The sequence below is a fragment of the Oncorhynchus kisutch genome, unplaced genomic scaffold (assembly GCF_002021735.2).
Source record: "Oncorhynchus kisutch isolate 150728-3 unplaced genomic scaffold, Okis_V2 Okis03b-Okis08b_hom, whole genome shotgun sequence".
NCBI lineage: Eukaryota > Metazoa > Chordata > Actinopteri > Salmoniformes > Salmonidae > Oncorhynchus > Oncorhynchus kisutch.
Genome location: NW_022261980.1, coordinates 12,619,379 through 12,688,094, shown reverse-complemented (window position 1 = coordinate 12,688,094; position 68,716 = coordinate 12,619,379). Strand labels below are relative to the sequence as shown.

At 46.2% G+C, this 68,716-nt stretch overlaps 2 protein-coding genes across 5 annotated transcripts; both read left to right on the top strand.

The window, feature by feature from the left end:
- The first annotated feature begins 9,466 nt into the window (after positions 1-9,466).
- On the top strand, positions 9,467-33,500 carry LOC116359649 (E3 ubiquitin-protein ligase arih1). 3 transcript variants are annotated; one of them, XM_031812786.1, is made up of 14 exons: positions 9,467-9,992; positions 11,054-11,121; positions 11,536-11,680; positions 12,150-12,242; positions 12,575-12,630; positions 13,637-13,703; positions 13,965-14,071; positions 14,332-14,374; positions 15,259-15,330; positions 15,632-15,762; positions 17,977-18,040; positions 28,226-28,486; positions 29,087-29,199; positions 29,943-31,328. In XM_031812786.1, the coding sequence occupies exons 1-14, from the start codon at positions 9,717-9,719 to the stop codon at positions 30,025-30,027; spliced, it is 1,581 nt and encodes a 526-aa protein (XP_031668646.1). In that variant the 5' UTR covers positions 9,467-9,716; the 3' UTR covers positions 30,028-31,328. The 3 variants fall into 3 exon arrangements, with proteins under 3 accessions (XP_031668646.1, XP_031668645.1, XP_031668647.1); XM_031812785.1 differs by having other exon boundaries at positions 9,530-9,992; positions 17,977-18,034; positions 28,196-28,486; positions 29,943-33,500; XM_031812787.1 differs by having other exon boundaries at positions 9,533-9,992; positions 17,977-18,034; positions 29,943-31,323.
- Positions 33,501-37,601: 4,101 nt separating this feature from the next.
- Positions 37,602-63,601, top strand: LOC109881483 (very-long-chain (3R)-3-hydroxyacyl-CoA dehydratase). 2 transcript variants are annotated; one of them, XR_004206726.1, is made up of 12 exons: positions 37,858-38,015; positions 39,654-39,696; positions 39,786-39,859; positions 40,212-40,376; positions 40,512-40,563; positions 41,228-41,338; positions 48,058-48,185; positions 50,365-50,477; positions 56,424-56,530; positions 57,120-57,251; positions 60,393-61,830; positions 61,885-63,601. XR_004206726.1 is itself a non-coding variant. In XM_031812780.1 (11 exons), the coding sequence occupies exons 1-11, from the start codon at positions 37,935-37,937 to the stop codon at positions 60,467-60,469; spliced, it is 1,083 nt and encodes a 360-aa protein (XP_031668640.1). In that variant the 5' UTR covers positions 37,602-37,934; the 3' UTR covers positions 60,470-63,601. The 2 variants fall into 2 exon arrangements, 1 of the variants encoding a protein (XP_031668640.1); XM_031812780.1 differs by having other exon boundaries at positions 37,602-38,015; positions 60,393-63,601.
- Positions 63,602-68,716: the final 5,115 nt, after the last annotated feature.

The window sequence follows — 68,716 nt, the reverse complement described above, 5'->3', positions numbered from 1 at the left end:
GTGTGTGGGGGGAGGGGGGGTTCTAGCTAGTGTGTGTACAGGGGTCTGGATGAGGGGGGGGGGGGGTCGTGGTCGAGTTCTCACTAGCTGTAAACGGCCTTATTATATTGGTAAACAGAATAACTGTTGGTGTGGTCGAACGTAATAAGAGTTGTTTATTGCAGATGAACCCAAGCAGACCCTTACAAAGCTTATAGCCTCCCAATGCCAACCTTACCACAGCTTATTTAGCCTGCCCAATGCACCTTACCACAGCTTATAGCCTGCCCAATGCAATGCACCCTTACCACAGCTTATAGCCTGCCCAATGCACCCTTACCACAGCTTATAGCCTGCCCAATGCACCCTTACCACAGCTTATAGCCAGTAACAAGGCACCCTTACCACAGCTTATAGCCAGTAACAAGGCACCCTTACCACAGCTCATAGCCAATAACAAGACACCCTTACCACAGCTCATAGCCAGTAACAAGGCAGTCATACCACCCTTACCACAGCTTATAGCAGTAACAAGGCACCCTTACCACAGCTTATAGCCAATAACAAGGCAGTCATACCAACCTTACCGCAGCTTATAGCCAATAACAAGGCAGTCATACCACCCTTAACACAGCTTATAGCCAATAACAAGGCAGTCATACCACAGCTTATAGCCAATAACAAGGCAGTCATACCACCCTTACCACAGCTTATAGCCAGTAACAAGGCAGTCATACCATCCTTACCACAGCTTATAGCCAGTAACAAGGCAGTCATACCACCCTTACCACAGCGTATAGCCAGTAACAAGGCACCCTTACCACAGCTTATAGCCAATAACAAGGCAGTCATACCACCCTTACCACAGCTTATAGCCAGTAACAAGGCAGTCATACCATCCTTACCACAGCTTATAGCCAGTAACAAGCAGTCATACCACCCTTACCACAGCGTATAGCCAGTAACAAGGCACCCTTACCACAGCTTATAGCCAATAACAAGGCAGTCATACCACCCTTACCACAGCTTATAGCCAGTAACAAGGCAGTCATACCATCCTTACCACAGCTTATAGCCAGTAACAAGGCAGTCATACCACTGCATATAGCCAGTAACAAGGCACCCTTACCACAGCTTATAGTCAGTAACAAGCCAGTCATACCACCCTTACCACAGCTTATAGCCAGTAACAAGGTACCCTTACCACAGCTTATAGCCAGTAACAAGGCAGTCATACCACCCTTACCACAGCTTATAGCCAGTAACAAGCCAGTCATACCACCCTTACCACAGCTTATAGCCAGTAACAAGGCAGTCATACCACCCTTACCACAGCTTATAGCCAGTAACAAGCCAGTCATACCACCCTTACCACAGCTTATAGCCAGTAACAAGGCACCCTTACCACAGCTTATAGCCAGTAACAAGGCAGTCATACCACCCTTACCACAGCTTATAGCCAGTAACAAGGCACCCTTACCACAGCTTATAGTCAGTAACAAAGCAGTCATACCACCCTTACCACAGCTTATAGCCAGTAACAAGGCAGTCATACCACCCTTACCACAGCTTATAGCCAGTAACAAGGTACCCTTACCACAGCTTATAGCCAGTAACAAGGCAGTCCTACCACCCTTACCACAGCTTATAGCCAGTAACAAGGCACCCTTACCACAGCTTATAGCCAGTAACAAGGCAGTCATACCACCCTTACCACAGCTTATAGCCAGTAAGAAGGCAGTCATACCACCCTTACCACAGCTTATAGCCAGTAACAAGGCAGTCATACCACCCTTACCACAGCTTATAGCCAGTAACAAGGCACCCTTACCACAGCTTATAGCCAGTAACAAGGCAGTCATACCACCCTTACCACAGCTTATAGCCAGTAACAAGGCACCCTTACCACAGCTTATAGTCAGTAACAAAGCAGTCATACCACCCTTACCACAGCTTATAGCCAGTAACAAGGCAGTCATACCACCCTTACCACAGCTTATAGCCAGTAACAAGGCACCCTTACCACAGCTTATAGCCAGTAACAAGGCAGTCATACCACCCTTACCACAGCTTATAGCCAGTAACAAGGCACCCTTACCACAGCTTATAGCCAGTAACAAGGCAGTCATACCACCCTTACCACAGCTTATAGCCAGTAACAAGGCAGTCATACCACCCTTACCACAGCTTATAGCCAGTAACAAGGCAGTCATACCACCCTTACCACAGCTTATAGCCAGTAACAATCCAGTCATACCACCCTTACCACAGCTTATAGCCAGTAACAAGGCACCCTTACCACAGCTTATAGCCAATAACAAGGCAGTCATACCACCCTTACCACAGCTTATAGCCAGTAACAAGGCAGTCATACCACAGCTTATAGCCAGTAACAAGGCAGTCCTACCACCCTTACCACAGCTTATAGCCAGTAACAAGGCAGTCATACCACCCTTACCACAGCTTATAGCCAGTAACAATCCAGTCATACCACCCTTACCACAGCTTATAGCCAGTAACAAGGCACCCTTACCACAGCTTATAGCCAATAACAAGGCAGTCATACCACCCTTACCACAGCTTATAGCCAGTAACAAGGCAGTCATACCACAGCTTATAGCCAGTAACAAGGCAGTCATACCACCCTTACCACAGCTTATAGCCAGTAACAAGGCAGTCATACCACAATAACCACAGCTTATAGCCAGTAACAAGGCAGTCATACCACCCTTACCACAGCTTATAGCCAGTAACAAGGGAGTCATACCACAGCTTATAGCCAGTAACAAGGCACCCTTACCACAGCTTATAGCCAGTAACAAGGCAGTCATACCACCCTTACCACAGCTTATAGCCAGTAACAAGGGAGTCATACCACCCTTACCACAGCTTATAGCCAATAACAAGGTACCCTTACCACAGCTTATAGCCAGTAACAAGGCAGTCATACCACCCTTACCACAGCTTATAGCCAGTAACAAGGGAGTCATACCACAACTTATAGCCAGTAACAAGGCAGTCATAGCACCCTTACCACAGCTTATAGCCAGTAACAAGGCAGTCATACCACCCTTACCACAGCTTATAGCCAGTAACAAGGCAGTCATACCACCCTTACCACAGCTTATAGCCAGTAACAAGGCAGTCATACCACAATAACCACAGCTTATAGCCAGTAACAAGGCAGTCATACCACCCTTACCACAGCTTATAGCCAGTAACAAGGGAGTCATACCACAGCTTATAGCCAGTAACAAGGCACCCTTACCACAGCTTATAGCCAGTAACAAGGCAGTCATACCACCCTTAACCACAGCTTATAGCAGTAACAAGGAGTCATACCACCCTTACCACAGCTTATAGCCAATAACAAGTACCCTTACCACAGCTTATAGCCAGTAACAAGGCAGTCATACCACCCTTACACAGCTTATAGCCAGTAACAAGGGAGTCATACCACAACTATAGCCAGTAACACGGCAGTCATAGCACCCTTACCACAGCTTATAGCCAGTAACAAGGCAGTCATACCACCCTTACCACAGCTTATAGCCAGTAACAAGGCAGTCATACCACCCTTACCACAGCTTATAGCCAGTAACAAAGGCAGTCATACCACCCTTACCACAGCTTATAGCCAGTAACAAGGTACCCTTACCACAGCTTATAGCCAGTAACAATCCAGTCATACCACCCTTACCACAGCTTATAGCCAGTAACAATCCAGTCATACCACCCTTACCACAGCTTATAGCCAGTAACAAGGCACCCTTACCACAGCTTATAGCCAGTAAGAAGGCAGTCATACCACCCTTACCACAGCTTATAGCCAGTAACAAGGCAGTCATACCACCCTTACCACAGCTTATAGCCAGTAAGAAGGCAGTCATACCACCGTTACCACAGCTTATAGCCAGTAACAAGGCAGTCATACCACCCTTACCACAGCTTATAGCCAGTAACAAGGCAGTCATACCACCCTTACCACAGCTTATAGCCAGTAACAAGGCAGTCATACCACCCGTACCACAGCTTATAGCCAGTAACAAGGGAGTCATACCACAGCTTATAGCCCGTAACAAGGCAGTCATACCACCCTTACCACAGCTTATAGCCAGTAACAAGGCACCCTTACCACAGCTTATAGCCAGTAACAAGCCAGACATACCACCCTTACCACAGCTTATAGCCAGTAACAAGGCAGTCATACCACCCTTACCACAGCTTATAGCCAGTAACAAGGCAGCCGACCCAATGTGTCCATATGACTGATAAACCAGTATCTTATAGCCAGTAACAAGGCAGCCGGTCCAATGTGTCCATATGACTGATACACCAGTATCTTATAGCCAGTAAACATCATCCCGCCCAAATGCAGACCAGAAATTTACAGCAGATGTCTTTCTGGAACAGAATGTCTGTTTTTACTAATTCATCGTATTTAATTTTGGCTAGGCCTAATTAAAATAATAGCCTTGCTTCTGGTGAATATTAGCTTCATAATATTAAATTCTCAAACCCTCTTAGCTGTTAATCGTTAATCCAAGGCAAAATTAATTAATTTTGCCCCTCAAAATATCCTTAATGTGAGATCACATCTATACTTAGTGGTGTAACTGTCAAAATAACCCCCTTCCACCCACTGGTGTTGTCCTTTCTCTGTAAACGGATTTGGGGAGAATAATATTGGCATCCATTAGACATAACAGATTGACTGATGTTCCCTGACCCTCCCAGACACACAGACTCGGGGTGGTGGTTAGTTATGGCCTGGCCCCAGATCTGTTTGTTCTTTCTAGAACACAAAATGTGACAATGACCATAGGAGTTGGCAAGATATTCAAAACAGATCTATGCCTATTGTGACTCTGAAGAGAGAGAGAGGCGTCAGTCCAGGATTAGTGACCAGCGGCTCCGTGTCAGTGAGTGAAAGGCTACGAGCATGCTGGATGGACAGACAGACATGGCTGTGGGTCTTATCGGTGACAAACACACACACACACAAACACACACTCGGGTCATGGCACACTTCTACAGGGGATGATAAGACAACGGGACGGATTTTTGTCACCTGTGGGGACATGATGCCGACCTCTGGCCGGGTCACACAATCCCAAAACTCTGTGACACGTGAAACGCCTCATGCACCTGCAGACACACACTCTGCCAGACCAACGACTTATACTTTAATCGCCTTCAGATGGCGATCATGTCATGTCAGTGATTTAGGGGATAAGCAGACTCTGGTACGTTGCGTATGTTGATATTTGTTGGGTCCGAGATAAAGAGTTGGGATTGAGACGTATTATAACTAATAAACTCTTGATTTTATGTTTACACAAGTCATTGGCAACATTTCTTTTTCTTTTTTTTCACCTTTATTTAACCAGGTAGGCTAGTTGAGAACACCTTTATTTAACCAGGTAGGCTAGTTGAGAACAACCTGGCCAAGACATTGCAATTAGAGATGAAACAATAGAGGGTTAACACTCATGCTAACTTGATAAAGTCATTTCAATACAAGAGTAATGTCCATCACATCACTGACAGAAGTATATAGGACATAATGTTTTACAGTGTTTTGTCAATTCTCTAGTTATTGTTCCACTCTATCAGGTTACGAACCAGGACTCTGCTGATTCCAACCAATTCACCACAACACCAATTCACCACAAAACCAATACACCACAAAACCAATTCACCACAAAACCAATTCACCACAAAACCAATACACCACAAAACCAATACACCACAAAACCAATTCACCACAAACCAATTCACCACAAAACCAATACACCACAAAACCAATACACCACAAAACCAATTCACAACGAAACCAATTCACAACGAAACCAATTCAGCATAAACCAATTCACCACAAAACCAATTCAGCATAAGCCAATTCACCATAGCAGTGTGGCTTGTGACCATGCATCGAGCCCTCACACTCCAGCCCTGGCTTACTCTAGCCTTCCCAGGCCAGCGGAGAGTTAGCCATGTAGGCCAGGCCTGGCTATGTAATGAGGAACCTACCTGGGCTGTCACCTGAGCTGTACCTCTCCCCGCGAGGCCGTCTGGGCCGGGCTCCTGTAACCTTGCTCCTTATCTTATCTCCCATTGTAACCTGGCTGTAATAACCTCTCTCATTATCTTATCTCCCATTGTAACCTGGCTGTAATAACCTCTCTCATTATCTTATCTCCCATTGTAACCTGGCTGTTATAGCCTCTCTCTCATGATGGATGATGTTCCTGTCTGATTACAGCAGGACAAAACACCCAGAGATCACCTTTCTACTGTATAGCCAAAAGGCCAAGTCCTCCAGCCCTCATCCACTCTGCCAGGGGACCAAGTCTTCCAGCCCTCATCCACTCTGCCAGGGGACCAAGTCGTCCAGCCCTCATCCACTCTGCCAGGGGACCAAGTCCTCCAGCCCTCATCCACTCTGCCAGGGGACCAAGTCCTCCAGCCCTCATCCACTCTGCCAGGGGACCAAGTCAGTCCTAGCCCTCTGCCAGAGGCAGAAGAAGAAGAAGTTAGTTGGCCCTGGCCCCTGCTACAGGGCTATGATTGGAAATTCACTTAAATACACTCTTTTGTCAAGGTGCCAAAACATAATGGAAGAGTTTTTATAGGTGACTGATCATGGATTATCAAGGAAGGCACACTCATCGAAAGGTGTCTCTTTCAGATTTGAGCTAAATTTATTTAGAAATAATCGATTGATCGAAAGATTCTTCATTACAAGGAAATCAGCACAGAAACCCACTATCTATATCATGTACCCCTGATAAGATACAGACAGAGAGGAACAACTCTCCCGAGTACTAGATAGGAATAGACTAGAGTTCTGTATGGTGCGAGCTGAGGAAAAACCCACAGGAAGGAAAAACACAGAGTATAAATGATTCAAAAACAGTCTCCTCTGCCTGAGATCAGGTCACTGTCCTGCCTTGTATAAATCAGATTGGTAACCTGTGCTCTTTTTACCTGAGACACTGAGTCCCATCTCTCTATGCCCCCGGTGAGGACAGATGGGTCATTATCCATGCCACAGGGGACAAAGACGAGCTGGCACCCGATTCCCCCCTCTGCCCCCGTCGCCGGGCCGGTGTCTGGTTACAGTGGCAACGACACACGGCAACCCCGGGATGTTGCCGGTTCCCGGGTTCATCTCTGACCTCGGCGAGAGGTAGGTCGCTCACCAAATCACATTAAAGTTTCAGAAGGCCCAAAGGTCCCAGTCAGCAGTGTTAACAGCACCATTGTCCCCCAGTCCTCCCGGCTCAAAGGACCAGTGTAACGTGGCACTTGTATGTCCCCCTCACTGCCACCCCCCTGGATCTCACAGATAGTGTATCCCTGCCGGTGCACAGAGGGAGGTGTGTGTTTGTATGTGTTCACCTAGGGGGGCTGGCATCCTAGCAGGGGATACATACATATTTGTAAGTGCTTGTGTTGAGATGGAGACTGAGCGGTTAGTGACGTGTTGTTGTGTTAGGAGGAAAGTTCAGTTCATGCTTTAACGGGATGTGATCAGGCTCTGTCTGGTCTGGCTCAGATCAGGGGATTGCTGTGAGGCACATTAAAGGTGTATCACATTAAACCTGCTCCTGTCTCATGTAATCACAAGAGCACAGAGACAAGGTAAAATGTATTTCCCTGTACTGTACCGTTGCTATGAGCTCATCCTTCTACACCCAACTGTAAATCTACATACATATTCGCTATCAGTTTTTTTTGTTACCCAATCGGGTTGCTTTACCAAACTAGATTTTATTGTAATCTGCAAAATGACAAAATATTTTTTTTAAATCCTCAGCTGGCGGGCATTGTAAGAGAAATGTCCACTCTCTTTAAGAGAATACAGTATTTGTCTACTTGGGCTGTGTTTATTACAGGCAGCCCAATTCTGATATTTTGCCCAATTATGGGCAAAATAAATAATCTGATTAGTCAAAGGACCAATTAGTTAAAAAATCTATCAGAATGTTGCAATTGCTTCTGTTTGGTTTCCTCAACAGGTTGCAACCGATATTTAGCAGCACTATCCATAAAGATCACACCATGGACATCTGTTATATAAACTCTCTAAATCTCTAAGACCCTAGGGTTAACTACTGTTGACTGTTACAATGGGAGATAATGCAATGATTATTGCTTTGGGTTTTCTTTTTCGACAGCATGAAAACAAACTGTATTTGCACCAAACAAAAGAACACCTGCTACAGATATTGTGCCATCACAGCAAAGGCTATTTTTTGTAACAGCAGATGATTAATACAGTGGAAAGATTCAGTTTACAATTGTAGTTGAGGGATTGCAACCAGCATTGGGAAAAATAATACTACAAACAATGAATACGAAATCAAGCAGCTATCAGTCACACGTCTCCCCGAAAAACAAACGTGGAGTACAGAGACCCAGGCCACTCCATTCTGCTTTCAACTCCCATTCCTCAATATATAATGTGTTGGCTCAAAGACTCTTTTGTCTAGTAATTATTTTGTCCTTTCTTGTGGTATGTGTAGGCTTTCAATAAGATAGAATCATTACAAAAAAAACTGTGACCACAAAACCTGAAACACACAATATGCCTCAATTCACAGAGGTCTCTGAGGATGTGTAATAGTTCTTGAAAACAGTCTGGTTATTCATCATCCGGTAATAAAAACCCAGATATACTCAAAGGTGATTTATGTGAATTAAAGACGCCTTGTGATTCCACATTTTCCTAAACAGTAGAGGGTTTTTTTTAAAATTGAAGTCTACATATACAATTATTGCAATATACTTGCAAAATTAATACTTGCTAAATTAGATTAGCCTACTTATGTTCTATAACATTACCGCAACACTGTGCCCTCAGCCACAGGCTATGGAGCCGATTGCTGTCAGTCACACTACATTAAATCCAATGCAGGTCAAAAGTTTTAGATTTAACTATGTGCTGCCATCTAGTGGTAATGTGTCTACATACACACTCACTCAGTTTGCAAGATTCACCAGTGTAATTATAAACAGGCCCTATATAATGTTGTCTCATGCACTTACATGTGATATAATGTGATTGGCTACAGCATTACAATATGATACAAAACTAAATGTATTAAAACGACAATGTATCCATTGATTGTAATGGGTATGCCAATACTGTATTTTGGGGGGGTAATGTGGCCATAGGATTCTTGTGTCCATAGTACACAATGTCCTACACAGGAATATAAATAACCAATGTTTGTTGAATTATTTATCATGAAGGATTAGGCTAATTTAAAAGAAGGTCAAATTCACTAGAGAAAAAAACAATACAACGGTGAATGTCAGCCTTATATATATATATATATATATATATATATATATATATATATATATATATATATATATATATATATATATATATATATATATGTGTGTAATCATTTGTTAAAACATTCCATTGCTGTCTTCAACAAATATCAGTGATCTTTGATGAGTTTGATGAGTTTGTACATCTCTTGCCTGGACAATCCTTTCCTTATATTATTTTTTTGACGTAACGCGTCGGTCCGTATGACGCCGCATCTCTTTGTTGGTCCAGCGGCAGCTGCGCTCATGTTGTTGTAGCTACTCTCTCTCTCTGGAAATATTTTTCTCTTTCGAAATATTTCGTCTCTTGTTTTCGTCGCGGCCTGTACACATCCTAGTATCTAGCGTTTGGTATCATACCTTGTCACAATATCAAGTTAAACCGAGTAATGGACTCAGACGAAGGGTACAATTATGAATTCGACGAGGAGGAAGAGGAATGCAGCGAAGACAGCGCCGAGGAGGATCCCGAAGACGACACCCTGGAAGTGGAGTTGGATGATCCTGTTGTGGCCGGTGGAGAACGAGATGAATGTGGGGAGACCGGAGGCAGTGGCCTAGGGCCCGGTCAAGACGAAGAGGATTATCGGTTCGAGGTTTTGACTGCTGAACAGATCCTTCAGCATATGGTCGAGTGTATCAGGGAGGTCAATGATGTCATCCAGGTGAGGTGAAGGAAAGGCCGAGGATGTTGGGTCTCGGTAGGCCGCAAATTGTAAAAACGTAAACAGCTAATTATTTACCGAGTTAGTTTACTGTCCATCACAAACAATCGCAGGTGACTGTAAGCCTCAACGTATGTTAGCCTGTTTGTTAGCCAACCTTACCTAACTAGTTACAAACTAACGTTAGTAACGTTACCTTAGTTTAGGTACTGTAGCTAAATTACTCCGACTTTCATTTCAACAAACTGTTACTCTAGCTAACCAGCTAACTAAATGAATGGTATCTGTCTGGTAGGGAAGCTGACAATGTTTTCTCTTTAGTTTAGTCAATTAAGGTTAGCTAACGAACCAATAGCATCATGTTATATCTCTTGAATGACTAGTGCGCCTGGTTCAACGAGATATAAGTGAGTTGTCAACTCTGCCAAGATGCTGACCCAACTAGCTACAGTAAGATGAAGTAAAAAAAAAAATTATAATAATAACTATTAGACCCAGCCAGAAAACCTAGCTAGTTTGGCTAGTCATCTTTGTCATTTCCCCTGTTGCCTACAACGTAGCTATTACAACACTGTCATCAACAGTATTTGTCTACTATCATGGCATCAAAATGGCGAAGTAGCTAACGTTACTGAGCTATTTAGTTTTTTGTTGAAATCCTATCAGCCCCCCCCTGTGTGTCCATAGTTTCACCTGGATTATCAACTAGCTCACTTTGCTATCTTTACTTTCCACTGTCTGATTTTTAGGCCTGTGCGCCTGAAACAACATGGCCGAACCTTGATTCCCACTTCTGTCAGCCACTGAGTTTGTCTGCAATGAATTGCAGATTTTTTATTTATTTATAAATTCTATTATTAGACACATTTTGAACAATAATAGCCTTATTTTGTCCGTGTAACTGACATGGCCGTACTGCTAGTTACCGGTTAGTGTATTATAATCCAATGCTAAATAGATAGCTAGTTGAGTGGCTGTCTTTTAATACAGGTTATGAAGCTTTCCCGGAGGCCATATAAATGTGTATTTTTGCCTCCTCATTTTTTGTTACTCTTCTCTAGAACCCTGCAACGATAACAAGAATACTTCTTAGTCACTTCAATTGGGACAAAGAGAAACTGATGGAAAGGTTAGTCGTGACATTGGCTCTTGTATGATTTGTTGTAAAAACAGTGTCATCATCTTGGCTCTATTAGTGCCATCATTGTGTTAGGTTAGGTGGTCTGTTGAATGGCCATATGGTCTGGTATTAAATATGAATAGACAGCATTACACAAGGAAATTGAATTGATCAAATTAATTGTATGTTTACCAATTTCCCTGCAGACCCTTTTTAATGCTTCATATGTCCAATAGTTAAAAGTCCCGAGATCTGGCACAAGTTTCTCCTTTGTCTTGGTGCTCTAGTTTGGCTATGACTTATTGCCTTTCTATGTAACCGTTTGTTCTAGCATGACCTAAAGACCCTATTCTAGTGAATAATACACCAGCCAATTAAAGTAGCGTGTTTCCCAGCCAGTGATGACATGTCTTCTCTCACTAGATATTTTGATGGGAACCTTGACAAATTGTTCTCGGAATGCCATGTCATCAACCCCAGTAAGAAGTCGAGGACACGGCTGATGAACACGAGGTCCTCTGCTCAGGATCTTCCCTGTCAGATCTGCTACCTGAACTACCCAAACTCGGTCAGTACCCTACTCTGAAGGGAGAGATGCACAACACCCTATCCACTAGGCAGTAGTGTACATCTGAAAGGATCAGGCCATGCCAAGTCAGATCTCCTACCTGAACTACCCAAACTCAGTCAGTCAGTATTATGAAGGGAGACACCCCCTAGCCTCTAACCCTTACCCCCTAGCCTCTAACCCTTACCCCCTAGTCTCATACCCTTACCCCCTAGACTCTAACACGCTAACCCTTACCCCCTAGCCGCTAACCCTTACCCCCTAGCCGCTAACCCTTACCCCCTAGCCTCTAACCCATACCCCCTAGCCTCTAACCCTTACCCCCTAGCCTCTAACCCATACCCCCTAGCCTCTAGCCCATACCCCCTAGCCTCTAACCCATACCCCCTAGCCTCTAACCCATACCCCCTAGCCTCTTACCCTAACCCCCTAGCCTCTATGACTGAAACTTCATCTTCCTCTCCCACAGTACTTCACTGGCCTGGAGTGTGGACACAAGTTCTGCATGCAGTGTTGGGGTGACTACTTGACTACCAAAATCATTGAGGAGGGGATGGGACAGGTAAACACCACAAACACCTGTTTGTTTAACCAGAGAAAAGAGCCTTACGGTAAGAAACCCTTGGTGGGTGGGGCCTGACAAGAGGTCAGCAGGAAGTAGTCAAGAAGAAAACAATGCAATAGCACAGACAAAACGTTAAAACAATGACCTTTGACCAAGCGCTTATTCATACATACATACATTCATACACACAGCATGTATGTATGTATCGTTACCATGGACTGTAAACTCTTATTCTGACTCAGGAAAAGCAATCATTGGGCTTTTTGTTGAGATGTGAAAAAATCTCACCATGTTTCCTTTCTCTTTCCTTAAAAAACAAACAAAAAAAGACAATTTCCTGCCCTGCTCACAGCTGTGATATATTGGTGGACGACAACACAGTCATGTAAGTGTTACGTCGCTGTCTCTTTACATTCCACAGCAGGTAGACTAGCGGTTACAGCGTTGGGACAGTCACTGAAAGGTTGCTGGTTTCGAAATACCCGCGCCATCAAGATAAAAAATCTGTCTGTGCCCTTGAGCAAGACACTTAACCCCGATTTGCTCCAGGGGCTCCTTCCTACTATGGAGGACTCTGTAAAAAAACAACACATTTCACTGCATCTATCCGCTCTGTGACAGTAAAGCCTTTTATAGTTATTATTATTATGTTTCAACATTACATACACGCTGCTAGTTCTACCCGCTGCTAGTTCTACCCGCTGCTAGTTCTACACGCTGCTAGTTCTACGCGCTGCTAGTCTACGCGCTGCTAGTTCTACACGCTGCTAGTTCTACACGCTGCTAGTTCTACACCGCTGCTAGTTCTACACGCTGCTAGTTCTACACGCTGCTAGTTCTACACGCTGCTAGTTCTACACGCTGCTAGTTCTGCTAGTTCTACGCGCTGCTAGTTCTACGCGCTGCTTGTTCTACGCGCTGCTTGTTCTACGCGCTGCTTGTTCTATGCGCTGCTAGTTCTACGCGCTGCTTGTTCCACGCGCTGCTAGTTCCACGCGGTGCTAGTTCTACACGCTGCTAGTTCTACGCGCTGCTAGTTCTACGTGCTACTAGTTCTACGCGAAGCTAGTGCTACGTGCTGCTAGTTCTACGCGCTACTAGTTCTACGCGCTGCTAGTTCTACACGCTGCTAGTTCTACACGCTGCTAGTTCTACCCGCTGCTAGTTCTACCCGCTGCTAGTTCTACGCACTACTAGTTCTACGCGCTGCTAGTTCTACACGCTGCTAGTTCTACACGCTGCTAGTTCTACACGCTGCTAGTTCTACACGTGAGAGTTGAAGATGTAGAGTAGCAGATGAGTTTATAAATCACATTTCTTTGTTTTGTTGTATTTGTTCAAATCCACTACATTTTAATTATCATTTTGAAAACCAAATTATTTTCCTATAGGAGACTGATCACAGAGTCCAAGGTGAAGTTGAAGTACCAACACTTGATTACCAATAGTTTTGTAGAGGTAAGATGTGTAATGTTCTTCATTGATTTTATATATATATACATATACACACACACACACACACAGCATCTTGTGCTTTATATGGAGATGTCTGTACTCTAAAATAAAATGTAGCCGTTTTCCATGTAAGTCTAGCTGTGAGAATATTGAATCTGTTCTTCAGATGTTAGATAATCTTGCTTGTTTGGGAGAAGAGGAGGATTGGCATGTATTCCTTCTGCTTGTATCCCACTTCTTATGCTCCTGTCCTCTCGTCCTCAGTGCAATCGACTGTTAAAATGGTGCCCAGCGCCAGACTGTCATCACGTAGTCAAAGTCCAGTACCCAGATGCTAAGCCTGTGAGATGCACATGTGGCCGTCAGTTCTGGTAAGAGACGAGCCATACTGTGACTTACATTCCCTGCTTATTGGTTTTGTTTTTTGTGCATCACACGTTCTCTGGTATGTAAAAGGACCATCTACCACTAATACTCACACAGAAGACGTCTTGGTTTTTAGTAACACGCTGTTCTCAAAACGCATGATGATATCTCCTGCAGTTGTCACACAAATGGAATCCTATATAATAAAAGGCATTGATTTTAATGGTTACATGTGGATCTTTATTTCAACCCAATTCATTTGCAGCTTCAATTGTGGCGAGAACTGGCATGATCCCGTCAAGTGTAAGGTATGTCACAATGGAGTCTAAATTCAACCCTCCCTGTCAGTGGTAATGTAATAGTGGTCAGATGCAGTCCACAAAAACAACTCTAACCCTTACCCCATATACATTTAATGTACTGTAGATCTGATAGGATAGGTGGTGGTAGCTTCACCTTGTCCTCTACCAGGATAGGTGGTGGTAGCTTCACCTTGTCCTCTGACAGGATAGGTGGTGGTAGCTTCACCTTGTCCCCTGATAGGATAGGTGGTGGTAGCTTCACCTTGTCCCCTGATAGGATAGGTGGTGGTAGCTTCACCTTGTCCTCTGACAGGATAGGTGGTGGTAGCTTCACCTTGTCCCCTGACAGGTGGTGGTAGCTTCACCTTGTCCCCTGATAGGATAGGTGGTGGTAGCTTCACCTTGTCCCCTGACAGGATAGGTGGTGGTAGCTTCACTTTGTCCCCTGATAGGATAGGTGGTGGTAGCTTCACCTTGTCCTCTGACAGGATAGGTGGTGGTAGCTTCACCTTGTCCCCTGACAGGTGGTGGTAGCTTCACCTTGTCCCCTGATAGGATAGGTGGTAGCTTCACCTTGTCCCCTGACAGGATAGGTGGTGGTAGCTTCACTTTGTCCCCTGATAGGATAGGTGGTGGTAGCTTCACCTTGTCCTCTACCAGGATAGGTAGAATGGTCACCATATTGCTTATCCTTTCAGTTCTCCACTAGTGACCAATGGGTTGGTTCTAGACTGGGCCCTAGTCTACACATTCATGGTTAATGGTAAAGTGTGCTTGGGACAGAGGTCCCCTGACATTAACATAGTTATACTGTAATATAGTTACATTATCAAACGAAGATTGGTGACTTTGAACTTGTTGTATTGAATCTCTTTGTTGTAATCTTTCAGTGGTTGAGGAAATGGATCAAGAAGTGTGACGATGACAGCGAGACGTCTAACTGGATCGCAGCCAATACAAGGGTATTTAAAAAAGACTTAGCTCTAAATACAATCCTGGTCTGATTTTATGGATCACTTGTGTGTCCTTCCCACGAAACCAGGTAGATTTGTATTTTGAGTATCTCTTTAAGCATTTTAGGACTGGTTTCCCCCAGACACAGATTAAGCCTTATTCCTGGACTAAAAAGCATTCTCGGTGGATATTCTAGGCTTAATCTGTGTCAGGGAAACTGGCTCTTACATGTAGCTCTATAGTGCTGCCGCTGTGCGAACGATGGACTGTTACTGAGCCCCCATCTCTGCTTGGCCATCTGTCCCTCAGGAGTGCCCCAAATGCCACGTGACCATTGAGAAGGACGGCGGCTGCAACCACATGGTGTGTCGGAACCAGAGCTGCAAGGCTGAGTTCTGCTGGGTCTGCCTGGGGCCCTGGGAACCACACGGCTCTGCCTGGTGGGTGGGGGATCTACCTCCTACTGACTAGTGCTATTTTACTGGAATGGGTATCTGGGAGGCAGGGTAGCCTAGTGGTTAGAGCGTTGGACTAGTAACCGGAAGGTTGCAAGTTTGAATCCCCGAGCTGACAAGGTACAAATCTGTCGTTCTGCCCCTGAACAGGCAGTTAACCCACGGTACCTAGGCCGTCATTGAAAATAAGAATTTGTTCTTAACTAACTTGCCTGGTTAAATAAAGGTAAAAAAAATAAAAAAATATGCTATCATGCTAGTAAGATTGTGCTAATGCTAGTTAGCATTAGCTTGTGAAACTACCTCTAACTTCCTTCATACTGGCCACAGAAACATAAAAAGGGTATCAGCGAGTTCATCTGACTCTGGGGGGGGAAGTTGATTAATGACCTCACTGCCAACATTCAGAAGTATCCGTTTTAGATTCCATTATTGTCTTTCTGCTTTATCCCAACACCCCAGAAAGACACATACAGGTTGGAGCGGGGGGGGGGGTTAGAGGCTAGGGGGTATGGGTTAGAGGCTAGGGGGTATGGGTTAGAGGCTAGGGGGTATGGGCTAGGGGCTATGGGTTAGAGGCTAGGGGGTATGGGTTAGAGGCTAGGGGGTATGGGTTAGAGGCTAGGGGGTATGGGTTAGAGGATAGGGGGTATGGGTTAGAGGCTAGGGGGTATGGGTTAGAGGCTAGGGGGTATGGGTTAGAGGCTAGGGGGTATGGGCTAGGGGCTATGGGTTAGAGGCTAGGGGGTATGGGTTAGAGGCTAGGGGGTATGGGTTAGAGGCTAGGGGGTATGCGACCTCAACTGTGTGTGTGCATGTATGTATGTATATACACTGCTCAAAAAAATAAAGGGAACACTAAAATAACACATCCTAGATCTGAATGAATGAAATATTCTTATTAAATACTTTTTTCTTTACATAGTTGAATGTGCTGATAACAAAATCAGACACAAATTATCAATGGAAATCAAATTTAACAACCCATGGAGGTCTGGATTTGGAGTCACACTCAAAATTAAAGTGGAAAACCACACTACAGGCTGATCCAACTTTGATGTAATGTCTTTAAAACAAGTCAAAATGAGGCTCAGTAGTGTGTGTGGCCTCCAGCCACATGAGGTCTAGCATTGTCTTGCATTAGGAGGAACCCAGGGCCAACCACACCAGCATATGGTCTCACAAGGGGTCTGAGGATCTCATCTCGGTACCTAATGGCAGTCAGGCTACCTCTGGCGAGCACATGGAGGGCTGTGCGGCCCCCCAAAGAAATGCCACCCCACACCATGACTGACCCACCGCCAAACCGGTCATGCTGGAGGATGTTGCAGGCAGCAGAACGTTCTCCACGGCATCTCCAGACTGTCACATGTGCTCAGTGTGAACCTGCTTTCATCTGTGAAGAGCACAGGGCGCCAGTGGCGAATTTGCCAATCTTGGTATTCTCTGGCAAATGCCAAATGTCCTGCACGGTGTTGGGCTGTAAGCACAACCCCCACCTGTGGACGTCGGGCCCTCATACCACCCTCATGGAGTCTGTTTCTGACCGTTTGAGCAGACACATGCACATTTGTGGCCTGCTGGAGGTCATTTTGCAGGGCTCTGGCAGTGCTCCTCCTGCTCCTCCTTGCACAAAGGCGGAGGTAGCGATCCTGCTGCTGGGTTGTTGCCCTCCTACGGCCTCCTCCACGTCTCCTGATGTACTGGCCTGTCTCCTGGTAGCGCCTCCATGCTCTGGACACTACGCTGACAGACACAGCAAACCTTCTTCCCACAGCTCGCATTGATGAGCTGCACTTCCTGAGCCACTTGTGTGGGTTGTAGACTCCGTCTCATGCTACCACTAGAGTCAAAGCACCGCCAGCATTCAAAAGTGACTAAAACATCAGCCAGGAAGCATAGGAACTGAGATGTGGTCTGTGGTCACCACCTGCAGAACCAGTCCTTTATTGGGGGAGTCATGCCTAATTGCCTATAATTTCCACCTGTTGTCTATTCCATCTGCACAACAGCATGTGAAGTGTATTGTCAATCAGTGTTGCTTCCTAAGTGGACAGTTTGATTTCACAGAAGTGTGATTGACTTGGAGTTACATTGTGTTGTTTAAGTGTTCCCTTTATTTTTTTGAGCAGTGTATATTGTGGGACTAAAATGTTTTTTTTCTCCTCTCACTAATTCCTAGCTCTGTGTTTATTGTAGGTACAACTGCAACCGCTACAATGAGGATGATGCCAAGGCAGCGAGGGACGCCCAAGAGGTAACAGTGAGTCATGGTGTCTTTAGTGTTCCTCACTGTAGACTAGAATCACAACACAGTCCTGGTCTTTGTTGACCATCATGTATAATGACATATTTCCTCATTCCCACAACAGTTCAGTGATGGTGTAGTGGTGGCTATGCTAGTGGTGGCTATGCTAGTGGTGGTGTACTAGTGGTGGCTATGCTAGTGGTGGTGTACTAGTGGTGGCTATGCTAGTGGTGGTGTAGTGTTGGCTATGCTAGTGGTGGCTATGCTAGTGGCGGTGTAGTGGTGGCTATGCTAGTGGTGGTGTAGTGGTGGCTATGCTAGTGGTGGTGTAGTGGTGGCTATGCTAGTGGTGGTGTAGTGGTGGCTATGCTAGTGGTGGTGTAGTGGTGGCTATGCTAGTGATGGTGTAGTGGTGGCTATGCTAGTGGTGGCTATGCTGGTGGTGGTGTAGTGGTGGCTATGCTGGTGGCGGTGTAGTGGTGGCTATGCTGGTGGCGGTGTAGTGGTGGCTATGCTGGTGGCGGTGTAGTGGTGGCTATGCTGGTGGCGGTGTAGTGGTGGCTATGCTGGTGGCGGTGTAGTGGTGGCTATGCTGGTGGCGGTGTAGTGGTGGCTATGCTGGTGGCTATGCTGGTGGCAGTGTAGTGGTGGCTATGCTGGTGGCAGTGTAGTGGTGGCTATGCTGGTGGCAGTGTAGTGGTGGCTATGCTAGTGGTGGCAGTGTAGTGGTGGCGGTGTAGTGGTGGCTATGCTAGTGGTGGTGGCTATGCTAGTAGTGGTGGCGGTGTAGTGGTGGTTATGCTAGTGACGGTGTGGTGGTGGTTATGCTAGTGACGGTGTGGTGGTGGCTATGCTAGTGGCTGTGGTGGTGGCTATGCTAGTGACGGTGGCTATGCTGGTGGCAGTGTGGTGGTGGCTATACTAGTGATGGTGTAGTGGTGGCTATGCTAGTGGTGGTGGCTATGCTTGTGATGGTGTACTAGTGGTGGCTATGCTAGTGACGGTGTGGTGGTGGCTATGCTAGTGATGGTGTGGTGGTGGCTATACTAGTGATGGTGTAGTGGTGGCTATGCTAGTGGTGGTGGCTATGCTTGTGATGGTGTACTAGTGGTGGCTATGCTAGTGACGGTGTAGTGATGGCTATGCTAGTGACAGTGTGGTGGTGGCTATGCTAGTGGTGGTGGCTATGCTAGTGGTGGTGGCTATGCTAGTGGTGGTGGCTATGCTATTGATGGTGTACTAGTGGTGGCTATGCTAGTGATGGTGTACTTAAGCAATAAGGCCAGAGTGGGTGTGGTATATGGCTAATATACCACGGCTAGGGACTGTCCATAGGCATAATGCAACGCGAGTGCCTGGACACAGCCCTTAGCCGTGGTATATTGGCACTATACCTCACCCCCGAGGTGCCTTATTGCTATTATAAATGGGTTACCAACGTAACCTGTAGTAGACCACGGCTGTCAGCCAATCAGCATTCAGGGCTCGAACCACCCAGTTTATAATGTTGGTTATGCCTGTTATTGGGTACCGGTTGTTTATGGCATACTGGTGGTTATGGCATACTGGTGGTTATGCCTGTTATGGGGTACTGGTTGTTATGCCTGTTATGGCGTACTGGTGGTTATGGCATACTGGTTGTTATGCCTGATATGGGGTACTGGTGGTTATGGCATACTGGTGGTTATGCCTGTTATGGCATACTGGTGGTTATGGCATACTGGTGGTGATGCCTGTTATTGGGTACTGGTGGTTATGCCTGTTATTGGGTACTGGTGGTTATGCCTGTTATTGGATACTGGTGGTTATGCCTGTTATGGGGTACTGGTGGTTATTGCATACTGGTGGTTATGCCTGTTATGGGGTACTGGTGGTTATTGCATACTGGTGGTTATGCCTGTTATGGGGTACTGGTGGTTATGGCATACTGGTGGTTATGCCTGTTATGGCATACTGGTGGTTATGCCTGTTATGGGGTACTGGTGGTTATGCCTGTGATGGCGTACTGGTGGTTATGCCTGTTATGGGGGTACTGGTGGTTATGGCTGTTATTGGGTACTGGTGGTGGTTGTGCTAGTGGGGGGGGGGGGGGGTTGTGCTAGTGGTTATACTAGTGGTGGGTGGGTGGGCTAGTGGTTATACTAGTAGTGGTGGGTGGGCTAGTGGTTATACTTGTAGTGGTGGGTGGGCTGGTGGTGGGTGGGTGAGCTAGTGGTTATACTTGTAGTGGTGGGTGGGCTGGTGGTGGGTGGGTGAGCTAGTGGTTATACTTGTAGTGGTTGGTGGGCTAGTGGTGGGTGGGTGGGTGGGCTAGTGGTTATACTTGTAGTGGTGGTGGGCTAGTGGTGGGTGGGTGGGCTAGTGGTTATACTTGTAGTGGTGGGTGGGTGGGCTAGTGGTTATACTTGTAGTGGTGGGTGGGTGGGCTAGTGGTTATACTTGTAGTGGTGGATGGGTGGGCTAGTGGTGGGTGGGTGGGCTAGTGGTTATACTTGTAGTGGTGGGTGGGTGGGCTAGTGGTTATACTTGTAGTGGTGGGTGGGCTAGTGGTTATACTAGTGGGGGGTGCGTGGGCTAGTGGTGGGTGGGCTAGTGGTTATACTAGTGGTGGGTGGGCTAGTGGTTATACTAGTGGTGGGTGGGCTAGTGGTTATACTAGTGGTGGGTGGGCTAGTGGTTATACTAGTGGTGGGTGGGCTAGTTACAGTTGAAGTCGGACGTTTACATTAGAGGTCAACCGATTATGATTTTTCAACACCGATTATTGGAGGACCAAAAAAAGCCGATACCGTTTTTTTTTTATAATGACAATTACAACAATACTGAATGAACACTTAAGTCAGGCTTGTAGACCTCCTTGCTCGCACACACTTTTTCAGTTCTGCCCACACATTTTCTATAGGATTGAGGTCAGGGCTTTGTGATGGCCACTCCAATACCTTGACTTTGTTGTCCTTAAGCCATTTTGCCACAGCTTTGGAAGTATGCTTGGGATCATTGTCCATTTGGAAGACCCAAGCTTTAACTTCCTGACTGATGTCTTGAGATGTTGCTTCAATATATCCAAATAATTTTCCTGCCTCATGATGCCATCTATTGTGTGAAGTGCACCAGTCCCTCCTGCAGCAAAGCACCCCCACAATATGATATTGCCACCCCTGTGCTTCACGGTTGGTGTTTTTCAGCTAGCAAGCCTCCCCTTTTTCCTCCAAACAAAACAATGGTCATTATGGCCAAACAGTTCTATTTTGTTTCATCAGACCAGAGGACATTTCTCCAAAAAGTGCGGTCTTTGTCCCCATGTGCAGTTGCAAACCGTAGTCTGGCTTTTTTTATAGTGGTGATTTTGGAGCAGTGGCTTCTTCCTTGCTGAGTGGACTTTCAGGTTATGTCGATATAGGACTCGTTTTACTGTGGATATAAATACTTTTGTACCTGTTTCTTCCAGCATCTTCACAAGGTCCTTTGCTGTTGTTCTGGGATTGATTTGCATGTTTCGCACCAAAGTACGTTCATCTCTAGGAGACAGAACGCGTCTCCTTCCTGAGCACTATGACGGCTGAGTGGTCCCATGGTGTTTATACTTTTGTACTATTGTTTGTACAGATGAACGTGGCACCTTAAGGTGTTTGGAAATTGTTCCCAAGGATGAATCAGACTTGTGGAGATCTTGGCTGATATTATTTTATGAGGTCTTGGCTGATATTATTTTATGAGGTCTTGGCTGATTTATTTTGATTTTCCCATGATGTCAAGCAAAGCACTGAGTTTGAAGGTAGGCCTTGAAATAAATCCACAAGTACACCTCCAATTGACTCAAATGATGTCAATTAGCCTATCAGAAGCTTCTAAAGCCGGAACATTTTCTGGAATTTTCCAAGCTGTTTAAAGTCAGTCAACTTAGTGTATGTAAACTTCTGACCCACTGGAATTGTGATACAGTGAAGTGAAATAATGTGTCTGTAAACAACTGTTGGAAAAATTACTTGTCAGGCACACAGTAGATTTCTTAACAGACTTGCCAGAAATTTGTGGAGTGGTTGAAAAACGAGTTTTATTGACTCCAACCTAAGTGTATGTAAACTTAAGACTTCAACTGTCTGCTGTGCTAGTTACTGTGTTCTAGTGGTGGTGGTGCTGCTAGTTATTGTGTGCTAGTGGTGGTGGTGCTGCTAGTTATGGTGTTCTAGTGGTGGTTGTGCTACTAGTTTTGGGTGTGCTAGTGATGCCAGTTATGGTGTACTAGTGGTGGGTGGGTGTGCTGCTAGTGGTGGTTGGTGGGTGTGCTGCTAGTGGTGGTGGGTGGGTGTGCTGCTAGTGGTGGGTGGGTGGGTGTGCTGCTAGTGGTGGGTGGGTGGGTGTGCTGCTAGTGGTGGGTGGGTGGGTGGGTGTGCTGCTAGTGGTGGGTGGGTGTGCTGCTAGGGGTGGGTGGGTGGGTGTGCTGCTAGTGGTGGTGGGTGGGTGGGTGGGTGTGCTGCTAGTGGTGGGTGTACTGCTAGTGGTGGGTGTGCTGCTAGTGGTGGGTGTGCTGCTAGTGGTGGGTGGGTGGGTGGGTGTGCTGCTAGTGGTGGTGGGTGGGTGTGCTGCTAGTGGTGGTGGGTGGGTGTGCTGCTGGGGGTGGGTGTGCTGCTAGTGGTGGGTGGGTGTGCTGCTAGTGGTGGTGGGTGTGCTGCTGGTGGTGGGTGTACTGCTAGTGGTGGGTGGGTGTGCTGCTAGTGGTGGGTGGGTGTGGGTGTGCTGCTAGTGGTGGGTGGGTGTGCTGCTAGTGGTGGTGGTTATTGTGCTGCTAGTGGTGGTGGGTGTGCTGCTAGTTGTGGGTGGGTGGGTGTGCTGCTAGTGGTGTGTGTGCTGCTAGAGGTGGGTGGGTGGGTGTGTGTGCTGCTAGAGGTGGGTGGGTGGGTGTGTGTGCTGCTAGAGGTGGGTGGGTGGGTGTGCTGCTAGCGGTGGGTGGGTGGGTGTGCTGCTAGTGGTGGGTGGGTGGGTGTGCTGCTAGTGGTGGGTGGGTGGGTGTGCTGCTAGTGGTGGTGGGTGGGTGTGCTGCTGGTGGTGGGTGTGCTGCTAGTGGTGGTGGGTTGGTGGGTGTGCTGCTAGTGGTGGGTGGGTGTGCTGCTGGTGGTGGGTGTGCTGCTAGTGGTGGGTGGGTGGGTGTGCTGCTAGAGGTGGGTGGGTGGGTGTGTGTGCTGCTAGAGGTGGGTGGGTGGGTTTGTGTGCTGCTAGAGGTGGGTGGGTGGGTGTGTGTGCTGCTAGAGGTGGGTGGGTGGGTGTGCTGCTAGAGGTGGGTGGGTGGGTGTGCTGCTAGTGGTGGGTGGGTGGGTGTGCTGCTAGTGGTGGGTGGGTGGGTGTGCTGCAAGTGGTGGTGGGTGGGTGTGCTGCTGGTGGTGGGTGTGCTGCTAGTGGTGGTGGGTTGGTGAGTGTGCTGCTAGTGGTGGGTGGGTGTGCTGCTAGTGGTGGGTGGGTGGGTGTGCTGCTAGTGGTGGTGGGTGGGAGTGTTGCTAGTGGTGGTGGGTGGGTGTGCTGCTAGTGGTGGTGGGTGGGTGTGCTGCTAGTGGTGGTGGGTGGGTGGGTGGGTGTGCTGCTAGTGGTGGGTGTACTGCTAGTGGTGGGTGTGCTGCTAGTGGTGGGTGTGCTGCTAGTGGTGGGTGGGTGGGTGGGTGTGCTGCTAGTGGTGGTGGGTGGGTGTGCTGCTAGTGGTGGTGGGTGGGTGTGCTGCTGGGGGTGGGTGTGCTGCTAGTGGTGGGTGGGTGTGCTGCTAGTGGTGGTGGGTGGGTGTGCTGCTGGTGGTGGGTGTACTGCTAGTGGTGGGTGGGTGTGCTGCTAGTGGTGGGTGGGTGTGGGTGTGCTGCTAGTGGTGGGTGGGTGTGCTGCTAGTGGTGGTGGTTATTGTGCTGCTAGTGGTGGTGGGTGTGCTGCTAGTTGTGGGTGGGTGGGTGTGCTGCTAGTGGTGTGTGTGCTGCTAGAGGTGGGTGGGTGGGTGTGTGTGCTGCTAGAGGTGGGTGGGTGGGTGTGTGTGCTGCTAGAGGTGGGTGGGTGGGTGTGCTGCTAGCGGTGGGTGGGTGGGTGTGCTGCTAGTGGTGGGTGGGTGGGTGTGCTGCTAGTGGTGGGTGGGTGGGTGTGCTGCTAGTGGTGGTGGGTGGGTGTGCTGCTAGTGGTGGTGGGTTGGTGGGTGTGCTGCTAGTGGTGGGTGGGTGTGCTGCTGGTGGTGGGTGTGCTGCTAGTGGTGGGTGGGTGGGTGTGCTGCTAGAGGTGGGTGGGTGGGTGTGTGTGCTGCTAGAGGTGGGTGGGTGGGTTTGTGTGCTGCTAGAGGTGGGTGGGTGGGTGTGTGTGCTGCTAGAGGTGGGTGGGTGGGTGTGCTGCTAGAGGTGGGTGGGTGGGTGTGCTGCTAGAGGTGGGTGGGTGGGTGTGCTGCTAGTGGTGGGTGGGTGGGTGTGCTGCTAGTGGTGGGTGGGTGGGTGTGCTGCAAGTGGTGGTGGGTGGGTGTGCTGCTGGTGGTGGGTGTGCTGCTAGTGGTGGTGGGTTGGTGAGTGTGCTGCTAGTGGTGGTGGGTTGGTGAGTGTGCTGCTAGTGGTGGGTGGGTGTGCTGCTGGTGGTGGGTGGGTGGGTGTGCTGCTAGTGGTGGTGGGTGGGAGTGTTGCTAGTGGTGGTGGGTGGGTGTGCTGCTAGTGGTGGTGGGTGGGTGTGCTGCTAGTGGTGGTGGGTGGGTGTGCTGCTGGTGGTGGGTGTACTGCTAGTGGTGGGTGTGCTGCTAGTGGTGGGTGTGCTGCTAGTGGTGGGTGGGTGGGTGGGTGTGCTGCTATTGGTGGGTGGGTGGGTGTGCTGCTAGTGGTGGGTGGGTGGGTGTGCTGCTAGTTGTGGGTGTGCTGCTAGTTGTGGGTGGGTGGGTGTGCTGCTAGTGGTGGGTGGGTGGGTGTGCTGCTAGTGGTGGGTGGGTGGGTGTGCTGCTAGTGGTGGTGGGTGGGTGTGCTGCTAGTGGTGGGTGGGTGGGTGTGCTGCTAGTGGTGGGTGGGTGGGTGTGCTGCTAGTGGTGGGTGGGTGGGTGTGCTGCTAGTGGTGGGTGGGTGGGTGTGCTGCTAGTGGTGGGTGGGGTGTGCTGCTAGTGGTGGTAGGTGTGCTGCTAGTTGTGGGTGGGTGGGTGTGCTGCTAGTGGTGGTGGGTGGGTGTGCTGCTAGTGGTGTGTGTGCTGCTAGAGGTGGGTGGGTGGGTGTGTGTGCTGCTAGAGGTGGGTGGGTGTGCTGCTAGAGGTGGGTGGGTGGGTGTGCTGCTAGTGGTGGGTGGGTGGGTGTGCTGCTAGTGGTGGGTGGGTGGGTGTGCTGCTAGTGGTGGTGGGTGGGTGTGCTGCTGGTGGTGGGTGTGCTGCTAGTGGTGGTGGGTTGGTGGGTGTGCTGCTAGTGGTGGGTGGGTGTGCTGCTGGTGGTGGGTGTGCTGCTAGTGGTGGTGGGTGGGTGTGCTGGTAGTGGTGGTGGGTGGGTGTGCTGCTAGTGGTGGTGGGTGGGTGTGCTGCTAGTGGTGGTGGGTGGGTGTGCTGCTAGTGGTGGTGGGTGGGTGTGCTGCTGGTGGTGGGTGTACTGCTAGTGGTGGGTGTACTGCTAGTGGTGGGTGTGCTGCTAGTGGTGGGTGGGTGGGTGTGCTGCTAGTGGTGGGTGGGTGGGTGTGGTGGTGGGTGGGTGGATGGGTGTGCTGCTAGTGGTGGGTGGATGGGTGTGCTGCTAGTGGTGGGTGGGTGGGTGTGCTGCTAGTGGTGGTGGGTGGGTGTGCTGCTAGTGGTAGGTGGATGGGTGTGCTGCTAGTGGTGGGTGTGCTGCTAGTGGTGGTGGGTGGGTGTGCTGCTAGTGGTGGTGGTGGGTGGGTGTGCTGCTAGTGGTGGTGGTGGGTGGGTGTGCTGCTAGTGGTGGTGGGTGGGTGTGCTGCTAGTGGTGGTGGTGGTTGGCTGCTAGTGGTGGTGGTTGTTGTGCTGCTAGCGGTGGTGGCGGTGGTTATGCTAGTAGGGGTGGTTATGCTAGTAGCGGTGGTGGCAGTGGTTATGCTAGTAGCGGTGGTGGTGGTGGTTATGCTAGTGGTGGTGGCTGGGTGTGCTGCTGGTGGTGGGTGTGCTGCTAGTGGTGGTGGGTGTGCTGCTGGTGGTGGGTGGGTGGGTGTGCTGCTAGTGGTGGTGGGTGGGTGTGCTGCTAGTGGTGGTGGGTGGGGTGTGCTGCTAGTGGTGGTGGGTGGGTGTGCTGCTGGTGGTGGGTGTACTGCTAGTGGTGGGTGTGCTGCTAGTGGTGGGTGTGCTGCTAGTGGTGGGTGGGTGGGTGTGCTGCTAGTGGTGGGTGGGTGGGTGTGCTGCTAGTGGTGGGTGGGTGGGTGTGCTGCTAGTGGTGGGTGTGCTGCTAGTTGTGGGTGGGTGGGTGTGCTGCTAGTGGTGGTGGGTGGGTGTGCTGCTAGAGGTGGGTGGGTGGGTGTGTGTGCTGCTAGAGGTGGGTGGGTGGGTGTGCTGCTAGAGGTGGGTGGGTGGGTGTGCTGCTAGTTGTGGGTGGGTGGGTGTGCTGCTAGTGGTGGTGGGTGGGTGTGCTGCTAGTGGTGGTGGTGGGTGGGTGAGTGTGCTGCTAGTGGTGGTGGTGGTTGGCTGCTAGTGGTGGTGGTTGTTGTGCTGCTAGTGGTGGTGGTGGTTGTGCTGCTAGTGGTGGTGGTGGTTGTTGTGCTGCTAGCGGTGGTGGCGGTGGTTATGCTAGTAGGGGTGGTTATGCTAGTAGCGGTGGTGGCGGTGGTTATGCTAGTAGCGGTGGTTATGCTAGTGGCGGTGGTGGCAGTGGTTATGCTAGTAGCGGTGGTGGCGGTGGTTATGCTAGTGGCGGTGGTGGCGGTGGTTATGCTAGTGGCGGTGGTGGCGGTGGTTATGCTAGTAGCGGTGGTGGCGGTGGTTATGCTAGTGGCGGTGGTTATGCTAGTGGCGGTGGTTATGCTAGTAGCGGTGGTGGCGGTGGTTATGCTAGTAGCGGTGGTTATGCCTGTAGCTGTGGTGGCGGTGGTTATGCTAGTGGCGGTGGTTATGCTAGTAGCGGTGGCGGCGGTGGTTATGCCTGTGGCGGTGGTTATGCTAGTAGCGGTGGTTATGCTAGTGGTGGCGGTGATTATGCCTGTAGCGGTGGTGGCGGTGGTTATGCTAGTGTTGGTGGCGGTTATGCTAGTAGCGGTGGCGGCGGTGGTTATGCTAGTAGCGGTGGTTATGCCTGTAGCGGTGGTGGCGGTGGTTATGCTAGTAGCGGTGGTGGTGGCGGTTATGCTAGTAGCGGTGGTGGTGGTTATGCTAGTAGCGGTGGTTATGCTAGTAGAGTTGGTTATGCTAGTGGTGGTGGCGGTTATGCTAGTAGCAGTGGTGGTGGCAGTGGTTATGCTAGTGGCGGTGGTTATGCTAGTAGTGGTGGTTATGCTAGTAGCGGTGGTTATGCTAGTAGCGGTGGTTATGCTAGTAGCGGTGGTGGTGGTTATGCTAGTGGCGGTGGTTATGCTAGTAGCGGTGGTTATGCTAGTAGCGGTGGTGGCAGTGGTTATGCTAGTGGCGGTGGTTATGCTAGTAGCGGTTGTTATGCTAGTAGAGTTGGTTATGCTAGTGGTGGTGGTGGTTATGCTAGTAGAGTTGGTTATGCTAGTGGTGGTGGCGGTTATGCTAGTAGCAGTGGTGGTGGCAGTGGTTATGCTAGTGGCGATGGTTATGCTAGTAGCGGTGGTTATGCTATTGGCGGTGGTTATGCTAGTGGCGGTGGTTATGCTAGTAGCGGTGGTTATGCTAGTGGCGGTGGTTATGCTAGTGGTTATGCTAGTGGTGGTGGTGGTTATGCTAGTAGCAGTGGTGGTGGCAGTGGTTATGCTAGTAGCGGTGGTTATGCTAGTAGCAGTGGTGGTGGCGGTGGTTATGCTAGTAGCGGTGGTGGTGGCGGTGGTTATGCTAGTAGCGGTGGTTATGCTAGTGGCGGTGGTTATGCTAGTAGCGGTGGTGGTGGCGGTGGTTATGCTAGTGGCGGTGGTTATGCTAGTAGCGGTGGTTATGCTAGTGGCGGTGGTTATGCTAGTAGCGGTGGTGGTGGCGGTGGTTATGCTAGTAGCGGTGGTTATGCTAGTAGTGGTTATACTAGTGATGACAAGCATGTATAATGATAAACATATTCACCCAGGCTTGATGATTGTTCTAATTTTAAGTGCCAGGCGTTGTCCCTCCTCCTCATCCAGCGGTCCAGGGCAGCCCTGCAGAGGTACCTGTTCTACTGCAACCGTTACATGAACCACATGCAGTCACTGCGCTTCGAGCACAAGCTGTACGCTGGGGTCAAGGCCAAGATGGAGGAGATGCAGCATCACAACATGTCCTGGATCGAGGTGCAGTTCCTGAAGAAGGCTGTGGACGTGCTGTGTCAGTGTCGCTCCACTCTCATGTTCACCTACGTCTTCGCCTTCTACCTCAAGAAGAACAACCAGTCCATCATCTTTGAGGTAACTTTTCACAGCTAGAGTCCTAACCCTTCTACCCAAACCCTTCTACCTGAAAAAGAACAACCTCTACCCTCCCTCACCTCAAAGATGGGACTGAAGGGAGATGGGGGGTGGAGAAGGGAGATGGGGGGTAGAGAAGGGAGAGGGGGGGGGGGTGGAGAAGGGAGATGGGGGGTAGAGAAGGGAGGGGGGGGGGTAGAGAAGGGAGAGGGGGGGTAGAGAAGGGAGGGGGGGGTAGAGAAGTGATGGCTACAAGTCAAGGTCTCCTCTCTAAAGTAGTGGCCCTATACTATACACGGAGTTTACGAAACCCAGCAGCATTGCAGTTCTTGACACACTCAAACTGGTGCGCATGGCACCTACTACCATACCCCGTTCAAAGGCACGTACATATTTAGTATTTCTCATTCACACTCAATTGCACACATACACACAATCCATGTCTCAAGTCTTAAAAATCCTTCTTTAACCTGACTACTCCCCTTCATCTACACTGACAATCTTTCGCCTGGTCAGCCTGTCACAGAAAGAGCAGGTGTTCCTAATGTTTTGTACATTCAGTGTATATACTATGACTGAACCCAAGCGGTCCTCTTTTAGAACAATCAGGCTGACTTGGAGAACGCTACGGAGGTTCTGTCTGGATATCTGGAGCGGGACATCTCCCAGGACTCTCTGCAGGACATCAAACAGAAAGTACAGGACAAGTACAGGTGAGTTCTATACCTGGTATAGATGTGTTTATTATGACAGGAAGTACAGCTGACTTCTATACCTGGTATAGATGTGTTTATTATGACAGGAAGTACAGCTGAGTTCTATACCTGGTATAGATGTGTTTATTATGACAGGAAGTACAGCTGAGTTCTATACCTGGTATAGATGTGTTTATTATGACAGGAAGTACAGCTGAGTTCTATACCTGGTATAGATGTGTTTATTATGACAGGAAGTACAGCTGAGTTCTATACCTGGTATAGATGTGTTTATTATGACAGGAAGTACAGCTGAGTTCTATACCTGGTATAGATGTGTTTATTATGACAGGAAGTACAGGTGAGTTCTATACCTGGTATAGATGTGTTTATTATGACAGGAAGTACAGCTGAGTTCTATACCTGGTATAGATGTGTTTATTATGACAGGAAGTACAGCTGAGTTCTATACCTGGTATAGATGTGTTTATTATGACAGGAAGTACAGGTGAGTTCTATACCTGGTATAGATGTGTTTATTATGACAGGAAGTACAGCTGAGTTCTATACCTGGTATAGATGTGTTTATTATGACAGGAAGTACAGCTGAGTTCTATACCTGGTATAGATGTGTTTATTATGACAGGAAGTACAGCTGAGTTAAATAAAGGTAAAATGAAAAAATATCACAATGAGACCAGACTGATTTTTAAAATGAGCCTTCCTCTCCTCCTCACTGTTTCCTGTTTCCTGTCCTCCAGATACTGTGAGAGTCGACGTCGGGTGCTGCTGCAACATGTGCATGAGGGCTATGAGAAGGACCTCTGGGAATACATAGAAGATTAAGACTCTTTACTAAAAGAGAAACAGACTAGAGCGCTGATGCAATGCCACGGGGGCAGGTTGTTGCTGATCTTCCCAATATTGCATTTTTTTTCTCCTCCTCTTGGGTTTTGTTTAATGGAAAAAGTTTAAAATAAATTATATCAAAATAATAATAAAAAAATAAAAATAAAAAGTAGAATATTTCAAACATTAATCGTACAACAGTATTGTTTGTAGCAGATTGGATTGTGAGGACAAAAAAAAAAGAACTCCCCCCGCTTCTCTCAATTGGTCGCTATAGTAACATCATCACCCCCCCCCCCCCCCCCCCCCCCACTGTTCAGTTTCCCAGTGATCTATTTTATCTGTTTACTTTTTAAAGTACCCCCTTGTGTGGGACATGGGTTTGTGTTCAACACAGTCCAACTGTTCAAGCCATGTTCATTAAATGTGGTTAGATCACATGTAGGGTTTTTTTGAATGTTGATTTGCTGATTGTAAAGGTGCTGAACCATGTGGGTTGGCAGGAGGGAAAAAAGACCATAGGGAGTGCAGGAAAAAGAAGGAAAGGTGTTTTTCAGTTTGTAAATAACGCATATGCATGGAACAGCAAGTGTGGACATTTTCTTTCATTTGTCTTTTTGTTTTTGTTTTTTAGAAAAATATTTATTCTTTTTTTTTCAAATATTCAATATAGTTGCTGTGTAGAAGACAAGTTCGCTCCTGCTTTAAAAGAAAAATGTATTCTTTGTGAGGGTTTGGAAGTTGTTGAACGAGCGATGAAACTCTGACCGGGTTGTAGTAGCTTTTTGAAAGCAATTCTGACAAAAACAAAATCCACCTAAAAGGATCGCATTAGGTGAGAGAATGAGACTAAAGAACAAGCCATCTTCTTTTTAACAGCAAGCCAGACTGTAGTTCAGGTAATACATTGATTTATTCATAGTTGGAATTGACCTTGCAACCTTCAGAGGTTATCAGCTAATTGCACCTGAGGGGGTTTTGAGAAATGAACAGAGAATGACTTGGCTGTGTCCCAAGTGGCTCCATATTCTCTCTATAGTACACTGTAGGCCCTGGTCAATAGTAATGCATTATATAGGGAATAGAGTGCCGTTTGGGATGAAGGTAATGTCCTGTTTGTTCTAACCCCCCCCCCCCCCTCCTAACCTCTTGTTCTTCCATCACCACCCCTCCTGTTTCTCCTTAGAAGTTGTAATTTCCAGATAACACACTACCAACTGTTTCATGAGAGCCAAATTGAGTGACATTCACTCATTAAAAAAATAAATAAACAAATGTATTTCTTTTTTCAGACTTGAGCTTTTCCTCATGGTTTTTTTGTTTGCACCTTGGTAACCTGGGAGGCGGTAGGGCACCGTGGTAACCTGGGAGGTGGTAGGGCACCGTGGTAACCTGGGAGGCGGTAGGGCACCGTGGTAACCTGGGAGGCGGTAGGGCACCGTGGTAACCTGGGAGGCGGTAGGGCACCGTGGTAACCTGGGAGGCGGTAGGGCACCGTGGTAACCTGGCAGGCGGTAGGGCACCGTGGTAACCTGGCAGGCGGTAGGGCACGGTGGTAACATGGGAGGCGGTAGGGCACCGTGGTAACCTGGGAGGCGGTAGGGCACCGTGGTAACCTGGGAGGCGGTAGGGCACCGTGGTACCCTGGCAGGCGGTAGGGCACCGTGGTACCCTGGGAGGCGGTAGGGCACCGTGGGAACCTGGGAGGCGGTAGGGCACCGTGGTAACCTGGGAGGCGGTAGGGCACCGTGGTAACCTGGGAGGCGGTAGGGCACCGTGGTAACCTGGGAGGCGGTAGGGCACCGTGGTAACCTGGGAGGCGGTAGGGCACCGTGGTAACCTGGCAGGCGGTAGGGCACGGTGGTAACCTGGGAGGCGGTAGGGCACCGTGGTAACCTGGGAGGCGGTAGGGCACCGTGGTAACCTGGGAGGCGGTAGGGCACCGTGGTACCCTGGCAGGCGGTAGGGCACCGTGGTAACCTGGGAGGCGGTAGGGCACCGTGGGAACCTGGGAGGCGGTAGGGCACCGTGGTAACCTGGGAGGCGGTAGGGCACCGTGGTAACCTGGGAGGCGGTAGGGCACCGTGGTAACCTGGGAGGCGGTAGGGCACCGTGGTAACCTGGCAGGCGGTAGGGCACCGTGGTAACCTGGGAGGCGGTAGGGCACCTTGGTAACCTGGCAGGCGGTAGGGCACCTTGGTAACCTGGGAGGCGGTAGGGCACCGTGGTAACCTGGGAGGCGGTAGGCACCGTGGTAACCTGGGAGGCGGTAGGGCACCGTGGTAACCTGGCAGGCGGTAGGGCACCGTGGTAACCTGGCAGGCGGTAGGGCACCGTGGTAACCTGGGAGGCGGTAGGGCACCGTGGTAACCTGGGAGGCGGTAGGGCACCGTGGTAACCTGGGAGGCGGTAGGGCACCGTGGTAACCTGGCAGGCGGTAGGGCACCGTGGTAACCTGGGAGGCGGTAGGGCACCGTGGTAACCTGGGAGGCGGTAGGGCACCGTGGTAACCTGGGAGGCGGTAGGGCACCGTGGTAACCTGGCAGGCGGTAGGGCACCTTGGTAACTTGGCAGGCGGTAGGGCACCTTGGTAACCTGGGAGGCGGTATGTCATTCCCTGAAAGGGCTGTTTTAAACTTGAGTCAGTCAGCATGACTACATGACCTAGTCCTAGTCCCCTAAAGAAGTAGGAACTGTGACAGACCTGGCTGACAAGACGTACCCCATAACCCTTCCTCCTTTCTTTATCTGTTGTGTAAAGGAGTATTGTTTTCGATAGCACCATCCAGTTGAGCTATACAAACTGCTTCGTGGGCTTTAAAAGGAACGAGTCTTGTCCGACAACTGCATTTAAAATATATATAAGGACTGAGCATAAAGCAGCGCTGATGTTTTTGAGATGTCTGTTGTTGTAAAGCTTTGGCATCTAGGCTAGACTATGAGAGTGGCGTTTACACTGGTTGCTAGTCTGAAATGCCACCCTATTCCCTATATAGTGCACTACTTTTGACCACAGACCAATGGGGAGTGGAGCACCTATAGGAGATAGGTTGTCATTTGGAAAGCAGCCTGGGTTGTACCAACATGGTAACATGATGCCATTTTACCTTCATAACACTTTCCAGTTTTATACGAGCTTACGAGGTCCAAAACGAGACAACCCCGAGCCCAGAGAAGTGGCTGGACTAGTCACAGTGCTGTCCTCAGTCCAGTGTTTGTTGGAATTTCTCAATGCACTGTAGCCCTCGAGAAATACAAGAGTCTGGCGTTTGACATTGATGTGGCTGACAAGACGGAAACAAAGATTTCTCTTTCACCAAAGTGTGAATCATCTGAAAATACTATTTTTTATCTCTTTGTTTCTGATACTTTCTGTGAAAAGGGAAGTTCAGACACAGAGTTGCTTTCATGTATTATAACCATTCTTACAAACAAAATGTCCTATTTAAATAAATGTCATTCAAAAGGAATTTTTGTTATACGATTTTGTTTCTTTAGACCAAATATAATTAATGCTTGAACACTTGGCTCCTGTTCACATTCCACCTGCATCAAAAATCATAGACCCATAAACACACAGTGCATTCAGACCCCTTGACTTTTTCCACATTTTGTTACATTACAGCCTTATAAAATGTAGTCAATTGTTTTTCCTCCCCTCAATCTATACACAATACCCCATAATGACAAAGGATAAACTAGTTTTTAGACATTTTCAGAAATGTATTAAAAATAAACTGAAATCACATTTACAATAAGTATTAAGACCCTTTTCTTAGTACTTTGTTGAAGCACCTTTGGCAGCGATTACAGCCTCCAGTCTTCTTGGGTATGACGCTACAAGCTTGTCACACCTGTATTTGGAGAGTTTCTCCCATTCTTCTCTGCTGATCCTTTCTAGCTCTGTCAGGTTGGATGGGGAGCATCGCTGCACAGCTATTTTTAGGTCTCTCCAGAGATGTTTGATCGGGTTCAAGTCCGGACTCTGGCCAGGTCACTCAAGGACATTCGGAGACTTGCCCCGAAGCCACTCCTGCATTGTCTTGGCTGTGTGCTTAGGATTGCTGTCCTGTTGGAAGGTGAACCTTCGACCCAGTCTGAGGTCCCGACTTCAGGACTTCATCAAGGATCTCTCTGTACTTTGCTCTGTTCATCTTTCCCTCGATCCTGACTAGTCTCCCAGTCCCTGCTGCTGAAAAGCATCTCCACAGCATGATGCTACCACCACCATTCTTCATCGTAGGGATGGTGCCAGGTTTCATCCAGATGTGATGCTTGGCATTCAGGCCAAATAGTTCAATCTTGGTTTTATCAGAGCAGAGAATCTTGTTTCTCAAGGTCTGAATCCTTTCGGTGCCTTTTGGCAAACGCCAAACAGGCTGTAATGTGCCTTTTACTGAGGAGTGGCTTCCGTCTGGCCACAGAGATGGTTGTCCTTCTGGAAGGTTATCCCATTTCCACAGAGGAGCTCTGTCAGAGTAACCATCAGATTCTTGGTCACCTCCCCGACCAAGGCCCTTCTCCCCTGATTGCTCAGCTTTAGGAAGTGTCTTGGTAGTTCCAAACTTCTTCCATTTAAGAATGATGGAGGCCACTGTGTTCTTGGGGACATTCAAAGCTGAAGAAATTTTTTGCTACCCTTCCCCAGATCTGTGCCTCAACACAATCCTGTCTCTGAGCTCTACGGGCAATTCCTTCCACCTCATGGCTTGGTTTTTGCTCTGACATGCACTGCCAACTGTGGGACCTTTTTATATAGACAGGTGTGTGCCTTTCCAAATCATGTCCAATCAATTTAATTTACCACAGGTGAACTCCAAGTTGTAAAAACATCAAAGTTTATCAAACGAAACAGGATGCACCTGAGCTCAATTTAACAATGCTATAGCAAATAGTCTGAATACTTATGTAAAGTTTAAAATATATTTTATTTATAATAAATTAACACATTTATAAATCCTGTTTTTACTTTGTCATTTTGGGGTATTGTGTGTAGATTGGATCAAAAAGAACAAACTCATTTTAGAATAAGGCTGTAATGTAACAAAATGTGGAAAAAGTCAAGGGGTCTGAATACTTTCCGAATGCACCATTCATAGACTCATAGACCTACAGCATCACAAGTAGGTCAAACTTAATAGTTTGGTGTGCTGGCGCTCTAACCAAGATTATTTTTTGGGTCTGGACTGTTGATACATGCATCATCTGTCTTGACCTGTATTACTTGCAGTGGTGTGAAGTACATAAGTAGTACTTTAATGTATTTTTCCTTAAGTAGTTTTTTGGGGGTATCTGTACTTTACTATTTTTATATTTTTGTCTACTTTTACTTCACTACATTCCTGAAGGAAAATAATGTACTTTTTACTCCATACATTTTCCCTGACACCCAAAAGTACTTGTTATACATTTTGAATGCAAAATGGTCAAAAATCACACACTTATCAAAAGAACATCCCTGGTCATCCCTACTAGCCTCTGGTCTGGAGGACTCACTAAACAGAGAACATCCCTGGTCATCCCTACTGTCTCTGATCTGGAGGACTCACTAAACAGAGAACATCCCTGATCATCCCTACTAGCCTCTGATCTGGAGGACTCACTAAACAGAGAACATCCCTGGTCATCCCTACTGTCTCTGATCTGGAGGACTCACTAAACAGAGAACATCCCTGGTCATCCCTCATGTCTCTGATCTGGAGGACTCACTAAACAGAGAACATCCCTGGTCATCCCTACTGTCTCTGATCTGGAGGACTCCCTAAACAGAGAACATCCCTGATCATCCCTACTGTCTCTGATCTGGAGGACTCACTAAACAGAGAACATCCCTGATCATCCCTACTGTCTCTGATCTGGAGGACTCACTAAACAGAGAACATCCCTGGTCATCCCTACTGTCTCTGATCTGGAGGACTCACTAAACAGAGAACATCCCTGGTCATCCCTACTGCCTCTGATCTGGAGGACTCACTAAACAGAGAACATCCCTGGTCATCCCTACTGCCTCTGATCTGGAGGACTCACTAAACAGAGAACATCCCTGGTCATCCCTACTGCCTCTGATCTGGAGGACTCACTAAACAGAGAACATCCCTGGTCATCCCTACTAGCCTCTGATCTGGAGGACTCACTAAACAGAGAACATCCCTGGTCATCCCTACTGTCTCTGATCTGGAGGACTCACTAAACAGAGAACATCCCTGGTCATCCCTACTGCCTCTGATCTGGAGGACTCACTAAACAGAGAACATCCCTGGTCATCCCTACTAGCCTCTGATCTGGAGGACTCACTAAACAGAGAACATCCCTGGTCATCCCTCCTGTCTCTGATCTGGAGGACTCACTAAACAGAGAACATCCCTGATCATCCCTGCTAGCCTCTGATCTGGAGGACTCACTAAACAGAGAACATCCCTGGTCATCCCTACTGTCTCTGATCTGGCGGACTGACTAAACAGAGAACATCCCTGGTCATCCCTACTGTCTCTGATCTGGAGGACTCACTAAACAGAGAACATCCCTGGTCATCCCTACTGCCTCTGATCTGGAGGACTCACTAAACAGAGAACATCCCTGGTCATCCCTACTGCCTCTGATCTGGAGGACTCACTAAACAGAGAACATCCCTGGTCATCCCTACTGTCTCTGATCTGGCGGACTGACTAAACAGAGAACATCCCTGGTCATCCCTACTGTCTCTGATCTGGAGGACTCACTAAACAGAGAACATCCCTGGTCATCTCTACTAGCCTCTGATCTGGAGGACTCACTAAACAGAGAACATACCTGGTCATCCCTACTGCCTCTGATCTGGTGGGCTCACTAAACACAAATGCTTCGTTTGTAAATGATGTCTGAGTGTTGGAGTGTGCCCCTGGCTATCTGACAATAAATAAAAAATGGTCCCTTCTGGTTTTCTTAATATACAGAATTTGAAATGATTTATACTTTTAGTTTTGATACTTAAGTACATTTTAAAACCAAATACTTTTACTCAAGTATTATTTTACCTGGGTGACTTTCACTTTAACTTGATAGAAAATGACAAAGTAAATCTTTACTTTCACTTAAGTATGACAACTGAGTACTTTTTCCACCACGGATTACTTGACTGATTGTATAACAGTCACTTCTATTGTATGGACTGTATGTAGTACATAACATGAGGGTGGATATCACTCAAGCCTTGTCACACATCAGATGTAAATATTTCAGATGGCATGAATTGGCTGGTGTCACTTGGAGCGGAACATGACGCGAGCAGCCTTTGGATGTTGGTTTCACCCATAGTATACATGAAGCCCCGAATAAATAAAATAATAATACCTTTGTAAGATCTGTACTTCTGTACAGTCCAAGACAAATCCAGACACCATCCATATTATATGTATTTCCATTTAAATAGTATCAATGTTTTCAAACGTTTTTTTAAAATTGTACCGACTGTGCACGAGCACGTTCCTTCCTTTCTTTTGATTTGTGGGTGTAACGCGCACGTAGCGACACCTGAGCTACGTTCAATGCAGGAAAAACGTACTGTAACGTTCAATTCAACGGAAACGGTGCTGTTCTGCACGACCAGTTCAAAAACGGGGAAGGCGTAGTTGGATGGGGTTTGTGTTGGAGGACCGCTGTGCCGCAGTCATTTACATTAAATTGCTTCGATACACACGGAGCATACGTACCTCAAAGTAAGTTCAAGATCGTTTTAGGGAAACGTGTCGTTCAGTACAAACCGTTAAGCAACGTAAACGTTCAATCGAACTGAACGCACCCCTGGATGACTGTTTCCGCATCTAGCCAGCTGTCCTAATGAATGAGGCGGAGGATCTCCAGCATTGCTTCTCAGTGATATAACAGCAAGGATATTAATTTCACTAACAGTACCTTTAGATATCACAATGCAGACCCTCACACCCCACGTGTATTGGGCACAGCGTCATGCAGACATCTACCTGCGTGTGGAGCTGAGTGACGCTAAGGTATGTTACGGATGATCTCCGGGACCGACCTGTCATCGACCTAGATGGTTAGGACAACAAGCCAGCTAGATGGTTAGGACAACAAGCCAGCTAGATGGTTAGGACAACAAGCCAGCTAGATGGTTAGGACAACAAGCCAGCTAGATGGTTAGGACAACAAGCCAGCTAGATGGTTAGGACAACAAGCCAGCTAGATGGTTAGGACAACAAGCCAGCTAGATGGTTAGGACAACAAGCCAGCTAGATGGTTAGGACAACAAGCCAGCTAGATGGTTAGGACAACAAGCCAGCTAGATGGTTAGGACAACAAGCCAGCTAGATGGTTAGGACAACAAGCCAGCTACATGGTTAGGACAACAAGCCAGTTAGATGGTTAGGACAACAAGCCAGTTAGATGGTTAGGACAACAAGCCAGTTAGATGGTTAGGACAACAAGCCAGCTAGATGGTTAGGACAACAAGCCAGTTAGATGGTTAGGACAACAAGCCAGCTAGATGGTTAGGACAACAAGCCAGCTAGATGGTTAGGACAACAAGCCAGCTAGATGGTTAGGACAACAAGCCAGCTAGATGGTTAGGACAACAAGCCAGCTACATGGTTAGGACAACAAGCCAGTTAGATGGTTAGGACAACAAGCCAGTTAGATGGTTAGGACAACAAGCCAGTTAGATGGTTAGGACAACAAGCCAGCTAGATGGTTAGGACAACAAGCCAGTTAGATGGTTAGGACAACAAGCCAGCTAGATGGTTAGGACAACAAGCCAGCTAGATGGTTAGGACAACAAGCCAGCTAGATGGTTAGGACAACAAGCCAGCTACATGGTTAGGACAACAAGCCAGCTAGATAGCCTCTTTCAGCCTGTAATAAGTGTATTTGTTTAAGCTCACTGCTGGACGTTGTAAATTGAATGCATTTGACATGAACAAATGACATACATGACATTAGCTACAATGCTGTTTAGAGAATGGACTGATAGCAGCCCCATGCTTACATGTTAGCTAGTAAGCTCATACATCTAGCTAGATAATTTGCCACTTGTTGTATTAGCTATACAGAGTGATAACAAAAGTGTAGCATGTCACAAGATAGAGTAACTTTTATATATAATATATATATATATATTTATATAACTTATATATTATATATAGTTTCCTGAGGTCTTGATCCAGTGTTTCCACATAACAAAATCAGGTCATCATGAGAAGTATGGTTCTCGACGAGGCGAGACAGTTGCCAACACTCAGCTACTGAAGCTAACTATCTACTGTAATTCATATTGAGTTGTAGTAGCTAGTGGTGGTGGTGCATCCTACCAAATGTCATGCTTCATAAAAGATTCAGGAATTGTCATGGTGATCGCTGGATCCAATTTAGCCAGTCAGCAAACACACACTCAAGGTGCATCGTGACGACATGTACTCCAGCTACGTACTACTGTATGTAATGTCATCAGAATATGTTTAGTGATGCTGTATGTGTGAAGGAGACACATCCACATCAAGCCATTCAGTCACTTAGTTTGATCTCAACCAATGTTAGTGTGGTTTCTATATGTAGCCTGGTAGCTGACAGTCTTCTGCTTTTTGAGGGGTGTTTTTTATTTTTATGCTTGACATTTTTTTGTGTATTTTTTGTAGAATCTTGATATCTGCGTGCAAAACAACACCCTGCAATTTAAAGGTTGGTATTACGCTGGAACAGAAAGAAGGAAAATACATCTAGTCTGTACAGAGTACATGGTGTTAAACCGACGTTCCTTTGTTGGACAGCTCAGGGTCACGGAGCTAAAGGAGACCATGACTATGAGTTCAGTCTGGACTTCCTGGAACCAGTAAAACCTGAGGTATTCTATTATTTCCTATTCCAGAAATGTCGTTTTTTTTCATTTGTGATAAAATACCTCACACTCTCTTCTCAGTCTCAAAGACAAACATTCTCTTCTGGTACTAGAGATTGTTACTGTTCCCTTCTTGTGGTTTATTAGTAAGTGTGTCTTCCGCAGGAGGCTGCTCATGATAATGTCTGGAACGGAGCAAATGGAATGGAATGGAAACCATGGTAACCACGTATTTGATACCATGCCACTGATTCCTCTCCAGTCATTACCACGAGCCTGTCCTCCCCAAATGAAGGTGCCACCAACCTCCTGTGGTATCTACAATTATTATCATACTCACTGTGTGTCTGTCTGCCAGGTTAGTCACAGGTCGACACAGCGCCTGGTAAATGTGACAGTGAGGAAGCAAGAGCAGCGTTGGTGGGATAGACTCACTCTGCAGGAGAGGAAACCTCTCTTCCTGGCGCCAGACTTCGACCGTTGGCTCGACGAATCAGACGCAGAGATGGAGCTTCAGGCTAAGGTAGTAATGGCCAGGGTCAGTTTTGGTACAACTTTTAGATGTAATACATAAGGAATTATAAGGCTTTATTTATTTCTGTTTTCTAAGGGTGTTATGACATTTATTACACCTGATGGTCTGTCTGTTTGTTTTCAGGAAGAGGAGAAGATAAACAAGGTCAGCATCGAGTCAAGAATCCGTAAAGACCGTAAGTACCAAGCGGTGCAGCTGTGCCCCTTTTATCTCTAATCTGAAGATTTACATTTCTTGGTTTAGACCAGGGATCATCAACTAAGTTCAGCCTCGGGCTGATATATTTATTTTTCATTGACCAGTTGGTCGGTAGACCGGAACATGAGTACTAATCATTTGTAGACTGCAAATTGACAGCAAGAATCCAAAACGGATCATTTGAAACTTTCCTTAAAGTTGTATCCGACCACGTCTCTCTCTCTCTCTTATACTTGAGAACAGATTTTGACTAAATTAACATTCTGGTGTTTTTATCCTTTTATCTCCAACAATGAAAATGCAAAAAGGAAAGAAAGAGAAATTCATTTATTTATTTATTTTTTCTCCGAAAAGTTGTGGGGCCAAATAAATCCACCGCGGGCCGCCAACTGGCTGCCAACCCTGGTTTTGACTGTGCATCATCTTTTAGTTTATACCACACACAAGTACAAGCTACCTTTTTAAGTACTTGATAATCATTTTGGTTTTGGTTATAGACATACAAAACCAACTGACTGGAGTTTCCTTTTGTATTTTTGAATTGTGTTTTTTATTGAAGAAGAAAGGCTGTCTGTTCATGTACAACCTGATGTTATGTGTTTTAAAGATGTTGTATGGTAATATGTGGTTTGTTCTCTCAGCCTACCTGGGCCTGAAGAAGGGCTATCTGTTCATGTACAACCTAGTCCAGTTCCTGGGCTTCTCCTGGATCTTTGTCAACATGACCGTCCGTCTCTTCATCCTGGGACAAGGTCAGTGGTCCAGAGCCTGCTGAGGGTCCAGCCTTGTTAGTAGCTGTTGTTTGTTGGTTGGTTGTCTTGAGAGTTGACGACAGCGTTGGCCATAGATAGACACACAGTAGGTGAAGTCAGTGTTTCAGGGATGGAAAAGAAAACAATCAGAATCATTCCTTTTCCACAGCTACAGTTGGAACTAGCTACCTCAGAACTGGTTCTCCATCATAATGTAAGAGAGTTAGTATTAGATGGCTCATATAAACACTAATATTTACATACATTATCATTCTTCCTCCTATTTTTATTTTTAGCTGAAAGCTGTCTAGTTGTGTTTCTGAAAGCTGTCTAGTTGTGTTTCTGAAAGCTGTCTAGTTGTGTTTCTGAAAGCTGTCTAGTTGTGTTTCTGAAAGCTGTCTAGTTGTGTTTCTGAAAGCTGTCTAGTTGTGTTTCTGAAAGCTGTCTAGTTGTGTTTCTGAAAGCTGTCTAGTTGTGTTTCTGAAAGCTGTCTAGTTGTGTTTCTGAAAGCTGTCTAGTTGTGTTTCTGAAAGCTGTCTAGTTGTGTTTTCTGAAAGCTGTCTAGTTGTGTTTCTGAAAGCTGTCTAGTTGTGTTTCTGAAAGCTGTCTAGTTGTGTTTCTGAAAGCTGTCTAGTTGTGTTTCTGAAGCTGTCTAGTTGTGTTTCTGAAAGCTGTCTAGTTGTGTTTCTGAAAGCTGTCTAGTTGTGTTCTGAAAGCTGTCTAGTTGTGTTTCTGAAAGCTGTCTAGTTGTGTTTCTGAAAGCTGTCTAGTGTGTTCTGAAAGCTGTCTAGTTGTGTTTCTGAAAGCTGTCTAGTTGTGTTTCTGAAAGCTGTCTAGTTGTGTTTTCTGAAAGCTGTCTAGTTGTGTTTCTGAAAGCTGTCTAGTTGTGTTCTGAAAGCTGTCTAGTTGTGTTTCTGAAAGCTGTCTAGTTGTGTTTCTGAAAGCTGTCTAGTTGTGTTTCTGAAAGCTGTCTATTGTGTTTCTGAAAGTAGTCTAGTTGGGTTTCTGAAAGCTGTCTAGTTGTGTTTCTGAAAGCTGTCTAGTGTGTTTCTGAAAGCTGTCTAGTTTGTGTTTCTGAAAGCTGTCTAGTTGTGTTTCTGAAAAGCTGTCTAGTTGTGTTTCTGAAAGCTGTCTAGTTGTGTTTTCTGAAAGCTGTCTAGTTGTGTTTCTGAAAGCTGTCTAGTTGTGTTTCTGAAAGCTGTCTAGTTGTGTTTCTGAAAGCTGTCTAGTTGTGTTGGTCTGAAAGCTGTCAGTTGTGTTTCTGAAAGCTGGTCTAGTTGTGTTTCTGAAAGCTGTCTAGTTGTGTTTCTGAAAGCTGTCTAGTTGTGTTTCTGAAAGCTGTCTAGTTGTGTTTCTGAAGCTGTCTAGTTGTGTTTCTGAAAGCTGTCTAGTTGTGTTTCTGAAAGCTGTCTAGTTGTGTTTCTGAAAGCTGTCTAGTTGTGTTTCTGAAAGCTGTCTAGTTGTGTTTCTGAAAAGCTGTCTAGTGTGTTTCTGAAAGCTGTCTAGTTGTGTTTCTGAAAGCTGTCTAGTTGTTTTTCTGAAAGCTGTCTAGTTGTGTTTCTGAAAGCTGTCTAGTTGTGTTTCTGAAAGCTGTCTAGTTGTGTTTCTGGAAAGCTGTCTAGTTGTGTTTCTGAAAGCTGTCTAGTTGTGTTTCTGAAAGCTGTCTAGTTGTGTTTCTGAAAGCTGTCTAGTTGTGTTCTGAAAGCTGTCTAGTTGTGTTTCTGAAAGCTGTCTAGTTGTGTTTCTGAAAGCTGTCTAGTTGTGTTTCTGAAGCTGTCTAGTTGTGTTTCTGAAAGCTGTCTAGTTGTGTTTCTGAAAGCTGTCTAGTTGTGTTTCTGAAAGCTGTCTAGTTGTGTTTCTGAAAGCTGTCTAGTTGTGTTTCTGAAAGCTGTCTAGTTGTGTTTTCTGAAAGTGTCTAGTTGTGTTTCTGAAAGCTGTCTAGTTGTGTTTCTGAAAGCTGTCTAGTTGTGTTTCTGAAAGCTGTCTAGTTGTGTTTCTGAAAGCTGTCTAGTTGTGTTTCTGAAAGCTGTCTAGTTGTGTTTCTGAAAGCTGTCTAGTTGTGTTTCTGAAAGCTGTCTAGTTGTGTTTCTGAAAGCTGTCTAGTTGTGTTTCTGAAAGCTGTCTAGTTGTGTTTCTGAAAGCTGTCTAGTTGTGTTTCTGAAAGCTGTCTAGTTGTGTTTCTGAAAGCTGTCTAGTTGTGTTTCTGAAAGCTGTCTAGTTGTGTTTCTGAAAGCTGTCTAGTTGTGTTTCTGAAAGCTGTCTAGTTGTGTTTCTGAAAGCTGTCTAGTTGTGTTTCTGAAAGCTGTCTAGTTGTGTTTCTGAAAGCTGTCTAGTTGTGTTCTGAAAGCTGGTCTAGTTGTTGTTCTGAAAGCTGTCTAGTTGTGTTTCTGAAAGCTGTCTAGTTGTGTTTCTGAAAGCTGTCTAGTTGTGGTTCTGAAAGCTGTCTAGTTGTTTGAAGCTGTCTAGTTGTGTTTCTGAAAGCTGTCTAGGTTGTTGTTCTGAAGCTGTCTAGTTGTGGTTTCTGAAAGTAGAATCTAGTTGTGTTCTGAAAGGCTGGTCTAGTTGTGTTCTGAAAGCTGTCTAGTTGTTGTTTCTGAAAGCTGTCAGTAGTGTTATGAAAGCTGTCTAGTTGTTGTTTCTGAAAGCTGGTACTAGTTGTGATTTCTGAAAGCTGGTCTAGTTGTGGTTCCTGAAAGCTGCTCTAGTTGTGGTTTCTGAAAGCTGTCTAGTTGTGTTTCTCTGAAAGCTGTCTAAGTTGTGTTTCTGAAAGCTGTCTAGTTGTTGTGTGTTTCTGAAAGCTGTCTAGTTGTGTTTCTGAAAGCTGTCTAGTTGTGTTTCTGAAAGCTGTCTAGTTGTGTTTCTGAAAGCTGTCTAGTTGTGTTTCTGAAAGCTGTCTAGTTATGTTTCTGAAAGCTGTCTAGTTGTGTTTCTGAAAGCTGTCTAGTTGTGTTTCTGAAAGTAGTCTAGTTGTGTTTCTGAAAGCTGTCTAGTTGTGTTTCTGAAAGCTGTCTAGTTGTGTTTCTGAAAGCTGTCTAGTTTATATCTAGTTGTGTTTCTGAAAGCTGTCTAGTTGTGTTTCTGAAAGCTGTCTAGTTGTGTTTCTGAAAGCTGTCTAGTTGTGTTTCTGAAAGCTGTCTAGTTGTGTTTCTGAAAGCTGTCTAGTTGTGTTTCTGAAAGCTGTCTAGTTGTGTTTCTGAAAGCTGTCTAGTTGTGTTTCTGAAAGCTGTCTAGTTGTGTTTCTGAAAGCTGTCTAGTTTATATCTAGTTGTGTTTCTGAAAGCTGTCTAGTTTATATCTAGTTGTGTTTCTGAAAGCTGTCTAGTTTATATCTAGTTGTGTTTCTGAAAGCTGTCTAGTTGTGTTTCTGAAGCTGTCTAGTTGTGTTTCTGAAAGCTGTCTAGTTGTGTTCTGAAAGCTGTTAGTTGTGTTTTCTGAAGCTGTCTAGTTGTGTTTCTGAAGCTGTCTAGTTGTGTTTCTGAAAGCTGTCTAGTTGTGTTTCTGAAAGCTGTCTAGTTGTGTTTCTGAAAGCTGTCTAGTTGTGTTTCTGAAAGCTGTCTAGTCCGTGGTTCTGAAAGGCTGTCTAGTGTGTTTCTGAAAGCTGTCTAGTTGTGTTTCTGAAAGCTGTCTAGTTGTGTTTCTGAAAGCTGTCTAGTTGTGTTCTGAAAGCTGTCTAGTTGTGTTTCTGAAAGCTGTCTAGTGGTGTTTCTGAAAGCTGTTCTAGTGGTGTTTCTGAAAGCTGTCTAGTTGTGTTTTCTGAAAGCTGTCTAGTTGTGTTTCTGAAAGCTGTCTAGTTGTGTTTCTGAAGCTGTCTAGTTGTGTTTCTGAAAGCTGTCTAGTTGTGTTTCTGAAAGCTGTCTAGTTGTGTTTCTGAAAGCTGTCTAGTTGTGTTTCTGAAAGCTGTCTAGTTGTGTTTCTGAAAGCTGTCTAGTTGTGTTTCTGAAAGCTGTCTAGTTGTGTTTCTGAAAGCTGTCTAGTTGTGTTTCTGAAAGCTGTCTAGTTGTGTTTCTGAAAGCTGTCTAGTTGTGTTTCTGAAAGCTGTCTAGTTGTGTTTCTGAAAGCTGTCTAGTTGGTTCTGAAAGCTGTCTAGTTGTGTTTCTGAAAGCTGTCTAGTTGTGTTTCTGAAAGCTGTCTAGTTGTGTTTCTGAAAGCTGTCTAGTTGTGTTTCTGAAAGCTGTCTAGTTGTGTTTCTGAAAGCTGTCTAGTTGTGTTTCTGAAAGCTGTCTAGTTGTGTTTCTGAAAGCTGTCTAGTTGTGTTTCTGAAAGCTGTCTAGTTGTGTTTCTGAAAGCTGTCTAGTTGTGTTTCTGAAAGCTGTCTAGTTGTGTTTCTGAAAGCTGTCTAGTTGTGTTTCTGAAAGCTGTCTAGTTGTGTTTCTGAAAGCTGTCTAGTTGTGTTTCTGAAAGCTGTCTAGTTGTGTTTCTGAAAGCTGTCTAGTTGTGGTTCTGAAAGCTGTCTAGTTGTGTTTCTGAAAGCTGTCTAGTTGTGTTTCTGAAAGCTGTCTAGTTGTGTTTCTGAAAGTAGTCTAGTTGTGGTTCTGAAAGCTGTCTAGTTGTGTTTCTGAAAGCTGTCTAGTTGTGTTTCTGAAAGCTGTCTAGTTGTGTTTCTGAAAGTAGTCTAGTTGTGGTTCTGAAAGCTGTCTAGTTGTGGTTCTGAAAGCTGTCTAGTTGTGTTTCTGAAAGCTGTCTAGTTGTGTTTCTGAAAGCTGTCTAGTTGTGTTTCTGAAAGTAGTCTGTTGTGTTTCTGAAAGCTGTCTAGTTTATATTCAGTTGTGTTTCTCTAAGCTGTCTAGTTGTGTTTCTGAAAGCTGTCTAGTTTATATTCAGTTGTGGTTTCTGAAAGCTGTCTAGTTGTGTTTCTGAAAGCTGTCTAGTTGTGTTTCTGAAAGCTGTCTAGTTGTGTTTCTGAAAGCTGTCTAGTTGTGTTTCTGAAAGCTGTCTAGTTGTGTTTCTGAAAGCTGTCTAGTTGTGGTTCTGAAAGCTGTCTAGTTGTGTTTCTGAAAGCTGTCTAGTTGTGTTTCTGAAAGCTGTCTAGTTGTGTTCTGAAAGCTGTCTAGTTGTGTTTCTGAAAGCTGTCTAGTTGTGTTTCTGAAAGTAGTCTAGTTGTGGTTCTGAAAGCTGTCTAGTTGTGTTTCTGAAAGCTGTTTAGTTGTGTTTCTGAAAGCTGTCTAGTTGTGTTTCTGAAAGTAGTCTAGTTGTGGTTCTGAAAGCTGTCTAGTTGTGGTTCTGAAAGCTGTCTAGTTGTGTTTCTGAAAGCTGTCTAGTTGTGTTTCTGAAAGCTGTCTAGTTGTGTTTCTGAAAGTAGTCTAGTTGTGTTTCTGAAAGCTGTCTAGTTTATATTCAGTTGTGTTTCTGAAAGCTGTCTAGTTGTGTTTCTGAAAGCTGTCTAGTTTATATTCAGTTGTGTTTCTGAAAGCTGTCTAGTTGTGTTTCTGAAAGCTGTCTAGTTGTGTTTCTGAAAGCTGTCTAGTTGTGTTTCTGAAAGCTGTCTAGTTGTGTTTCTGAAAGCTGTCTAGTTTATATTCAGTTGTGTTTCTGTGAAGTGATCTGAGTGAGTCAAAATTCAACCACACCACCAAGCCAATGTGTTACTTCCCTAGAATAACTAAACAGGCTCTTTATTCATAGATGTGTCCATTTGAATATGAGAAAGGGAACATCGACTCTAGTCTGTAGATTCATTTGTCTTGCAAATAGCTTTGAATAGCCTGGTGGTCCAGTCTGTTGGTGTTTTAGCCAAATTCTGTTTGTATGTCTTCACAACATTTTAAGAGTTGACTACAGCAGTAGTTTGCCACCCTGTTGTGTTTGGTCTATCCGCAGAGATACTTGAGGACACTAATGAGAACGTAGACCTACTGGTGAAATACACGTGAAGTGGTACTTGGGGTGTACTTCAGGCACAGCAAAATGTGATTGGTGTAGAGCCACTAAAATAGGTTGAGAACCACTGGATTTGAGCACGTACAGTATGGAACCAGGCTACTCTGGGTATGCAGTGTTTGGCCTAACATGTTAGCACCACTGTGTAGCACCACTGTGTAGCACCACTGTTATAGCACCACTGTGTAGCACCACTGTTATAGCACCACTGTATAGCACCACTGTGTAGCACCACTGTTATAGCACCACTATGTAGCACCACTGTTATAGCACCACTGTATAGCACCACTGTATAGGCACACTGTTATAGCACCACTGTTATAGCACCACTGTATAGCACCACTGTGTAGCACCACTGTATAGCACCACTGTATAGCACCACTGTATAGCACCACTGTTATAGCACCACTGTGTAGCACCACTGTATAGCACCACTGTATAGCACCACTGTATAGCACCACTGTATAGCACCACTGTGTAGCACCACTGTATAGCATCACTGTATAGCACCAATGTGTAGCACCACTATATAGCACCACTGTATAGCACCACTGTATAGCACCACTGTGTTGCACCACTATATAGCACCACTGTGTAGCACCACTGTATAGCACCACTATATAGCACCACTGTGTAGCACCACTGTGTTGCACCACTGTGTAGCACCACTGTGTTCCACCACTGTGTAGCACCACTGTGTTCCACCACTGTGTAGCACCACTGTGTAGCACCACTGTGTAGCACCACTGTGTTCCACCACTGTGTAGCCTGTGTGTAACTGTGTTCTACCTCTCCACTGTGTAACTGTGTTCTACCTCTCTCTCTTCTCTCCCTCTTATCAGACTCGTTCTATGACACGTTCCACACCATTGCTGACATGATGTACTTCTGTCAGATGATGGCCGTAGCAGAGGTCATGAACCCTCTAGTGGGTCTGGTCAAGACAGGGGTGTTCCCAGCTATGATCCAGGTAGGGTTCCAATCCAAACACACGGAAAAATAACTTTCGAAATGACTTGGGTTTAAAATAAAAAACACATCATAATTTAGGTTACATTGACTTTTAGTTGTTTTTTGGTCAAAGCTAAAGTTAACGGCAATGGTTTTGTAAACCAACCAAAGCAAAGACTCTCTCCTTGCCCATAGGAGACTTTCAGGTTGAGGACAGGATGCATTCAGGGTGAGGACAGGTTGAGGACAGGATGCATTCAGGTGAGGACGGGATGCATTCAGGTTGAGGCCGGTATGCATTCAGGTTGAGGCCGGGATGCATTCAGGTTGAGGGCCGGGATGCATTCAGGTTGAGGCCGGGATGCATTCAGGTTGAGGCCGGGATGCATTCAGGTTGAGGCCGGGATGCATTCAGGTTGAGGCCGGGATGCATTCAGGTTGAGCCCGGGATGCATTCCAGGTTGAGACCGGGATGCATTCAGGTTGAGGTCGGGATGCATTCAGGTTGAGGACGGGGATGCCATTCAGGTGAGGACGGGAATGCATTCAGGTTGAGGCGGGATGCATTCAGGTTGAGGCCGGGATGCATTCAGGTTGAGGCCGGGATGCATTCAGGTTGAGGCCGGGATGCATTCAGGTTGAGGCCGGGATGCATTCAGGTTGAGGGCCGGATGCATTCAGGTTGAGGCCGGGATGCATTCAGGTTGAGGCCGGATGCATTCAGGTTGAGGCCGGGATGCATTCAGGTTGGAGGCCGGGATGCATTCAGGTTGAGGCCGGGGTGGCATTCAGGTTGAGGCCGGGGTGCATTCCAGGTTGAGCCGGGGTGCATTCAGGTTTGAGGCCGGGGGTGCATTCAGGTTGAGCCGGGGTGCATTCAGGTTGAGGCCGGGGTGCATTCAGGTTGAGGCCGGGGTGCATTCAGGGAGAGGCCGGGGTGCATTCAGGGATGAGGACGGGGATGCATTCAGGTTGAGGCCGGATGCATTCAGGTTGAGGACGGGATGCATTCAGGTTGAGGCCGGGATGCATTCAGGTTGAGGCCGGGATTGCATTCAGGTTGAGGCCGGGATGCATTCAGGTGGCCGGATGCTCAGGTTGAGGCCGGGATGCATTCAGGTTGAGGCCGGGATGCATTCAGGTTGAGGCCGGGATGCATTCAGGTTGAGGCCGGGATGCATTCAGGTTGAGGCCGGGATGCATTCAGGTTGAGGCCGGGATGCATTCAGGTTGAGGCCGGGATGCATTCAGGTTGAGGCCGGGATGCATTCAGGTTGAGGCCGGGATGCATTCAGGTTGAGGCCGGGATGCATTCAGGTTGAGGCCGGGATGCATTCAGGTTGAGGCCGGGATGCATTCAGGTTGAGGCCGGGATGCATTCAGGTTGAGGCCGGGATGCATTCAGGTTGAGGCCGGGTGCATTCAGGGTGAGGCCGGGATGCATTCAGGTTGAGGCCGGGATGCATTCAGGTTGAGGCCGGGATGCATTCAGGTTGAGGCCGGGTGCATTCAGGGTGAGGCCAGGAGAGGCCAGGATGCATTCAGGGTGAGGCCAGGATGCATTCAGGTTGAGGCCAGGATGCATTCAGGTTGAGGCCAGGATGCATTCAGGTTGAGGACAGGATGCATTCAGGTTGAGGACAGGATGCATTCAGGTTGAGGACAGGATGCATTCAGGTTGAGGCCAGGGTGCATTCAGGGTGAGGCCAGGGAGAGGACAGGATGCATTCAGGTTGAGGCCGGGATGCATTCAGGTTGAGGACGGGATGCATTCAGGTTGAGGCCGGGATGCATTCAGGTTGAGGCCGGGATGCATTCAGGTTGAGGCCGGGGTGCATTCAGGGTGAGGCCAGGGAGAGGCCAGGATGCATTCAGGGTGAGGCCAGGATGCATTCAGGTTGAGGCCAGGATGCATTCAGGTTGAGGCCAGGATGCATTCAGGTTGAGGACAGGATGCATTCAGGTTGAGGACAGGATGCATTCAGGTTGAGGACAGGATGCATTCAGGTTGAGGCCAGGGTGCATTCAGGGTGAGGCCAGGGAGAGGACAGGATGCATTCAGGTTGAGGCCGGGATGCATTCAGGTTGACGACGGGATGCATTCAGGGTGAGGACAAGTGATTTTGTATTTAGGGTGAATTAACCCTTTAATGAAGTGTGTTTCTGTGATTTTTTGTTGTTGTTGTTGACCTGTCCAGGTGGTGGGTAGGAACGTAATCCTGTTTGTGATCTTCGGTAGTCTGGAGGAGATGCAGAACAAAGCAGTGGTCTTCTTCGTCTTCTACCTCTGGAGCACCATAGAGATCTTCAGGTGACTCTACCTCTATAGTCAATATAGATCTACAGGTGACTCTACCTCTATAGTATAGTCAATATAGATCTACAGGTGACTCTACCTCTATAGTCAATATAGATCTACAGGTGACTCTACCTCTATAGTATAGTCAATATAGATCTACAGGTGACTCTACCTCTATAGTCAATATAGATCTACAGGTGACTCTACCTCTATAGTCAATATAGATCTACAGGTGACTCTACCTCTATAGTATAGTCAATATAGATCTACAGGTGACTCTACCTCTATAGTCAATATAGATCTACAGGTGACTCTACCTCTATAGTCAATATAGATCTACAGGTGACTCTACCTCTATAGTATAGTCAATATAGATCTACAGGTGACACTACCTCTATAGTATAGTCAATATAGATCTACAGGTGACTCTACCTCTATAGTCAATATAGATCTACAGGTGACTCTACCTCTATAGTCAATATATATCTACAGGTGACTCTACCTCTATAGTATAGTCAATATAGATCTACAGGTGACTCTACCTCTATAGTCAATATAGATCTACAGGTGACACTACCTCTATAGTATAGTCAATATAGATCTACAGGTGACTCTACCTCTATAGTCAATATAGATCTACAGGTGACTCTACCTCTATAGTCAATATAGATCTACAGGTGACTCTACCTCTATAGTATAGTCAATATAGATCTACAGGTGACTCTACCTCTATAGTATAGTCAATATAGATCTACAGGTGACACTACCTCTATAGTATAGTCAATATAGATCTACAGGTTACTCTACCTCTATAGTCAATATAGATCTACAGGTGACTCTACCTCTATAGTCAATATAGATCTACAGGTGACTCTACCTCTATAGTATAGTCAATATAGATCTACAGGTGACTCTACCTCTATAGTATAGTCAATATAGATATACAGGTGACTCTACCTCTATAGTCAATATAGATCTACAGGTGACTCTACCTCTATAGTCAATATAGATCTACAGGTGACTCTACCTCTATAGTCAATATAGATCTACAGGTGACTCTACCTCTATAGTCAATATAGATCTACAGGTGACTCTACCTCTATAGTCAATATAGATCTACAGGTGACTCTACCTCTATAGTCAATATAGATCTACAGGTGACTCTACCTCTATAGTCAATATAGATCTACAGGTGACTCTACCTCTATAGTCAATATAGATCTACAGGTGACTCTACCTCTATAGTCAATATAGATCTACAGGTGACTCTACCTCTATAGTATAGTCAATATAGATCTACAGGTGACTCTACCTCTATAGTCAATATAGAACTACAGGTGACTCTACCTCTATAGTATAGTCAATATAGATCTACAGGTGACTCTACCTCTATAGTCAATATAGATCTACAGGTGACTCTACCTCTATAGTCAATATAGATCTACAGGTGACTCTACCTCTATAGTCAATATAGATCTACAGGTGACTCTACCTCTATAGTCAATATAGATCTACAGGTGACTCTACCTCTATAGTCAATATAGATCTACAGGTGACTCTACCTCTATAGTCAATATAGATCTACAGGTGACTCTACCTCTATAGTCAATATAGATCTACAGGTGACTCTACCTCTATAGTCAATATAGATCTACAGGTGACTCTAACTCTATAGTCAATATAGATCTACAGGTTACTCTACCTCTATAGTCAATATAGATCTACAGGTGACTCTACCTCTATAGTCAATATAGATATACAGGTGACTCTACCTCTATAGTATAGTCAATATAGATCTACAGGTGACTCTACCTCTATAGTATAGTCAATATAGATCTACAGGTGACTCTACCTCTATAGTATAGTCAATATAGATATACAGGTGACTCTACCTCTATAGTCAATATAGATCTACAGGTGACTCTACCTCTATAGTCAATATAGATCTACAGGTGACTCTACCTCTATAGTCAATATAGATCTACAGGTGACTACCTCTATAGTCAATATAGATCTACAGGTGACTCTACCTCTATAGTCAATATAGATCTACAGGTGACTCTAACTCTATAGTCAATATAGATCTACAGGTGACTCTACCTCTATAGTCAATATAGATCTACAGGTGACTCTACCTCATTACAGCTCACATCCAGATAACTGCCAAAATAAAGGAAACACGACATAAAGCTGCTTCAATGCACCTCGTCATAGATTCTACAGGTGTCTGGAACTCTTATTGAAGGGATGTGACATCATTCTATTGGAGGGATGTGACATCATTCTTCCTCCAGAAAATTCCATAGTGTGGTGTTTTGTTGATGGCGGTGCAAAACACCATGTCAGGCTCTGCAACAGAATCTCCCAGAGGTGTTGAGTTGGGTTGAGATCTGGAGACTGAAACGACCAGGGTAAATGGTTTACGCTGTTTTCGTGGGTTTTCCTTAACTCTTTTTCTATAACCTCAACTTTAGTCTCCTCACCTGCGATCGAAGTATCCTAAAGAGTGGTTCGGTGTAAGAAATATGGTGTAAGGGAATTGTCATCAATCAATCAAATGTATTTACAAAGCCCTTCTTACATCAGACGATGTCACAAAGTGCTGTACAGAAACCCAGCCTAAAACCCCAAACAGCAAGCAATGCAGGTGTAGAGGCACGGTGGCTAGGAAAAACTCTCTGTAAAGGCAGGAACCTAAGAGGAAACCTAGAGAGGAACCAGGCTCTGAGGGGTGGCCAGTCCTCTTCTGGCTGTGCCGGGTGGAGATTAGAAACCTAGAGAGGAACCAGGCTCTGAGGGGTGGCCAGTCCTCTTCTGGCTGTGCCGTGTGGAGATTAGAAACCTAGAGAGGAACCAGGCTCTGAGGGAGGCCAGTCCTCTTCTGGCTGTGCCGGGTGGAGATTAGAAACCTAGAGAGGAACCAGGCTCCAAGGGGTGGCCAGTCCTCTTCTGGCTGTGCCGGGTGGAGATTATAAGAGTACATTGTACTCTGGGTACTCGGCACCATGATATCCGAACAACAAACACCTACAGGACTGTTTCGCTAGCACAGACTGGAACATGTTCCCGCGATTCAACCGATTACGTCGAGGAGTTTACGCATCGACGACATCATCCTCACAATGACCATACATACATAAATACGTACGTGCGTGCATACCCCAACCAGAAGCCATGGGTTACAGGCAACATCTGCACTTAAAGGCCAGAGCTGCCGGTTTCAAAGAACAGGACACTAATCCGATAAGAAATCCCACTACGACCTCTGACGAGGTCTGACCTTCACTGACATTTTTTTTCTCCCTACTACTTTACTGCCTTTATTGTCTCATAGACCAACTCCAATTCACATACCGCCCCAACAGATCCACAGATGACACAATTTACTGGCATTATTGTCTCCTAGACCAACTCCAATTCACATACCGCCCCAACAGATCCACAGATGACACAATTTCCTGGCATTATTGTCTCCTAGACCAACTCCAATTCACATACCGCCCCAACAGATCCACAGATGACACAATTTACTGGCATTTTTGTCTCCTAGACCAACTCCAATTCACATACCGTCCCAACAGATCCACAGATGACACAATCTCAATCACACTGCCCTCTCCCACCTGGACAAGAGGAACACCTATGTGAGAATGTTGTTCATTGACTTCAGCTCAACATTCAACACCATAGTGCCCTCCAAGCTCATCACTAAACTCAGGATCCTGGGACTGAACACCTCCCTCTGCAACGTGATCCTGGACTTCCTGAAGGGCTGCCCCCCCAGGTGATGAGGATAAGCAACGCTGACCCTCAACACTGGGGGCCTCTCAGGGGTGCATGCTTAGTCCCCTCCTGTACTCCCTGTTCACCCACAACGGCGTGGCCGCGCACGACTCCAACACCGTCATTAAGTTTGCTGACAACATGACGGTGGTTGTCCTGATCAACAATGATGATGGGACAGCCTACAGGGACGAGGTCAGTGACCTGGCAGTGTGGTGCAAGGACAACAACCTTTCCCTTAACGTCAACAAGACAAAGGAGTAGATTGTGGACTACAGAAAACCCACGGCCGAGGCATGCCCCCATCCACGACTGGGCTGTAGTGGAGCGGGTTGAGAGCTTCAAGTTCCTCGGTGTCCACATCACTAAGGAATTGACGTAGTCCAGACGCACCAACACAGTCGTGAAGAAGGCACGACGACGTCTCTTCCCCCTCAGGAGGCTATAAAGATTTGTCATGGGCCCTCAGATCCTCCAAATGTTCTAGAGCTGCAGCATCTTGACTGTCTGCATCACCGGTTGGTATGGCAACTGCTCGGCCTCCGACCTGCAAAGCACTACAGAGGGTAGTGGGTACGGCCCAGTACATCACTGGGGCTGAGCTCCCTGCCATCCAGGACCTCTATACCAGGCGGTGTCAGAGGAAGGTACCAGGCGGTGTCAGAGGAAGGTACCAGGCGGTGTCAGAGGAAGGTACCAGGCGGTGTCAGAGGAAGGTACCAGGCGGTGTCAGAGGAAGGTACCAGGCGGTGTCAGAGGAAGGTACCAGGCGGTGTCAGAGGAAGGTACCAGGCGGTGTCAGAGGAAGGTACCAGGCGGTGTCAGAGGAAGGCCCTAAACATGGTCAAAGCCTCAAGCCATACAAATGATAGACTGTTCTCTGTGCTACGGCACGGCAAGCGGTACCGATGCAAGTCTGGAACCAACAGGACCCTGAACAGCTTCTACCCCCCAAGCCATAACACTACTAAATAGTTAGCCTGGGTATGCTATTGGTTAACTATTTAAATATCTGCATTGACCCTTTTTGCACTAACGTCTTTGACTCATCACATACTCTGGTGTTACTGTTTATTATCTATCCTGTTGCCTAGTTACTTTACCCCAACCTATATCTACATATCTACCACATGTGACAAATACGATTTGATTTCATCGACAGATCTTCCTTTAACCATGAATGGACATTATATTACCGGCTAGTGAGGCTAGTTGTAACCATGAATGGACATTATATTACCAGCTAGTCAGACTAGTTGTAACCATGAATGGACCAGCTAGTGAGGCTAGTTATAACCATGAATGGACATTATATTACCAGCTAGTGAGGCTAGTTGTAACCATGCATGGACCAGCTAGTGAGGCTAGTTGTAACCATGAATGGACCAGCTAGTGAGGCTAGTTGTAACCATGAATGGACCAGCTAGTGAGACTAGTTGTAACCATGAATGGACCAGCTAGTGAGACTAGTTGTAACCATGAATGGACATTATATTACCAGCTAGTGAGACTAGTTGTAACCATGAATGGACCAGCTAGTGAGGCTAGTTGTAACCATGAATGGACATTATATTACCAGCTAGTGAGACTAGTTGTAACCATGAATGGACCAGCTAGTGAGGCTAGTTATAACCATGAATGGACATTATCTTACCAGCTAGTGAGGCTAGTTGTAAGCATGAATGGACCAGCTAGTGAGGCTAGTTGTAACCATGAATGGACGAGCTAGTGAGGCTAGTTGTAACCATGAATGGACGAGCTAGTGAGGCTAGTTGTAACCATGAATGGACGAGCTAGTGAGGGTAGTTGTAACCATGAATGGACCAGCTAGTGAGGCTAGTTGTAACCATGAATGGACCAGCTAGTGAGGCTAGTTGTAACCATGAATGGACGAGCTAGTGAGGCTAGTTGTAACCATGAATGGACCAGCTAGTGAGGCTAGTTGTAACCATGAATGGACCAGCTAGTGAGGCTAGTTGTAACCATGAATGGACCAGCTAGTGAGGCTAGTTGTAACCATGAATGGACGAGCTAGCGTTGGCCTGCACTGTATTGCAGCTGTCTCACTAGTGCTGTTACTGTTGGTATTTGTCTGTTCTACATGTTGACCTGCATTGTATTGCTCACTGCTTGTGAATGATGCTAAATAAACCTGTTGTTTGTCGTCTGTCCCAGGTATCCATTCTACATGCTGGCCTGCATCGACACAGACTGGAAGTTGCTGACCTGGCTCAGATACTCCATCTGGATGCCCCTCTACCCTCTGGGGGTGCTAGCAGAGGGTCAGTGGGCCTGTCACACACACACACACCATACACACACACACCATACACACCATACACACACACACACACCATACACACACACACCATACACACACACACACATACACACACACACACACCATACACACACACACACACCATACACACCATACACACACACACACCATACACACACACACACACCATACACACACACACACACCATACACACCATACACACACACACCATACACACACACACACCATACACACACAAACCATACACACACACACACACACACCATACACACCATACACACACACACACCATACACACACAAACCATACACACACACACACACAACATACACACACACACACCGACCACACACACACACACACACACCCACCACACACACACACACACACACACACCCACCACCACCACACACACACACACACTCCTCAGAGAGCTCTATGCTATATTCACTTATTATGTCAATTGTATGTAAATAATAGTGGTATGATGTTTGTAGTCAAACAAGATATTACTTAGTTATTACCAAGATATCCAAGTGTTGCTGTGTATTCCTGTCTGTCCTGTCAGCTATAGCTGTGATCCAGTCCCTGCCTATCTTCGATGAGACCCGTCTGTACAGCATCCCTCTACCTACGGTCCTGGGCTCGTCCTTCAGCTTTTCCTTCACTCTGAAGATCTACCTGGCCCTCATGTTCCTCGGTCAGTTAGTACCACTCTCTGACCCTACACCCTAACCCTCCACCCTAATCCTCCATCCTAAACCCTCTCTCTAACCCTCCACCCTAACCCTCCATCCTAACCCTCTACTCTAACCCTCTCTCTAACCCTCTACCCTAACCCTCTCTCTAACCATCTACCCTAACCCTCTCTCTGACCCTCTCTCTGACCCTCTCTCTAACCATCTACCCTAACCCTCTCTCTGACCCTCTAAATCAAATCAAATCAAATGTATTTATATAGCCCTTCGTACATCAGCTGATATCTCAAAGTGCTGTACAGAAACCCAGCCTAAAACCCCAAACAGCAAGCAATGCAGGTGTAGAAGCACGGTGGCTAGGAAAAACTACCTAGAAAGGCCAATACCTAGGAAGAAACCTAGAGAGGAACCAGGCTATGTGGGGTGGCCAGTCCTCTTCTGGCTGTGCCGGGTGGAGATTATAACAGAACATGGCCAAGATGTTCAAATGTTCATAAATGACCAGCATGGTCGAATAATAATAAGGCAGAACAGTTGAAACTGGAGCAGCAGCACAGTCAGGTGGACTGGGGACAGCAAGGAGTCATCATGTCAGGTAGTCCTGGGGCATGGTCCTAGGGCTCAGGTCCTCCGAAAGAGAGAAGGAGAGAATTAGAGAACGCACACTTAGATTCACACAGGACACCGAATAGGACAGGAGAAGTACTCCAGATATAACAAACTGACCCCAGCCCCCCGACACATAAACTACTGCAGCATAAATACTGGAGGCTGAGACAGGAGGGGTCAGGAGACACTGTGGCCCCATCCGAGGACACCCCCGGACAGGGCCAAACAGGAAGGATATAACCCCACCCACTTTGCCAAAGCACAGCCCCCACACCACTAGTACCCTCTCTCTAACCCTCTACCCTAACCCTTCTCTGACCCTCTCTCTGACCCTCTCTCTGACCCTCTACCCTAACCCTCTCTCTGACCCTCTACCTAACCCTCTACCCTAACCCTCTACCCTAACCCTCTCTCTAACCCTCTACCCTAACCCTCTCTCTAACCCGCTACCTAACCCTCTACCCTAACCCTCTACCCTAACCCTCTCTCTAACCCTCTACCCTAACCCTCTCTCTAACCCGCTACCTAACCCTCTACCCTAACCCTCTACCCTAACCCTCTCTCTGACCCTCTCTCTGACCCTCTCTCTGACCCTTTCTCTGACCCTCTCTCTATAACCCTCCACCCTAACCCTCCATCCTAACCCTCCATCCTAACTCTCTACCCTAACCCTCCACCCTAACCCTCTCTCTGACCCTCTCTCTATAACCCTCCACCCTAACCCTCCACCCTAACCCTCTACCCTAACCCTCTACCCTAACCCTCTCTCTAACCCTCTATCCTAACCCTCTCTCTGACCCTCTCTCTAACCCTCCACCCTAACCCTCCATCCTAACCCTCTACCCTAACCCTCCACCCTAACCCTCTCTCTAACCCTCTACCCTAACCCTCTCTCTAACCCTCCACCCTAACCCTCTCTCTGACCCTCTCTCTGACCCTCTCTCTAACCCTCTCTCTAACCCTCTCTCTAACCCTCTACCCTAACCCTCTCTCTGACCCTTCTCTGACCCTCTCTCTGACCCTCTCTCTAACCCTCCACCCTAACCCTCTCTCTAACCCTCTACTCTACCCTAACCCTCTCTCTAACCCTCTACCCTAACCCTCTCTCTGACCCTCTCTCTAACCCTCCATCCTAACCCTCTACCGTAACCCTCCACCCTAACCCTCTCTAACCCTCTACCCTAACCCTCTCTCTAACCCTCCACCCTAACCCTCTCTCTAACCCTCTACTCTACCCTAACCCTCTCTCTGACCCTCTCTCTGACCCTCTCTCTAACCCTCCACCCTAACCCTCCATCCTAACCCTCTACCCTAACCCTCCACCCTAACCCTCTCTCTAACCCTCCATCCTAACCCTCTCTCTAACCCTCCACCCTAACCCTCTCTCTGACCCTCTCTCTAACCCTCCACCCTAACCCTCCACCCTAACCCTCTCTCTAACCCTCCTTCCTAACCCTCTCTCTAACCCTCCATCCTAACCCTCTACCCTTAACCTCCACCCTAACCCTCCATCCTAACCCTCCACCCTAACCCTCCATCCTAACCCTCCACCCTAACCCTCTCTCTGACCCTCCACCCTGACCCTCTCTCTGACCCTCTCTCTAACCCTCTACCCTAACCCTGTCTCTGACCCTCTCTCTAACCCTCCATCCTAACCCTCTACCCTAACCCTCCACCCTAACCCTCTACCCTAACCCTCTACCCTAACCCTCTACCCTAACCCTCCACCCTAACCCTCTACCCTAACCCTCTACCCTAACCCTCTACCCTAACCCTCTACCCTAACCCTCTACCCTAACCCTCTACCCTAACCCTCCATCCTAAACCTCTACCCTAACCCTCCACCCTAACCCTCCACCCTAACCCTCTACCCTAACCCTCTACCCTAACCCTCTACCCTAACCCTCCACCCTAACCCTCTCTCTGACCCTCTCTCTGACCCTCTACCCTAACCCTCTACCCTAACCCTCTACCCTAACCCTCTACCCTAACCCTCTACCCTAACCCTCTCTCTAACCCTCCATCCTAACCCTCTCTCTAACCCTCCATCCTGACCCTCACTCTGACCCTCTCTCTGACCCTCTCTCTATAACCCTCCACCCTAACCCTCCATCCTAACCCTCCACCCTGACCCTCCACCCTAACCCTCCACCCTAACCCTCTCTCTAACCCTCTCTCTAACCCTCTCTCTGACCCTCTCTCTGACCCTCTCTCTGACCCTCTCTCTGACCCTCTACCCTAACCCTCTACCCTAACCCTCCACCCTAACTCTCCACCCTAACCCTCTCTCTGACCCTCTCTATAACCCTCCACCCTAACCCTCTCTCTGACCCTCTCTCTGACCCTTTCTCTGACCCTCCAGCTGTATCTATCTGTCATGTTTCAGGATCTATTAATGTCTCTAAGGGAGAAACATAAACTTTGGGTCAAAATATGATTCGTTTTCTTACAGTATCTTGTCTTTCTGGCCAAGTGGATGGAGTTTGCACTTAACAAACATTTTAAATTATAAAAAGTATATTTTTTCTTCCCAGGTCTGTTCATCAACTTCCGCCACCTGTTTCGCCAGAGGAGGAGACGAATGCGCTCCAGGAAGAGGAAAATGAACTAACGGATAGAAAGACAAACCTCACGATCTCTCTAGTCTCACTGCTGGTTGCCTTTTCACACCTCTCCTCTCCTTACACTTCTCTCTTCTCTCCTCACCTCACACCTCTCACCGCTCCTCTCTCTCCTCTCTCTTCTCTCCTCTCCTCACCTCTCTTCTCTCCTCTCCTCACCTCACACCTCTCTCCTCTCTCACCTCTCTTCTCTCCTCTCCTCACCTCACACCTCTCTCACCTCTCTTCTCTCCTCTCCTCACCTCACACCTCTCACCGCTCCTCTCTCTCCTCTCTCCTCTCTCTTCTCTCCTCACCTCTCTCCTCTCCTCTCCTCTCCTCACCTCACACCTCTCTCCTCTCTCACCTCTCTTCTCTCCTCTCCTCACCTCACACCTCTCTCACCTCTCTTCTCTCCTCTCCTCACCTCACACCTCTCTCCTCTCTCACCTCTCTTCTCTCCTCTCCTCACCTCACACCTCTCTCACCTCTCTTCTCTCCTCTCCTCACCTCACACCTCTCTCTCCTCTCTTCTCTCCTCTCAACTCACACCTCTCTCCTCTCTCACCTCTCTTCTCTCCTCTCTCACCTCTCTTCTCTCCTCACCTCACACCTCTGTCCTCTCCTCTCTCACCTCTCTTCTCTCCAACCAACCACATCCTCCTCTTCTCCTTTTCCTGTGGATGTACCTCCTCTAACAGACACTCATCTTCCTCACCCAGTCTGTCCATCAGAGGTACCTCCTCTAACAGACACTTCTCTTCCTCACCCAGTCTGTCCATCAGAGGTACCTCCTCTAACACAAACACTTCTCTTCCTCACCAAGTCTGTTCATCAGAGGTACCTCTAACACAAACACTTCTCTTCCTCACCCAGTCTGTCCATCAGATGTACCTCCTCTAAACACAAACACTCATCTTCCTCACCCAGTCTGTCCATCAGAGGTACCTCCTCTAAACACAAACACTTCTCTTCCTCACCCAGTCTGTCCATCAGAGGTACCTCCTCTAACACAAACACTCATCTTCCTCACCCAGTCTGTTCATCAGAGGTACCTCCTCTAACACAAACACTCATCTTCCTCACCCAGTCTGTCCATCAGAGGTACCTCCTCTAACACAAACACTCATCTTCCTCACCCAGTCTGTCCATCAGAGGTACCTCCTCTAAACACAAACACTCATCTTCCTCACCCAGTCTGTCCATCAGAGGTACCTCCTCTAAACACAAACACTTCTCTTCCTCACCCAGTCTGTCCATCAGAGGTACCTCCTCTAAACACAAACACTTCTCTTCCTCACCCAGTCTGTCCATCAGAGGTACCTCCTCTAACACAAACACTCATCTTCCTCACCCAGTCTGTCCATCAGAGGTACCTCCTCTAAACACAAACACTCATCTTCCTCACCCAGTCTGTCCATCAGAGGTACCTCCTCTAACACAAACAAGTGCATTCAATTCACACCCTCTTTTTCTGATTTATATCCATGTCATACTGTTAGTATTAACAGATACATGTCATACTGTTAGTATTAACAGATACATGTCATACTGTACTGTTAGTATTAACAGATACATGTCATACTGTACTGTTAGTATTAACAGATACATGTCATACTGTACTGTTAGTATTAACAGATACATGTCATACTGTTAGTATTAACAGATACATGTCATACTGTACTGTTAGTATTAACAGATACATGTCATACTGTACTGTTAGTATTAACAGATACATGTCATACTGTACTGTTAGTATTAACAGATACATGTCATACTGTTAGTATTAACAGATACATGTCATACTGTTAGTATTAACAGATACATGTCATACTGTACTGTTAGTATTAACAGATACATGTCATACTGTTAGTATTAACAGATACATGTCATACTGTTAGTATTAACAGATACATGTCATACTGTACTGTTAGTATTGAAGGAGCTGTACTGTAAACGGTTCTAGCGTCTCTTGGCCAGACTAAACAACTTGTGTATTTTCTGAATTCCATTTTGCAGCTCATGTAATCCTCATAATGGACCTGCCTTCAGTTTGAATTCAGGAAGTGAAATGAAAACTGCCCATTGTATTCTATGAAGAGTGTTTTTTTTTTTAAATCACTCTTTTTAAAAATTTTGGATCCACTTTAATGACTTGACTGAATAGATCTGAATTGACTCTGACTCTGTTACAGTCATTGATAGAACAGTCATGTTGCACTTCACTACTGTCCCATCTGACCAGAAGTCAGCGTCAGGCCTAATGCTATACATTGATTTGTTTTGTTATACGTATTTTTTTTTTTTTTAAAGGCCCAGTGCAGTTAGAAATATGTATTTATATATATTTCCACACTATGAGGTTGGAATAACACTGTGAAATTGTGAACATTATCATAATGTCCTTTTTAGTGTAAGAGTTGTTTTGAATAGACTGACATTTCAGCCTGTTTTGGCAGGATGGAGTTTTGGCCTTCCACTGTGACATCACTATGGGGTGAATTAGTTAATTGACCAATAAGAAAGAGAGTTCTAAAACCCCTCTGCCAATAACAGCACAGTTTTCCCCTCCCCACTCAGACCACTCCCAGACAGACCTAGCTAAATTGTTGCTTGAAATCACAGTAAGGTACTTCATTGTTGCCCAGGAATGATTTGATATTGACATTAAAAAAAAACGCATTTGGACTTTAAAAAAGAAATATTGCATTATTCCTAAATGAACTTTTGTATGCCAACAGTGTTTCTCATGCAGTATAGAATCAAGCTGCATTCTGGGATGTAAGCTACTGTATTCTCCAGTGATGTTTATAGTCCCCGTGATATCTACTATCTCCATCATGCCATCCTTGCTGTGTTGTTCCAAGGCTCACTGATCTGTGTCTGATGACATGGTTAGAGTTGCGTCCCGACTCTCCACACTTCTCCTAGAGCGTGCTCTTGCACAATTCCTGTCATCGAAACAGACAAAGGGAACCAGTCAGAGCCCAGAACCTCAGGGAAATGGACATTGGTTAGAGAATTAAGGGAAGAGGATCACTGTCTGGAATCATGTGTTTTATTAGAAGGTTTTGAAGGGTTGAAGGATCAATTATAATGTGTGATATTATAATAACCAATAAAGTTATGTGAAATAAAGTGAATATCTGTAGTTATTTATGAAAAGAGCATAGCTGGTGGTGTGAATAAAAACCCACAATTATATAGGTGTCCTTTATCTCCTCATAATAGCCCCTTTATATAGGTGTCCTTTATCTCCTCATAATAACCCCTTTATATAGGTGTCCTTTATCTTCTCATAATAACCCCTTTATATAGGTGTCCTTAATCTCTTTATAATAACCCCTTTAAATAGGTGTTCTTTATCTCCTCATAATAACCCCTTTATATAGGTGTCCTTTATCTCCTAATAATAACCCCTTTATATTGGTGTCCTTTATCTCCTCATAATAACCCCTTTATATAGGTGTCCTTTATCTCCTCATAATAACCCCTTTATATAGGTGTCCTTTATCTCCTCATAATAACCCCTTTATATAGGTGTCCTTTATCTCCTCATAATAACCCCTTTTATATAGGTGTCCTTTATCTCTTCATAATAACCCCTTTATATAGGTGTCCTTTATCTCCTCATAATAACCCCTTTATATTGGTGTCCTTTATCTCCTCATAATAACCCCTTTTATATAGGTGTCCTTAATCTCCTCATAATAACCCCTTTATATAGGTGTCCTTTATCTCCTCATAATAACCCCTTTATATAGGTGTCCTTAATCTCCTCATAATAACCCCTTTTATATAGGTGTCCTTTATCTTCTCATAATAACCCCTTTATATAGGTGTCCTTTATCTCCTCATAATAACCCCTTTATATAGGTGTCCTTTATCTCCTCATAATAACCCCTTTATATAGGTGTCCTTAATCTCCTCATAATAACCCCTTTTATATAGGTGTCCTTTATCTTCTCATAATAACCCCTTTATATAGGTGTCCTTAATCTCTTTATAATAACCCCTTTAAATAGGTGTTCTTTATCTCCTCATAATAACCCCTTTATATAGGTGTCCTTTATCTCCTCATAATAACCCCTTTATATTGGTGTCCTTTATCTCCTCATAATAACCCCTTTATATAGGTGTCCTTTATCTCCTCATAATAACCCCTTTATATAGGTGTCCTTTATCTCCTCATAATAACCCCTTTATATAGGTGTCCTTAATCTCCTCATAATAACCCCTTTATATAGGTGTCCTTCATCTCTTTATAATAACCCCTTTATATTGGTGTCCTTTATCTCCTCATAATAACCCCTTTATATAGGTGTCCTTTATCTCCTCATAATAGCCCCTTTATATAGGTGTCCTTTATCTCCTCATAATAACCCCTTTATATAGGTGTCCTTTATCTCCTCATAATAACCCCTTTATATAGGTGTCCTTTATCTCCTCATAATAACCCCTTTATATAGGTGTCCTTTATCTCCTCATAATAACCCCTTTATATAGGTGTCCTTTATCTCTTCATAATAACCCCTTTATATAGGTGTTCTTTATCTCCTCATAATAACCCCTTTATATAGGTGTCCTTTATCTCCTCATAATAACCCCTTTATATAGGTGTCCTTTATCTCCTCATAATAACCCCTTTATATAGGTGTCCTTTATCTCCTCATAATAACCCCTTTATATCGGTGTCCTTTATCTCCTCATAATAACCCCTTTATATAGGTGTCCTTAATCTCCTCATAATAACCCCTTTATATAGGTGTCCTTTATCTCCTCATAATAACCCCTTTATATAGGTGTCCTTAATCTCCTCATAATAACCCCTTTTATATAGGTGTCCTTTATCTTCTCATAATAACCCCTTTATATAGGTGTCCTTTATCTCCTCATAATAACCCCTTTATATAGGTGTCCTTAATCTCCTCATAATAACCCCTTTTATATAGGTGTCCTTTATCTTCTCATAATAACCCCTTTATATAGGTGTCCTTTATCTCCTCATAATAACCCCTTTATATAGGTGTCCTTAATCTCCTCATAATAACCCCTTTATATAGGTGTCCTTCATCTCTTTATAATAACCCCTTTAAATAGGTGTTCTTTATCTCCTCATAATAACCCCTTTATATTGGTGTCCTTTATCTCCTCATAATAACCCCTTTATATAGGTGTCCTTTATCTCCTCATAATAACCCCTTTATATAGGTGTCCTTTATCTCCCCATAATAACCCCTTTATATAGGTGTCCTTTATCTCTTCATAATAACCCCTTTATATAGGTGTCCTTTATCTCCTCATAATAACCCCTTTATATAGGTGTCCTTAATCTCCTCATAATAACCCCTTTTATATAGGTGTCCTTTATCTTCTCATAATAACCCCTTTATATAGGTGTCCTTTATCTCCTCATAATAACCCCTTTATATAGGTGTCCTTTATCTCCCCATAATAACCCCTTTATATAGGTGTCCTTTATCTCTTCATAATAACCCCTTTATATAGGTGTCCTTTATCTCCTCATAATAACCCCTTTATATAGGTGTCCTTTATCTCTTCATAATAACCCCTTTATATAGGTGTTCTTTATCTCCTCATAATAACCCCTTTATATAGGTGTCCTTTCTCCTCATAATAACCCCTTTATATAGGTGTCCTTTATCTCCTCATAATAACCCCTTTATATAGGTGTCCTTTATCTCCTCATAATAACCCCTTTATATAGGTGTCCTTTATCTCTTCATAATAACCCCTTTATATAGGTGTTCTTTATCTCCTCATAATAACCCCTTTATATAGGTGTCCTTTATCTCCTCATAATAACCCCTTTATATAGGTGTCCTTTATCTCATAATAACCCCTTTATATAGGTGTCCTTTATCTCCTCATAATAACCCCTTTATATAGGTGTCCTTTATCTCCTCATAATAACCCCTTTATATACACTACCGATCAAACGTTTGGGGTCACTTAGAAATGTCCTTGTTTTTGAAAGAAAAGCACAATTTGTTGTCCATTAAAATAACATCAAATTGATTGAAAATACAGTGTAGACATTGTTAATGTTGTAAATGACTACTGTAGCTGGAAACGTCTGATTCTTTTATGGAATATCTACATAGGCTTCTTTAAACAGCACAACAGTTTTCAGCTGTCTGTCTGTCTGTCTGTCTGTCTGTCTGTCTGTCTGTCTGTCTGTCTGTCTGTCTGTCTGTCTGTCTCTGCCTGCCTGCCTGCCTGCCTGCCTGTCTGTCTGTCTGTCTGTCTGTCTGTCTGTCTGTCTGTCTGTCTGCATTTCTGTCTGCCTGTCTGTCTGCCTGTCTGTTTCAAGGACAGCTTTTTTCCATCTACGTAACATTGCAAAAATCTGAAACTTTCTGTCCCAAAATGATGCAGAAAAATTCATCCATGCTTTTGTCACTTCTAGATTAGATTACTGCAATGCTCTACTTTCCGGCTACTCGGATAAAGCACTAAATAAACTTCGGTTGGTGCTAAATACAGCTGCTAGAATCCTGACTAGAACCAAAGAATGTGATCATATTACTCCAGTGCTAGCCTCTCTACACTGGCTTCCTGTCAAAGCAAGGGCTGATTTCAAGGTTTTACTGCTAACCTACAAAGCATTACATGGGCTTGCTCCTACCTATCTCTCTGATTTGGTCCTGCCGTACATACCTACACGTACGCTACGGTCACAAGATGCAGGCCTCCTAATTGTCCCTAGAATTTCTAAGCAAACAGCTGGAGGCAAGGCTTTCTCCTATAGAGCTCCATTTTTATGGAACGGTCTGCCTACCCATGTCAGAGACGCAAACTCGGTCTCAACCTTTAAGTCTTTACTGAAAACTCATCTCTTCAGTGGGTCATATGATTGAGTGTAGTCTGGCCCAGGAGTGGGAAGGTGAACGGAAAGGCTCTGGAGCAACGAACTGCCCTTGCTGTCTCTGCCTGGCCGGTTCCCCTCTTTCCACTGGGATTCTCTGCCTCTAACCCTATTACAGGGGCTGAGTCACTGGCTTACTGGGGCTCTCTCATGCCGTCCCTGGAAGGGGTGCGTCACGTGAGTGGGTTGATTCACTGATGTGGTCATCCTGTCTGGGTTGGCGCCCCCCCCTTGGGTTGTGCCGTGGGGGAGATCTTTGTGGGCTATACTCAGCCCTGTCTCAGGAAGGTAAGTTGGTGGTTGAAGATATCCCTCTAGTGGTGTGGGGGCTGTGCTTTGGCAAAGTGGGTGGGGTTATATCCTTCCTGTTTGGCCCTGTCCGGGGGTGTCCTCGGATGGGGCCACAGTGTCTCCTGACCCCTCCTGTCTCAGCCTCCAGTATTTATGCTGCAGTAGTTTATGTGTCGGGGGGCTGGGGTCAGTTTGTTATATCTGGAGTACTTCTCCTGTCCTATTCGGTGTCCTGTGTGAATCTAAGTGTGCGTTCTCTAATTCTCTCCTTCTCTCTTTCTTTCTCTCTCTCGGAGGACCTGAGCCCTAGGACCATGCCCCAGGACTACCTGACATGATGACTCCTTGCTGTCCCCAGTCCACCTGGCCGTGCTGCTGCTCCAGTTTCAACTGTTCTGCCTTCTTATTATTCGAACATGCTGATCATTTATGAACATTTGAACATCTTGGCCATGTTCTGTTATAATCTCCACCCGGCACAGCCAGAAGAGGACTGGCCACCCCACATATGCTCTCTCTAATTCTCTCTTTCTTTCTCTCTCTCGGAGGACCTGAGCCCTAGGACCATGCCCCAGGACTACCTGACACGATGACTCCTTGCTGTCCCCAGTCCATCTGACCGTGCTGCTGCTCCAGTTTCAACCTTCAACCTTATTTCAACCGTATTATTATACGACCTTGCTGGTCATTTATGAACATTTGAACATCTTGGCCATGTTCTGTTATAATCTCCACCCGGCACAGCCAGAAGAGGACTGGCCACCCCACATATGCTCTCTCTAATTCTCTCTTTCTTTCTCTCTCTCGGAGGACCTGAGCCCTAGGACCATGCCCCAGGACTACCTGACATGATGACTCCTTGCTGTCCCCAGTCCATCTGACCGTGCTGCTGCTCCAGTTTCAACCTTCAACCTTATTTCAACCTTATTATTATACGACCTTGCTGGTCATTTATGAACATTTGAACATCTTGGCCATGTTCTGTTATAATCTCCACCCGGCACAGCCAGAAGAGGACTGGCCACCCCACATAGCCTGGTTCCTCTCTAGGTTTCTTTCTAGGTTTTGGCCTTTCTAG

Coding starts and splice junctions, on each gene's coding strand:
- LOC116359649 (XM_031812785.1), top strand. CDS start 9,717: ATGGACTCAGACGAAGGGTACAATTATGAATTCGACGAGGAGGAAGAG. Junction 12,243..12,574: donor TTGAGGAGGGGATGGGACAG/GTAAACACCACA, acceptor AAACAAAAAAAG/ACAATTTCCTGCCCTGCTCA. Junction 15,763..17,976: donor GAACCACACGGCTCTGCCTG/GTGGGTGGGGGA, acceptor TGTTTATTGTAG/GTACAACTGCAACCGCTACA.
- LOC109881483 (XM_031812780.1), top strand. CDS start 37,935: ATGCAGACCCTCACACCCCACGTGTATTGGGCACAGCGTCATGCAGAC. Junction 40,564..41,227: donor GTCAAGAATCCGTAAAGACC/GTAAGTACCAAG, acceptor TTGTTCTCTCAG/CCTACCTGGGCCTGAAGAAG. Junction 41,339..48,057: donor TCTCTTCATCCTGGGACAAG/GTCAGTGGTCCA, acceptor CCCTCTTATCAG/ACTCGTTCTATGACACGTTC.